The sequence below is a fragment of the Vanellus vanellus genome (assembly GCF_965231255.1).
Source record: "Vanellus vanellus genome assembly, chromosome: 2".
Lineage (NCBI taxonomy): Eukaryota > Metazoa > Chordata > Aves > Charadriiformes > Charadriidae > Vanellus > Vanellus vanellus.
Window position 1 is genome coordinate 76,964,399 of NC_138906.1, and position 71,522 is coordinate 77,035,920.

General features: G+C 44.7%; 1 protein-coding gene across 1 annotated transcript; it reads left to right on the plus strand.

Annotated features, from left to right (window-relative positions):
* Positions 1–12,046: 12,046 nt before the first annotated feature.
* Positions 12,047–39,158, plus strand: PXDC1 (PX domain containing 1). The gene is made up of 5 exons (XM_082499686.1): positions 12,047–12,734; positions 27,424–27,515; positions 27,800–27,917; positions 31,795–31,906; positions 37,508–39,158. The coding sequence occupies exons 1-5, from the start codon at positions 12,479–12,481 to the stop codon at positions 37,623–37,625; spliced, it is 696 nt and encodes a 231-aa protein (XP_082355812.1). The 5' UTR covers positions 12,047–12,478; the 3' UTR covers positions 37,626–39,158.
* The last annotated feature ends 32,364 nt before the right edge of the window (positions 39,159–71,522 follow it).

Consider the following 71,522-nt stretch of genomic DNA (forward strand, 5'->3'; position numbering starts at 1 on the left):
TATTTATTTCCCTCGGTCATCTGTTGGGATCTCTTGTCTGGTAGTGGCAACCACATGAAGGGTTAGCTACTCAGGCTCTGTCTTCCATGCTGGACATCTTTGTCATTGCTCCAGGAGGCAAAGAAGAGTTGCTTTTACTGGGAAAATTAGGCCAACTCATTTGAGTACCAAATACAGCTTTGGAAAACTACTATGGGAGAAATAGCTTTTAGGCTTACACTGAAAGAAACTGCTTATCAGTATTGAAGGTTGTGATATAGCACTGAGAAGGATATGAAGAATAATGACTGTGGGGCTACCATTTCACCATCTCGGGTGTTATGGCATCACCAATCCTTGGAACTGAAATCAAGGTGAAAAATTATGGCACTGGGAAAAGTGAGCTCTTCTATTTTCAGCCACACTGTGCCATGGTTTGGGGTTGTACTGTGGTAAATTTCTTTGTAGACCTTTTTATCCCATCCATCTGGTTTTCTTTTTAAAGGGTGATAATTCTTGCTAGCAATCGTCAGAGAAGCTAAAAGATAAATTAGTTGGTGATTTTCAGCACATAGAATTACTAATACTTTTCTGCCATAACTGTTATGTGCTGCTATTATATACTGGCACTTCTCAGTAGAAGATAGCAATGCAGAAATGTATTTTAACAAGTCTCTGCTGCAGTACCATTGATTGTAACCAGCTATTGTTCTCCCGAGTCCTGCCTCAGACGGGGAGTGAGAAGTTTCCTGGGATTTAGGTCCAGACCTTTTTGACGGGAAGCCAGGGAACAATTAGGAGGCAGTTGAATCTCTCCCCCCAAACACACACACACTTTTTTAAAATGAAAACTTCAGAGAAGAGGAAGTCGAAAGAGTTTCCCTTGTTTTACTCAGCTGCTGCACAAGGCACTGGCTATATATAAAATAGTTGTGTTCTTCACTTTGGAGACAGAGTTTTTTTCTGGCGTGTGGGGGAATCAAACCACTGTAAAGAGAGAAGTTGCTCAACTTCTTGCTCGAACGAAGGTGGCATTTTTGAGTCGAAGCAAGGCAGGAACAAAAGCTTGCTGCTGCCCCACCTGCCAGAAGGACGGGCTCGCATCTGTCCATCACCTATTGGAAACCACGCGACTGGCAGCTCCCCCCAAGCAGATGGCTGATATTTATGCTGTTTTGCCTTTGTGATTCTTGTTTCCTTTCAGGACTGGAGGATACAAGGCCCTAGCATTGATTTTTCTGTGCAGCTAAAAAGAGAAGAAAGCTGCCGTGCTTTTGAAGCTTTAGACTGTCAGTTTTCTTATTCCCTGTAGGTCTTCCAAAGGTCTCTCATCTCTTTTTCATCTATGCAGATGCCTCTGTCTTCTCTAGATCCTTCCTGGTGACTCCTTTTAGGAAGGAAAAGAAAACTGAAATTCTGGTCCCATGAAAGCATTTTGCTATAAAGCTCCAATTTTGTGCTTAATTCTGTATGGGCTTAATTGGCATCTGTGTTTAATTGTTCTCACACATAGTTGTGCATGGGAGCAATCAGAGCTCCCTAGTGATTTGCACCGATGAAGCTGTGTTTGTGTAGTTACGTCACTCCAAAATGTTTAGAAGCAGAAAAACTTCCAATTCTTATGGGGAATATCTTTACGGCTGAGAGAGAAGGTGCCTTTAGTCCTTACAAAGACGGTTTCTCCTCTATTCCCATCCAGTCCTGCAAGCTGAATTATTAGAAACTTCTTGCAACAATTAACAAATCTTGCTTTGCATTTGGGATCCTGTGAGCAAACAGTATCCTTGTAATATTAACAGTGCTTTTAATACCGGATATTTTTGTTCAGAAGGTTCACTGCACAAGCAGCATTATGGGTTTTTGATCACAAACGCTATGAGAAAGCAATTGAAGTGCAAATAAAACAGATCCTCACAAAACCATTACCATATTATTTTTTTTTGAAACAGAGCATGCATTGGAAACATACACCGTCAAACGGGTTTCCAAAAATAAATACAATACAAAGAAAATTGCACATAATAGTGGAATGTACATCTCTTGTTTGGATAAGAAACACTTAGCTAACTACTTATATCTCTCGTTTAATCTTAACTTTTTTAGTAGGCCTAAGTGCAGTAGTTACCGTGAGATAATATAAGGACTAACATAGGATGTTCACTAAAGTTTGGAGGAGAAAAAATACGAGTACTAGTTTAGTGGCTAGAAGTAACTATTCTAGGCAGTTTTTGTCACCTCAGCTTGAGTTAGGGTAATGGGAAATAAGACAACTGAAAAACCTGAGCGGTAGGACAGGAAAAACAAGCCTTAGTGTTTTGCAGGCAACAACTGAAGAGAAGCAGCTTGATCAACAAACTAGCCAGTAGATGCAATTTTTACCATACTTAGATTAAGATTGTATTATCCTGTGTCTTTGCCTTATATATTAAATCATTTAATGTTAGCGATGACACTGTTAGGGTTTGGCATAAAAAAAGAGTCTGGCACCAAGATGGTGTTCCTGCAGCAATGAACCCCTGTGCATACAGAGGTTCCCATCTACAGAGGTTGTGAAAATCTCTTTGACCGTTAGTCTCTGAATTGAAGTTAAGAAAGCTTTTCAGCCCTCAGTGGTAAATTCCCTGCTAGAGCTCTTCAGAAACCTTTTTCTTTTATCTCTAGATATTTACGATTTCTTCTTTTGTTAATTTTTGGTGCTTCTTAGACAATATGCATTTTCCATAAGAAGCCTGTACGGCATCATTCTTTGCTTACTCATTGTAAGCATCTTTAATCTTTTTATGCCAAATTCTTTTTAACTATTCCCATTAAAACCTAGTCCTTCTAGGGGAGGGCTCCTTGAACTCTCTTAATTTCCAGTTGTTTTCTGGGGTCAACAATTGTATGCACAACTGCCAACTTCTAATACAATTAATTTCGATTTGTATTAGCTTCACTGAAGCAACAGAAGAGACAGCCTTGGACTAAGGGCTGCAATGGGGTCATATAGCGATGACTGGGGATAAAACTATTCTGGGGAGGCCTAAAGAAAATATGCATTGTATTTACAGTAATCTTGCAGTAGGACACAGCAGCAATTTCTTCTACATAGTCTCTGCTTGCAGCAGAAATTGTGGATTTGTAGTTTTGATATTGACTGTAAAAACCCTCTGTCTCCCACAAGATGAGTTGGGTCAGTGCACCATGTTGCAGTGTTTGTTGGCTCTGTCCCATGGGATGTGACAACATTGTGTGCTGAAACCAGGAGGCTTCTGTAAATTTTTTTAGCTGGTCTAATTCGGGCCTGACTCCACTTGAAACTTAAGCTGGTGTCCAGTGGAATTAACACTAGAATAAAATGAGCTTTATACCTGCATTGTATGGAAACAAGAACCAGACAACTCCCACTGGCTTTGCGTCCCATCTGCTCCCAAATAAAACAAACAAACTATCATTAATGCTGAAACCCAATGGACTTTTATGCTTGGTGCATCTATGCAATAAAGCCCAAAGGTTTTTAACATGAGCAGAGGTTGTTTTTCCAGCAACCTGTACTAAAACCACTGTATGTCTTTTGCTTCACTCTTCATATTCCTCTGAGGCTTCGCAGTGTGTTCAGTTGAGAGTCAACTGTTGGTTGAAGTAACTGACGTTATTTAGTTAAGGGAAAACTTGTCACTGTCCCATGCAAGCACAAACAACTCGTAGGTGTCTTGTTAACCTCCTTATACTGAGAGTGATAAGAGTTGCCCGTCAGATCTTGTCCTTTATTTATAAGAAGAAGGTGCTATGTTACCTTTCATGACCTTTTACAGTGTGTGTTAGGTATACCTGAACCAAACCATATGTATGTTTAAGGTACTCTGGTCTTTATAATATGACAAATAATAAATAGGGCTTTAGGGAAAATACTTGTCGTATGTCTGGCTGGAAGGGAAAACATACATAAGGCCAACACAGTAATTGACTTAGAACACTATAAAGGGAAATATCTTTTCTCATAGAGAAAAGAGCCTCAATTCACACATGAGCTGCACCGAGTAGAACTGATGAATATAGCACAATAGTCCTAACAGATTCACTACAAGCCCCATCCTGAATAAGAAAAAAAAGAAACAAAGAGGAAGGGGGCAGGGAAATGGTTTCCTTCTTGCTCTTGGGAAGAGTTAGAAAAATAGAGTGCTGAGCAATATAGGAAAAAAAAAAAGGAAAAATAGTCACATATTATTCACGCTTCACTCATGTTTGGTACATTCACACGGGCACATTAGGCATGAAAAGAACTCTGAAATGTAAATAGAGACATTCATTGTGTGGTTTTACTTTATTTTTTAAGGAGGAAGGGAACAGAACGAATGGACTCCCCACTCCGCTGTTTCTCAGAAGGAATCCCTTCTGAAGCCATTCTGATGAAAGCATAATTAATCTTGTTTTCGTTAATGGGTCTTTCCTTTGTGGCTCAGATAACGAAAAATGAGGGAGAGCATGGGCCACCCTGGTGATCAAGGAAACATCATAAAAATTGAGGATGAGGTTGTTGTGCACAAACTGAACTACCAAAGGTATGATGGGCTTGAATTTAATTCCCGTAATTATACTAATGATGCAGAATATACCCAGCCTGAAATAACTCAGGTAATTACTTAGCATATTGCTCTAGTTTCTGCAATGGCAGTCATTGTTTACATCTCTAATTATGCCGTGTAGACACATCAAATCACTCACGCTTGTTTTGACTTGAAGTATTTGAAGCAGCGAACACTGATGAGCTGTATCTTACGGATGCTGTTATGTGAATGAATGCAATTCAGTAGTACTGGTTCATCAGGCTCAGGGTCTAATCCTGCATGTCTTTCATACTCAACATTCCTGTTGCTGTGACTTCCTTACATATTTCTTTCATTGAGAACTTCTCCTGGCCTTGAGCAGGTGTTGAAGGGCTCCATATTCACGTAGCTAAGCACTTAGAGTGCCCTTAATTTTAAGACCATGGGTACACTACTGCAGGTCAGCTGGGCTGCCTGTATGTTTTAAGGGAGAGTTACCACTGGTTAGGGTACAGCCAGCGTTTTCAGCATCTAAACCAAGGCCAATTGCTTATCCTGGGGTAGCGTAGTGAGAGGAAAGGAAGAATTTGTTCCAATTACTAACAACAGTAGCAAAAAAAACCGCCCAAATTGAAGTTACTGTCCTCCGCCTACCATTTTTAAACTGGGTGATTTTTCTTCACGATAACAAGAAAGAAAATGGAAGAACAGTAGAACAGTTTCATCCTTTAAAAAAAAAAAAAAAAGAAAGCTAAGATTTCTTAGCCTGCACAAATGTCTCTTGTGCATTTATGGCTCTAGTGGATGTATGCAACATGATTTTTTTCCCCCTGCAAAACAGTACGTTCTCTAAGGCTTGTATATGAGTTCGTGTGCCAAGTGCTACAAATACTTCAGCCTTTAGGACAACCTCTTTCTGCAGGCCTAGGCAAGCTGCTTCCTCTGCTCTGTGGCTCCGTCTCCCCTTCTGCAGACTCAGAATAATAATGCTCATCTTTTTGAATACTTTAAGGCTTTCTTTTTCGATGTGCAATACAAATTTGCAGTGTTACGCCATGCAAAGGATCATTACAAACCATACTGAAGGCCAGTACTGTGGACCTTTTATTGCCCAACTGGCTGATTGCATGAGGCTAAGAGTCTGAAAAATGCAGATAAATTTCGTCTTGCATATTTTTATGGCAATGTTTGGGGTTTTTTTAGTAACCTGCAGGTATGTTTAATTTATTTGGCTCTGCTGGAAACATAGTGAAGATATACTTTCTATGTTGTCTCCAGGAAAAAGGCTCATAAAGGGTAAATTGTTCCACTAGAAATATTCTCCTATTAGATGAAGCTAGTTTACCCTTTGGCAGGAATATACCTAGCTTTCAACTGCAGTTACAGCTCCTTGAGCATTTATAATACACTTTTTAATGGAAAGAATTCCAGGCTCTTCTATTAAATCAAATTCAATGTCAACTCTCGGGGAGAGGAAGGGGTCTTTCAGGAATTTTTTTTACCCAGAAAGCATGTTACAGATTCTAAAAATAGGTTGTGCATGCATTAATGGCTACATTATGAGGTAGCCAAAGCTGGAACGATGTTGAGCACTTTTTAAACTCCCATTGGCTCCAGGAGGGCTCAGTACTTCACAGAATCAGCCTAGGGGAGAGAGGAGGAGAACAAAGTGAGAATACACAGTCCCAGCAGTGCTCTGGCTGTGCACGCAATCCTTTCGCAGTCAAACCACCCCACAGGAGCATGAAAGGATGTTTCAGTCAGTAGCTCATTTCGTCAAGGGCTCGCTCTCACCAGAGGTGTTCAGAAGGGACAATCTTGTCATATGAACTAAAGACTAAAACCAGAGGAGCTGCTTTGCCTTTGGATTGCACATATTAAAAAAAAAAAACTTTTAAGAGAAAGATGCACATCGTAGGAGAACAGAAAAACAGTGCCCACTCCACATTTTTTGCAGGTATTACCGAGGTGTGGGCAGCTTTTTAAAGCTCATTACCTTCTTTTCACTGTTTGTATAAGTGGATAAAGCTTCAATCCCTCTTGCTTTCCAAATTGTTTTTGGTACTGTTGAGAAATTGGTGAGCATTTTATTTATTCCAACACCTTGCTGGCAACAGAGTAGAACGAGCCAATTGAGCATCTTTGCAAAGGCTCTGGTCTCCCACGTTTACAAATCTGCTAGCTGAGGCTGGATATGTGACTCTGTCCTTCACTGTAGAGTCCAGGCAGTCCATGTTTTCATGGTAGGAATGATTTTAAAAAGTCACCAGGCAAGAGGTCTTTGGTGACTCTAGACTCGGGAGCTGTGACTGCTTTATGACACGTTGCTGTGACTTCCTTACGTATTTCTTTCGTTGAGAACTTCTCCTGGCCTTGAGCAGGTGTTGAAGGGCTCCATATTCACATAGCTAAGTTAAGCGGCTTGATGAAATCTTTGGGTCTCAAATAGTTAGAAGGAGCACTTAGTAATGAATGCAGCCAGGCACCTTGGACGCAATTTTTTGCTTATTTACAAGAATGTAGGAGGTCGGCTTCCTTGAGCAAAGGGAGAGTTGAACAAACAGAGAACCTCTTACCCCAAGGCAGGCATTGTACCCCTCCTGCCTGTCTCAGACTCTTTCCAGGCCGAGGCACCAAAGCTATTCAGACTCCTTCCTCAGATCAGCATTTTCCAACACTTGAGTTTTGGTGGCAGTATCAGCTGAGGGAGATACCTCCCCTCTCTCCCCTCGGCTGGTTCTTCCTGCTCTATGACACAATACTGTGGGATTTTGTGTGTTTTTTTGTGGTTTTTGCCCAGATCACCTGCCACCTAGTCACTGCAGTGCAGAAAACGTAACTCTTTGAAAGTGCTGCCAAAGCCAGGCTGCATTCAGATCACAGCCTGCCTCTGTCCTTGAGCCCCGACTCGGCTCTTCCATGAGAATCATCGCCTTTAGGTATTCCTGCCCCAGAGAGACTCTGTGACACTTCTCACGTCTGGTTCAGGTGGAGATGCGTGTTGGCTGGTTAGTGGCTGCTGCTATTTCAATAATCTATTTCCTTTAAAGAGGTTAATGATCTAAACTGAAGTAGCAAAACCTGCCAGCTTCACAAAAGATACTGTCCGTTTTTTCCTTAGGATGAAAACTACTTTCTTTATCCCTTGTTTGCAGTAGTGGATACGCTTTATTACTTGCTATAAAGCCTATTGCCAAAAATGAGGACTAACTACAAATACAAAAGCCTCTTCCTACCCTGTGAAGTATATAGTTCATGGATGTGGACAGAAAAAGGATGAATCATCATGCCTCTCTGCTTAGGGGGTTGAAGGCATAATGGCGAAAGAGAGCCCTAAAATGACTTTCAAACAATAAGAAGGAGAGATCTTATACATTTAGATGAAGTTCCTCACAAATGCAGATGCAGTCCAGGAGACGGTAATTGTTGGGGACCATAACTGGTGAGAGCAAAAGAAGGTGCTGCAGTGGACTGGAGGGTGTAGGACGCATGGAGAAGATGTAGACAGTATGGAAATATCTTTCAGAAGTCTTCATGGCTTATTTGTATATGATAGAAGGCGAGTATCCCTGTCATTTCCACTACATTGATGAAGAATCCTGAAAAAAACAGGGCTGATAGATGTCACTGCTCAGCAGAACCACAGGGTCATTCAACTTCATTTTTGTTTCTAGCCATGGTTCACACTGCAAGTGTAAGAGGCAAGAGTTACCTGCCTTTGGGTTTCTGGAGCCCCATGATTTGGCCCTGGCCTCTTCTCAAATTCAGACCATTTTGCTGCATCACTTTGCATTTGCATCAGTTGAAGACTTGAGAGTGAATTTTTGGCCAGAGTAACCTTCACAGGGCCTGAGTCCTTTCAGCAAGCTGATTAACAGTATGGGGTAGGTTCTCTGCATGTATTTTAAATGAATGAAATGTTTACCAGGTTGTGGAAGTAAAATGCGAGACTGGAAAATTGTTAGGTAGAAATCAAACTAATAAGTGGCCAAGAAAATGCATGCATTCCCGTAATATTTGATGAGTCCAATGAGACAGTAAGATCACAAAAATGCAAGGGGATGAAACACATGCTCAGTCGGCATCTTTATTCTCTAAGGTGCAATTGCCGGTAATTACTTTTGTCTCAAAACTTAAATATGGAAAATAGTAACCCTACATGTCACACGAGAAGGAAGAAAATGTGTTTCGATAAAAGCCTTTCTTTAAAGCAAGGCAAATACATGTTTCCCATTTTCTGCTGAAGAGCAGCTGCTGTGCAGTGCCTCTGCCCATGCTGCAGACACATGAAAAACTTGTCAAATGCAAATGCCCACCCTCTATGTATTTTTAAAAGTGCATGACTGGTACCATTTGTAGAGCAACAATAAAAGGTGCTGATAATAAAAGATACTTTCATCTGGAAGACTTCTATATCCTTTGGGACTATCTGTCCTTCCTGCACATTCATTTTACATTCCACGCTACGGATAATCTTGTGAGTCCTGCTGTCCTCCTCGGCACACCACTAGTCTAATGCAGGCATCTATTTTCTCTGCGTGAGCATTTTCCAGCAAAACTTTTCTGGAGCCACACAGTAACAGATGATTATTACTAACCCAACTTGCACGAAAAGCAGTTATTCCTCGATTTAATGGCTGGCCAGCATTACACTGCCATAATAGGGATGCTCAGGAGCATACCCGGGAGGTAAGAGGACATATATATGCACGTCCTGCCATCTGAGCTAAGAACGAGATTAAATTGTGGTGGGCTACCAACTTGCCCACATGCAATGACGGGTGGCCACACCAGAAGCGTTCAGTGACAGAATTTAAAGCTGTGCCATAGTTTTCCTTTTCACTCCAAAAAGGGGATGTTGTACTTCTGTACTTAGTGGATTAAGATTCCTTTTCTGGAACAGGATTGTACTCACAGGGGAATAATGAACTGCGTGTGCAGGGTTAGGCATAGGAGTGTTTCTGCTTTTCATCCTCCTGAAATTCAGGATCTGGTGTCACTGTGTCAGCTTCAAGCCCTTTAGATGTAGAACTTTCGGCATAGGCTCATTTTCCATGAGCAGGCAGTGACAGGCACATAGGGTTTTTCGTGATTTGAATATTTTAATTAAGTTGGGAGTGTGGCACCAGTCAGACTGAAAGAGAAACATAGAACCAAACCTTTAATGCTCGAGCCTACAGGACGGTGCACACCACCCTTAGCCCAGCAGAAGCTGAGGACCCTCAACCAAGACCTTGCAGGATCCAGCTGAAGCCAGAGCTCCGACAAAGTGCTGAGAGCCTTGGAGGTCTATTGAGTGACACGCAGTTTGTGGGCAGGCTGACAACTGCAAAAACCATTCTGTTGCAAAGGCAGAAAATACCAGTCAGAATGAGCAGAAGTCAAGTGCTTTCCTTGCTTAAAGAGAAGCAACGCAAGGCTGATATCTTTTTAAAAAGGGGGGTTACTCTCGCAGTTCTCTTCCTAGAAGTTTCGCTTCCTTAGGGTACGTGATTATTTCGGGTTACCACAGCAACTGTCAGAAGAGAAGGCATTTTATTTTCTTGTTTTGTTTTTAGACAGAAGAACTGGGAAGACCACCGTGTACTGGAACAAGAGGAGGGATTACAAAAGCCTGCTCCGAACAAAAGGAGCTGTGTGGAGATCTTCCTACACCACAAAGGTTCACAACAATTCCTTTCCTATGAAGCCACACTGAATGCTCTGAACAGCTAATATGGGGTACTCTGGAGATGTCTAGCCTGACAGTGATGTGAAAACCCTTTTGTGGTGATCCAAGGTGAAGCGTGGGGGCCTCTGCCACACGCTTTGCCCCGGGCAGGGGTACACAGCTCTCCTTGGAAAGCATGTGCCTTCAGGTTGTTCGCTTAGTCTGGTTTTGTACTGCAGCTACGGGCCCAGCGCTGCTCTCAGTGAAGTCGGTTTGGTACGAATCGGTGCTGAATGTCTCAGGATCTGCTTCGACATCTCAAGTATCACCCACTCTGTTTTGAAAAATGCAGATTTCTCCGAAGAAATGTCTGCAGGTGCTGTAGAGCGAGGCTGCAATAAACAGGCACGTGCCTCTCTGGAGAGATGGGGCTCAGTTGTTTGCATTCTTTACATATGATTGTGCTTCAAAGTGAACTAAAACCAGTTTTGTTGTGTAGAAGTTAAATCAAGAAAATATGCAATTATGTATTTGAATAGGGAGATTGGGACATCATTGCATTTGCTGGTTTGGAGTTCATTTACCAGAGATATGCGGCACCTGAATGATTTAGGCAGATACTAGCAATATGTTATCTATTGCAAATAGGGCAATTTAGTTATTTAATTATGCACTTTACAGAAAAGTATCTTTTCACCTCTGTGCCCCCCTTGGTGTGTTTATTTGTACTGTCCCAAGCTGATCCAGCTGTGATGTTCTCCAAGCACTTTTTGGATGATTCCCAGAATAGTGGTCTTGTCTCTGGGCTTTGTTGATTTTCCTGAGCGGTTAAACAGCACTGGAATTGTTACTGTGCAAAATCCCAGCCTCCTGAGCCACAGATGTCACGCTGGCAAAAACCAGCTTAAATTTGATAATAGGTAGTGTGAATGCAATGACCTTCGACCTCCCCAAATGATACAAACAGGAAGGGTCTCTCCCACCCCGGGGCCACAGCATGACCCCGGGAAGTTGCCCACTGCCTCCCTCTGCCCCACTGAGCCCCTCTGTAGCAGAAAGCCCTGTGCCGCAGGCGACTGCCTTCATTGCAGAGGCCCATCCCGGCTGATGCATCCCATGTCACTGCACTGTCATTCGCTTCACCTTCAGTATGTATATCTTAACCCTGCTGCTTCTAGGCATTTTCAGGCATCCAGGTATATCTCCCACACACTTCCTTGCCTTTGGCAGATGACTTTTGACAGATGACTGCTTCTGCCTCCTACAGCCCCCCGCCAGCTCTCCCAGTGCCCCCCACTCTGAGCGTTAAGATGGTGCTTAGGGTCCCCGTGGGAAAGAGGGGCTGCATTTGCAAGCGCAGGCCTCCCCGTCTTCCCATCTTCCCCCCCCCCCCCCCATCCCCCATGCGATGCTGCTGGAGGCTCCCTCAAGGTTGGTGTCCCACCAGGTATTAAGAAAAGGCCGAAGGAGTCCCAGGCACCAGCAGTGCACTCCCTTTCTCCTGCTTTTCCCCTCTGTAAGGGACCCCTCTCCCCGGAGATGCCGGCACAGCTGCCGGGGGTCTCCGTTTAGGCTCCCCCAGGGCAGAGAGGGACACTTTCCGGCCGTGTGTGCCGTGCCGGGGGCTGACAGCCTCGCCTACCGCAGCTGGAGGCGGTGTAAGCAATTCCCCCCCCCCGCCCCCCCCTTTCCTCCCTCAGCTCGCCAGGCTGGAAGTTTGGGTGTTGTTTTTTTTTTTAAAGAAAAAAAAAAAGAAAGAAAAAAAAAAACTTCTGGGGTCACTGGGAGGGGAAAAAAATTTCCTCGTCATGTCTGTGGCGTCTGCGAAATCGTCCCGAGAAGGAAGAGGAGGATCCCGCCGCGGGGACCGCGGGTGTTTGGCGGAGGGGGCGGGCGCTGGCTGCGGGGCCGCGACCGGGGCCGGGACCGGGGGGAGCCGCAGTGGCCGCGGGCAGCCCCGCTCCCCCCCGCCCTGTCCTGGACGGGAGGGGCTCTGCCTTCCTGCGGAGCCGGGGAAGAAGGGGCCGAGCCACCCCGCTCCCCGCCCCGGGAGGGGGTGAGAGCCGCCCTGCTCGGTGCCGGGGGCTCGGCGGAGCGGGGACGGGGGTGCCGTCTATGAGGCGCCGGCGGGCCCTCCCTCCAGCGCCGGGAGGCGGCTCAGCCCCGGCGGGCAGGGCAGAGCCGGGCCGTGCGGCGGGTGGCACCCCCCTTCTCTCTTCCTCCTCCTCCTCCTCTTCCTCCTCCTCTTAACTTGGCCGCGGCGGCGCGGGGCGGTGCGCTTCGCCCTCCGCCGGCGGCGGGGGATGCGCGGGCGGTCAGCGGGATGGCTTCGGCCGTGTTTGAGGGCACCTCGCTGGTGAACATGTACGTGCGGGGCTGCTGGGTGAACGGGATCCGGCGGCTCATCATCAGCCGGCGAGGCGACGAGGAGGAGTTCTACGAGATCCGCACCGAGTGGTCGGACCGCAACATCCTCTACCTGCACCGCAGCTACTCCGACCTCGGCCGCCTCTTCAAGCGCCTCCTCGACTCCTTCCCGGAGGACCGGCCCGAGCTGTCCCGCTCCCCTTTGCTCCAAGGTTCGAGCAGCCCCCGCGGGGACGGCCCTCGCCGCTCGGCGGACGGGCGGGCGGGTTTCCAGCCGCTGCCGCTTCCCCTGGGGTGGCGGTGGCGGTGGTGGGGCGATCGGTGTCCCCCGGGCGGAGGGAAGAGGGGTGAGGAGCCGGAGCCGCTGCGGGACCGGACGGGGCGGGAGGGGGGGGGGGGCTGGAAAGCTGCGGGGGCGTTTTGCGGTCGGAAACTCCTCCCGGGCTGTTGATTTCCGTTGTGTTTTTTTCTTTTTTCGGTGAGTGTACGGTGGGGGTGAAGGGCTTCCCCCGCGGGCTCCGGGGTCCCGCAGGAGGGAGACCCCAGCGCCGCCTCTGCCCCGGCTGCCCGGTGGACAGGGGGCTTCGGCTGCCCGGCGGACGGGGGCTCGGGGCTGGGTTTGAGGAGCAGAAGGGGCCCTCTTGGCGCTGCCTTTCCCCGCTGCCTCCGGCCTGCCCGAGGCTCTTCCCGAGGGGAGTTGTTGGCAGGAGAAGGGCCGTAGCTGAAAAAATCTCCGCACGTTGGTATGTTGTTTGCCACGAGGAGAGGAGAGGGAAAAAAACCCAGAGGCTGCGGCGCTTGCCAGTGGACGGAGTGACTCTGGGAGCTGGCATAATTCCTCGCATAACTTCTGCAGAACGGGGGAATTGCACCAGCGGTTGGAGCCGTGTTTTCTCTTTTCGTTTCTGAAGTGGATGAAGCCAACCCGAGGGATGCTGCCCGTGCTCAGGCTGCTCTGGGCGGAAGCAGAATGTACCTGTTAAGCTGTCTCGGGGTTTGGCTTTAATTTGTTTAACGTTTGAGGTATTTTTTAGGTGCAGTTATGTGTTTCAAGCGTGTAGAGTGGTGCGGAGCATCCGCTCATATGAAATAGATGTGTGCATAGCACTTCCAGTCTCCCCAGTTGTTTGAGTAACCACATAAATGATTTGCTTGAACAGGAACGGGGAGAAGCTGCTATATTCTTATGTTTTCCTCTGTGAGAGGATGGAGAAGTTCGCCGCCGCTCTCACGTCGCCTCTCACCTTGCTAGGGTGACCCCCCCCCCATTGCAGAGGGAGGGGTTGAGGTTCTGGGGGCTGCTTCTCCACCCTGCATACCGGTGTCAATCCACCGCACTTCATTCTGCTCCCTACCTGTGTGGCAGGGGGCTCTGTTCCCTGCGGGAGGGGGGCAGCGCCAGAGGGTCCCTCCCGGGCTGACTCGCCAAGGATGTCTTCTGACGGGTGTTTAAAGTGAGACAGGTCATTTTTCTATTGTCCTGCCAGATCCCTAACCTCTGGGTGGGTGGGTGTGGGGGGGGGTGTTGCGCCTCGTTTAAAAATGCTTATACCTTTGCCTCTCCTTATCTTCTTTCGGTGGCGGGTGTCCCCCGGCGCCGGGCATTTCCCCGTCCCGCTGCGGGGAGGTGGCAGCTCGGCTCCGCCGGCGCCGGGGGACACCCGCCACTACTCGCAAGCCCCGAGTGCCCTCTGCAGACGGCGGGGATGGGCGCAGGGCTGCCGGGGTGGCGGCGGCCCCGCTGTCCCCTTGCTGCCCGCCCCGGGGATGCGGGCTGGGGAGATGCTTGCGGGCGCTGGAGATGGGGGGGCTGTGTCCTCCCACTGGGGTGTAGGCTGGGAATGGGGAGTTCTCTGGTTTTTCCTGCAGATCCCTGCACCCCCACCTCTCAGCCCTGCTGTGTGCCCGGCACAGCATACTTACACCGTGTCTCAGATGATTAGGTTGCTGACCGGGGATTTAAAATATTGATAAAATTTATTATCCATTGCGGGTGACGTACCTAAAGTACTCTGAGTGTGATTTTTAGTAGTGCTGAGCTGCAGTAAATTTTAAGTAACATGACCTTTAAGTGTATGTGGCACTTGGGCCCCGGCTTTTGAGGATGCTAGGTAGGTCTGAAGTGAACCTGCCTGTGGTCTGCAGGGCACAGCACCTGCCAGGGTCACTGTGACTAAAATTTGACTTCCCAGAGCACCGGTATTCCTTTTACTTCTTGGCTTTATGGGGCTCTGAAGAATAGCGTGGCAGCCAGGCTGGGGCGAGTGCTGTCGGTCTCGCCAGAGACAGGCTATGTCCTTGCTGGTCCTGGCCTCCTGCCCCTCCCAGCATGCTCCCTCCCATTGCTTAGGCATAGGAGCCCCTCTGTGTCCTAAAGCCATTCTCATTCCTCAGCACCTTTCTCACGTGAGCGTGGTTCCTCTCCTGCCTCAAGACCCGTCGCAGCTTTTGCAAAATATTAAACTGTTTTCACATGTCTCTGAAGGATTGTTTGTGCAGTTGGAGCCAGATGGGATTACAGTCCCTTGCACTGGCTTTACTTGACAGTCCCAGGTAACATATCCCATTAGTGCATGAACAGCTGGGAAAGAGCAAGCATCCTTCGTCTGCAACGCTCAGTTCCTGCCTAAGACCTGGAGCCAGCAACCTTCACTTACCCTTATCTCAGGAACAGGCGTACCGACTTCAGTAGAATTGGGAATGAGGAAAGCATCAGTCCAGGATTTGAAAAATCGAAACCCAATATAAGCAGCTCATGGTCTGTTCAGCTCGGTGAGGGGGTGGGGGTTAACCTTGCAACAGAGACGGAATAAAAATCAGGAGTAGTTTCTAAGCAATCACAGTGCGTTTCACAATTTCAGTAATACTCTTTAAAATTACGCTGCTCCTGCTCTAAAGAAAATGACTTTGCAGAGTGTGCCTCTCTGAATAGTGAACACTTCATCATACCAGCATTTTAACGTCACTGGCCACAGCCTTGTGTAACTTCACTAAGTTGAAACATAAAAATCTCATTTAACTAAGTGACACTGATGCAAAGCTTTGCATGTAAGAAGAGGTTGCACGGGGCATGTCCGGTCTTTAGAAAACTCCTGGGGTAAGCATGGTTTCTTAATGTCCTGTTTAAAAGCAGATGTCCTGCTGCCTACAGTAAAACTCAATATATTTAACCCAACAAAAACACCTGACAAAAGCAGATTCTTTTGTGTGTTAGCACTCAGTCATATACATTTGTGTGTATTTTTATATGCATACAAATGTATTTGCATATGTATGTGAGTTTGTATATGTGTGTGTGTTTATCTTAGGCTGTATGAAAGAAGGTGAATATTAGCTATGCCTTTTATCTGGAGGAAGTGGTAAAATGTTGCAAACCGAATTTGCATTGCATTGAAGGACTCCAAAGTTCCTACAGATTTGCCTAAGGAGCATTAAAAGGACTGGCATTATCCTACAGCTCAGTCAAGCTGCAGTATATTATATTTAAGGGATATGGTTGAGGAGTGAAAGCTTGAGCTATTTGATGTTACTAACTTTTAAAAAGAAGATTTTTTTTAAATGTCAGCAATATTAGAAAGAGTTGGTTGTTACCATTATTGCTGGTTTCAGCAACCAGCTCATACTGAGCAGGAGTACGCTCCTTCTCTTGCTCAGGAGCAGCAAATGGCCCTCTCCTTTCCTTTCCCCACCCCCCACCCCCTTGGACTGACTTCTACAGCGTTCTCCCTCTCCGTATTTCTCAGATCTGCGGAGCGCTTTGAGATGACAGAAGAGAGGATGGGAGGTTGCATTCTGCATTGGCTGCTCATCTAACCCTCTCTTTGATATGAGAAGAGGGGAGGCCTCCAGGGGGGAGTATGACAATCACATAATCTGGTCTTGTCTTTGATAACTAATAACAACATGAGGCAAAGCGCACTCTCTGCAGCTGGAGCGTACCATGATGCTAAGGGCCAAGGACGTTCAACAACACAAGGCATCTTACTAGTAAGCTGGTAAACAAGGTTAGATATATGCATACCTGCAGGTTGACTAAATATGATTCACCGTGGTGTTACCAGTAAGTTGCTAGTATTTTATTTGTGTCTGAAATGTGCCCATCCCTTGCTCTAGGCAAATGCACGAAAGAGGATCACAGAAAAACAGTCTAGTTCACTCTTAGCAGAGCTAGAATACAGCCTAATGTTACTAATCTGTCTGTTTCTATACGTAAAATAATCAGCTTTTGTATTTAAATCAGTCTTGATGAGAAAGGCAGCACTATGGACTTAAAAACCAACTTAAAATCAATGATTTAGAAATAGTTGCGACAGACCCAACAGACATTGGAAGGGAAGTATAACCCTGGAAATGTACTCTTTTTTTTTTTTTCCCCTCTTATTTTCTCTAAATATTACTTCTAAGAGGTTCTCATCTAAGATTTATCCTAGAACTCGATCCAGCTTCACTGCAGCCAGTAGTCAGACACCTGCCTCTGACTTCAGTGTGGGCAGGATCAGCCCCGTAAGCGCAGGACAAGGAAGCCAGAAGAGCGCCTTAGCAGCCTTTCAAAGTTGGGATTTGTTTTGCCCCTGGAGTGGCAGGGTGGTTTCTGGCAATCCTCCTCTGCCACTGTTTTGTTGCCTTTGTCATCAGAACGGAGGTTTGGATGCTCTTCCAATGTCGCTGTTCATATCGTGCATATGTGTAGTGCCTGGTCCTGCCCTGATACTCTGAGCCGTCAAGTCAGAAACTCTCTTCAGTCTTAGAGATCTTTTTTTTTGCTAGGTGGGTTCTCTCTTCCCAAAGTGCTCATTTTCCTCCCCTTTTCTTCTTTCCCTCCCTCCTCTGACTTATTCTGCTCTGTTGTGGCCTTTTTCCCCCTTGCTCTCCTTTCTGTTATTTTCTCTCTGCTTCTCCAAGTCACTTTCCCTGAGCCACTTTCTGTTCCCTTTCTTTGCCTCCAGGTTTCCCTCACCAGCTTGCTGCCATCCATGGTTATCTGTGGCTCTCCAGAACTTTTCTGTTCCCTTCTGCTTTGCTGGTGCTCAACCTCTGTCCGTCCATAGAAGCTCTCCAGTAAAGGTGGCGATTTCCTATAGAAACTTTGCATCTGTAGCGTCCCTCATAGCGCAGAGGTAGTCACTTCACCTGCAGCAGACCCTGAGCAGTCCAACCCAGATGACTAACGCTGATCTGCAGCTCTGAGGCTTGTGCCTGCCCTCCAGCATGGATGCCTCACGCCGGAAGCAGATGATGGGCTGTTTTCTGTGTCCGAGTGGCTGTGCACCAGGAAGCGCATGGGACGCTGCTCCAGGGCTGTCGTTGGAAGGACTTGCACAAAGCAGAAGGCAGTTCCTGAAGAGCCGGCCCAGAAATATTATGTTTGCTTGCAAATGTCGCATTTATAAGTTACGGTTTTCTATTTGCTGCATTGTAGTGTTGTTGTTGTTTACACGACCATCTGGGAGCGTGATTTATGAGAAGAGGGAGTGCTACAGAAGCAGCATAGTGGTTTCCACCGACAGCAGCTGTTTCGGTGCTGTGACAATACAGATAAATACACTGCGTCTATTGTTCTCTTTTCATTGTTGACTTTGTCAACAGTTCATTAGTGGAGCTTGCTCAGAGCTTCTGTCTGGCAGACAAAGGATGCAGCTCTTAGTTATCAGGCTCTAACAGCGCTGTATAACCAAAATTAAGTTTGGGGCTTCTGGGTTTGTTTTTTATTAGCTGAATTTCATGGTTCATTGGTAATGATAGAGATAAATGAAGCTTGCTGTGCCGTTGTAAAGCTAGGCACAAGTTGCCTTTTTGTGGTGGACAGAGGCAATGTGTCCGAAAGGCTTTTGGTGGAACGGAATGGAAATAAGGCTGTTTTTCATGACAGTTCTCACCTGATAAGAAACCAGTGCTAAAAATGATTGTAGGAGATTGCATTTTCCATCAGGCTTTGACTGCTTTGTTCACTTTTATCTCGTGCTTCTTTGACATCTTTTTCTTTCATGTGGCTCATCAGGCATCAAGACAGGGAGCTCTTCGGGGAAAGCCTGTCTGCTGAGTTCCTTCACCAGGAGGTGCCGTCTCCCCTCCAGAAATCCTGGGAGATTCTGTAATTAATAATACATGGGTGGAAAACCCATCAGCTGGAGGGTCTGGACTTCTCAGCTTTTAACTTGCCTCCTTGCTTTGCACGGGTATTCAGGTGTACCAGGGTCCTCAAGTGGTCACGGTCACAACTCCTGCTCTGAGAGATTTCGGTTGGACAGTTGTTTGGATAGGACTTTGCTCCGTCCGCAGTTTTATATCTGCTGCATACGAACTGCAAAAGAATAAATGGCCTGTGTTAGAGCCAGGTATGCACAGTGCGGGCAGGGTTTTGAAAGCTCTCTCTTTCTGCGTCTAACAGATTTCTCTCAGTACTTTCAGTATGCTCATTGCTACCTAGTGGGACTTCTAAAAGCGTGGAGTTACATGTACTTTGTGTACTCATACCTCTTAAAAAAAAAGTCCCTATTTTTTTCCCCAACTCCAAGTTTAAGAAGGGCAGCACAACATGTAATACATTTCATAAATCCATCCCCCTGCACCTCTCTTTTCAACTCCATCATATCCTTTTAGCTGCTCCCTGAATAATGCCAAGATGGATCACATCAGTAATATTGCATAAATAGTAAATCCTTTGTAAAGACTTTAGAGACTGTAGTGGCTCTTGTCATACAAGATGGATGAATTTCCCCACGAAGGGAAGGGGCAAGTGTGTCTGCCCCAAGAGACAAGTGTCATAGAATTAGGCAAGAGACATCAAAGAGGAGTTGCCAGAGCTGCCAGACTAAGTCAGACCAGTGCCGTAGCTAGCTCTGGGATTCTGTCCCTAGTGATGAGAACCAGATGCTCCAGAAGTCAGCATAAATAACCAGCAGAGAACAGAAAAGTGACAGTCCTGGTCTCTAGTAATTGCAGATCTGATATCCCTGATTGCCTGTAATTATCTGTGGTTCTCTGGATCTTATCAAGTCTTTGGACTTAAGGGATTCCTGTGGTGTTGTTTCTGCAGAGTTATTGAAGAAAAGTTGTGTGAAACAAGATTTCCCGTCTGCTGGCTTTTTGAATTTCCTGCCTTTACATACCACTGAGTATTCCTTTGTCCTTCTAACAACTTTTTATCCTCTTCTCCAACGTCAGTGGGGAGGCAGCTGTAAGTGGGAGCTGTTTTGGCCTCCTCAGAGTCCAGTCTGAGATGGCTGAGATGCTGTAGTTCCCAGGCAGTGAGATTCAGGGAACGTGTATCTGTGGGGAGGAGGGATGCTACCAGGGAAGCTGCTGGGAGGAGAGAGGCGACGTGGCCATGAAGCAGGGAAAGATGCCAGCTGAAGTGGTATCGAGAAGAGTGCAGTTCAGCAGAGGGGGGGAACGGGAAGCAGTGCAAAGGAGCAGATAGCAGAAATCATTGGACTGAGCTGCCACCTTTCAGCCCTGATCCATGTCCCAGCTGAGTAGGTTCTGTTCCTGTATGATACTGTGGAATATCTGTTGGTGGGGGTATTCAGAAGTCGACTGGACATGGTCCCCAGCAGCCTGATCTGACTTTGGACTTGGCCCTTCTTTGAATGAACTAGGTGGAACTCTTCCACTGGACATTTGTATACCTCCTCTTGTGACTGGGACCTTCCTGCCATTGCTCCATGTACATCCTGAATTGTGTGTGTGCGCGCACATGGGATAGCTCGTAGCTGAGGGAAAGGAGGAATGAGGGTACAGGATAAAAAAGATTGAGCACTGCAGTCTTAATGAATACTGTTATTAGGGAAAAGGAGCGTATCTCCTGTTGAAACCATACAGTCTGGTCAGGGGACAGCTTATGTGCCTTCCATAAATATTTTAAATCCCTAACTGCTGCTCATGGGCTTGTGCAAAGAGAGAAGGATGGGCTCAAGATCTGAATCTATAGGCCTTAAATCTTTCTTGCAGTGTGGGCTAGCAGGACACAGTAAGATTTCTCCCTGGATTTATTTGCTACTCCTTTTTTCATTTTGACATCCACTCTGCAGTCCTCCCATGGGGGACAGAGAGAGGGTTAGGTGAGGAGGGCCCAACGTAATGTTTTGATCTTCATAAACATAGTAAAACACAGAGCATTTAGGAGTATCGCCATTCTATCTTGCACACAACTTCAGAAAGTACACTTTGGCTTCTGCTCTTGCTCAGCCTCCGATACATATTGAACTGATTTTGAGAGAGTAGGACATCTCTTGGACATTCTTTATTCCTCTCCTGACCACAAGCCTGAAGTGGAGTCCTTCAGATTGGAGAAACAGGGTTTGCCCACAGTTTGAGATCATGCATACATAGCGACTTGTACATAGCAACACATCTCCAGAAAAACAGACTTCTCTGTGTCATCATTGAGAGATGGCATATGAGACATACTTGACTTAGGCATGAACTTACACGAACTTGGAAGGCACTAGAGGATTGTTCGGACAACGCGCTCTTCGTGGACATCAACCATCAGGACTGCATTGTGATTGCATTATGAGCCATGGAGCACATGCTGTGATTCCTGTCCCGCTTCATGTGGTAGAAGCATGCAGCGTGTTATCTGCGGTTGTCAAAATATCATTAATTGCAGCTTTGGTGGCTCACGTGGCCTTAATAGGACAAGCCTACCAAGGCGTGTGTGTTGACATCAGGAATTGGCTCCCAGTTCGTTCTCCACCTCTGCTGAGCTCGTTTCCTGCACGTTTGCCGCTCTGGGCCCCTCTCCCACGCCGTGAGCCAGCAGCGTGCCAGGTATGCAGCTGCTTGCCTGCTCTCTCAGCCTCCTGCAGCTGCTCCGGCACGGGGGTCCCAGAGCAGGAAGGATGCTGCAGGCCTCCGGTGCTGTTTGTGCTGTGTTTTTCCAGAGACATGTTGCTATGCTGCGTAAAGTTGCCATGTACGGCGTGGTCTCAAACTGCGGGCAAATCCTTTTCACCCAGTCTTAAGGACTCTGTCTGGGGCTCTTGGTCTGGAAAGGGGCAGAGAAGTCCTGAAGGGGATTGCCGCCTCCTTTCCTAAAATGAGGTCACTGATTTACGGGGGTTGTGTGCACAGTGGAGCCCTGCTGAAAGCAAATATCCCAGGTCCAGGTGAGTGCCACCCTGGGGTAGACAGTGTGCCTGTGTTGTCCCTTCCGTCACCGCATGCGTGGGCTCCCTTGCGCGCAGGGCAAAGAAATCTTAGAAGTTTGTGGCATTTGGCAGCAGGGTTTGTGGTAAAAAAGGAGCCGCCCAGGGCTCCAGTTTACCTCAAGCTCTATAAACATAGGTGTTTATAGTGTTTAAATCACTTGAAATGATAGCCGATTGTCCAAGCACAGTACGGGTAACAAGACAGAGCGCAAAGTTTTCCTGGGAGGCATTTGCGCATGTTTTCCATTAGCAGTCAGACAGCAGCCAGGGCAGAGGAAAAGGCATGAGAACAGCCTTTCACCATGACCTCACGAAGAGATTTCCCAGCTCTGAGCTTAGCCCTGTTGCATGACTGAACAAGCGGAAGAAAGCGCAACTGGTTCCAGGCTACTGGTTGCTTTATTGGTGTCTTATTTTTATTTTATAGCAAACTGTTGGAATAGGGGTTCTTGGGGTCTAAAAGCCCCAGATGGAAAGATAGGCACGTATTTACGGTCTGTGGGCAGGGAGACAACAGCCTCAGGACGCGTTGTAGCTGCCGTAGGGATGCTGTATATGTGGCCAGTGAGTCCCGTGCACTCCAGGTGCATCCAGCCTGTGGTGGGTCGGTGGCAGGGTTAATGCATGGTGGAGGTGCTGGGTCTGTCTGCAGAGTCAGCTGGCATGTGCGTGTGTGTCTGTCTGTTCAGCATCTGGAGATCCTATGCCAGTCTCTGGCTTCTTTTTTTTTTTTTCTTTTTCTCTGCCTTGTCAAAGCTTCCGAACAGGAAAAAGAATACAGGCAGGGGATAAACCCCCACAAAGTGAAGAATAGAGAAGGAAAGCTTGGGTGCAGTTCTGTGCCCCTTCTTTACAGGAGTCCTGATTCCTGTTCAAACTCAGTGTCATGCCTGGGTGAGGAAGGAGCTTGGATGGGGCATCCTAGCCTGCCGGCTCTTGCTGCTTCTGCAAAGGCTGGGGGTTCCTGAGGTGAAGCCTTTGACAAGAGCGGTTTGAGGTATTCCCCGCTGCTCACCTAATTGTGCTGGCAAAGCAGAGGCAGCCCCACGTTGCAGTGTGGGAGGGGAAATGAGTTGCGTGGGAGGGTGAGAGCACCTTAAACCCGTGTTGCCACCAGAGACTTCACCTCGTGAAACCGCAAGGTTCCTCATGCACATAGGTGCTGTGGTCGATGACAGGAGCCGGTTAGCGAGTGCTGAAAGGGAGTGAAAAGGAGGGACCGGGTGATCCGCTCCCCCCAGCTACTTGGGCAGGCAGCTCCAGTTAGCGCAGCTGTTGGGTTGTGAGCAATCCCTCGAGTTGTGGGATCAGAGGCTACCACTTACTGAAAACCATGAGGGCATCTGCTAACTCTTAAAAACAGAGACTTGTAGAGTTAAGATAAATGAGGGCCTTACAAACTGTGGCTATTGCAGAAGAAATTACAGGGTTCAAAATATATATATAGTGCCAGTCAAGTGGTTTCTGTGTATTTAGACTGTAGGGGTATAAAAAGGAAGGCTTTAGCCTGGCCAAACTGAATTCTCTGTATGGGGAATTCACGTAAGGTCAGCAGCTTTACACCCCAAAGCTGTGCATCTGTAGTCATTGAGCACGTACATAGGAAGCTGTCCAGGCAGATGTATCACTTACTCTCCTTCCTACGCTGTCTGCCTTTTGGTTCTGATATTACTAAAAGCTTCAGTAAGAAACAGTTTTTATCGTGTCGGATGTTACAAGTTGTCTGTGCCAGTTTCCAAGTCAGAGTGTGGGTTTGCATGGCTGGTGCCTTTCCAAGAGCTGGAAGGAGGAATATACCAGGACTGGAAATTCCTGGCGAATGTGAGAAGCTGTAAAACCTCCCACTGGGTGATCTGTGACAGTGTGACAGACTGACGGCCTTGTCCGACTTCTCTTGCTGAAGCATAAAGAGGCTGTGTGGAGCTGCAGATGCTTTCCCTGATTACTAATGAGAGAAAATCCTAACTGCTTGGCTGGTTTTCCTCACAGGATGAATGCTCAGTGTTGTTGGTGAGGTGTTTTTTTTCTTTTTTTTTCTGCCCCCACCCCCCGCCCCCCCGGTCTTGAATATCTTCATTTGTTTGAAAGTATCCCTCTTCCTTGTAAAATACTAATTTCATATTGTGGTTTAGTCCGAATCAGCTACTGGGGACATGGGGCACCACAGATGGGACTGACAGGTGCTCCCCTCTACCCCTCTTCAAAGAGAGAGGGAAAGGAGGGAAAACGAGACTTATGAGTTTAGAAGGAACTAAACTACTTTGATGAAATATTAATAATAAAGTAAAAATAAAATAGTGAAATATATACAAAACCATATCAGGATGACAATCACATTATCACATCACCGGCTGGCACTGGGCCAGTCCCAGGCTGGACTCAGTGACGGATGGGAACTGGATTCTGGATCTGGATTCAGGATTGGGGTCAAAGGCAGATGAACAAAAGAGTCCTCCTCAGATGTTGGCCATTGAAGAAAGAGGGCTGAGCCTTTGATCCCTCAGCTTTTATACTGAGCATGAGGCAGATGGGATGGAATACCCTGTTGGTCAGTTTTGGGTCACCTGTCCTGTCCGCTTCTCCCCACAGGCAGGACCCCTCTATGCTTTTCTGCTTCCAACCCTCCAACGGGGCAAATAATAAAGTTGGTTAGTCTTGGCTGTTGTAGCAATAAGTATAAGCAAGAGCCTCTCTGCATACCGTGCCTGGGCATCAGCTATAAATGTAGGTCTTACCACTCTGAGAGTGAACAGTATCTGCAAATTATGCTGTTAATTTCAGGAGTTAGAAGGGGCCTAGCTAATAAGCAAAGTTACTGAACAAAATTGCTCCTGTTTTACCTCAAACCAGGACATTTCAACAGTAAATACTTATTTGGGAAAGCGTCTGAGGCCCAGGGCAGGTTTGAGAGAGAGCAGTGGAATGCCGAATCCCGTGTGGGTCGACGGCGAGGCGTTTGCCTGGGAGGTGGGAGCTGCAGTCGGGCAGTCTCTGCTCGGACTGTCAGTGGTCACGCAGGCTGGAGCAAGACCAGCAGGAGAAGCGGAGGCAGCCCACGGTAGCCGTCACTGGGATGGGTAGCTCTGTTTTCTCTGGTGTGGGCTACAGCGTGTTTCTAACATCATAGGTGGGTGTCTGAGCTGTGGGGCCATTGGCAGCTTCTTTTTAGGTAAGATGAAAATACTTTTTCTGAAAGGTTTGAACTTCGTTCGGATGTCGGATGGGAACATATTTGTGGAGGGGCGAAGCAGACTCAGCCAGGCCTGCTCACACCCAGTAGTTAGGAAGATGAAGGGTGCCGGCCTGCAATTCAGGTCTGTAACACCAAGGACAACCCAGCTAATACGCAGTCTCTGTGGACCCACGCAGATGAGTTAATGCGCATTTACAGCCTTTCAGAGAATTTCCATGCAAAGCTACCTGACTGGAGTGTACACCGGTCAAAGCAGGTGTCGTGGTTTAGGCCAAATCCACCACTGGGGACCCAGTGGGACCGACAGATGCTCCCCTCTACCCCTCTACAAAGAGAGAGGCAGAGGAGGAAAAAGAGACTTATGAGTTTAGAAGAAACTAAACTACTTTAATGAAATATTAATAATAAAATAAAAAGAAATAATGAAAAATATATACAAAACCGTATCAAGCTCCCGAGATGACAATCACGTCACCGGCTGGCACTGGGGCAGTCCCAGGCTGGACTCAGTGACAGACGGGAACTGGATTGAGGATCTGGAGTCAGGATTGGGATCACAGGCAGATGAACAGAGTCCTCCTCAGACATCAGCCATTGAAGGAAGAACCCGTGACCATTTGATCCCTCAGCTTTTATACTGAGCATGAGGCAGATGGGATGGAATACTCTGTTGGTCAGTTTTGGGTCACCTGTCCTGTCCGCTCCTCCCCGCAGGTGGGACCCCACTATGCTTTTCCGCTTCCGACCCTCCAACGTGGCAAATAACAAAGTTGGTTGGCCTTGGGGGTTATGGCAATAAGTATAAGCAAGAGCCTCTCTGCATGCCATGCCTGGGCATCAGCTCTAAACAATTGGCCTTATCACTCTGAGAGAGTGAACACTGTCTGCACAATATGCAGTTAATTTCAGTTCTTAGAAGAGGCCCAGTTAAGAAGCGAAGTTACTGAACAAAATTGGTTCTGTTTTACCTCAAACCAGGACAGCAGGCTACACGGCTGCCTTCCTTATACCCTTGCTGGTACGCTCTGCTCCCCTGTCAGAAGAGGGAGTGAGCTGTGCCGGGGTGAGGTGGTAGCGATGCTGACAAAAACGGGCAAAACGAGGGACTGTCAAGCAATAGAAAGGCTTACGCAACCAGGCTACTTTTGTGGGACAGCCGTGAAGTAAACCTGGTTGCTCCGGAGACAATCTCTGTTTTATTTAGAGCTGTAATTGGAGGAGAGCCGCGAGCTTCAAAGTCACGCTTTTGTCTGGAAATTTTCTGTGGGATCATATCTCATCAGTAACAAACAACAAGGACTGATGCAGACTGAAACATTTTGTGGATGTTGTCTCCACACTGTGCGTGTTTGATGTGCTTTCTGTCTATTTGTCTTTTGAATAGGGAGACAGAGATGCACTTAGTTTAACACAATTTTAGTATATTAAGTTGTTTCTCACAGACTGCTTTGTAGATTTTTAGTTTTGATGGTTATGATTTATTGTTTTTTTTTTTCTGCTCCAGCTTTTTGTTGGTTTGTTGTTTTTTTGTTGTTGTTGGTTAGTTGAATGTTTTTTTTTTTTTTACCAGGAGACCTTGTTAAATTTAATAATGTCTTAGATATTTAATTTTCATGCGTGTATCCTGCTCCTTGGAAAAGATGCACAAATGGAGAGGCCAAACAATGATTGGGGTAGAAAAAGTAGGTTACAAAGATCAGAAATAAAAGGGCTGCTAGAGGAATGCAAGACTTTGGGGTTTACTTCTCCTCATGTTCCCTGTACATGCATATAACCTGTGCTATATTTCCCTGAATTTGCTAGAGGAGGGAGAAGTTACAGATGCCCTGTAGGTTATACATACGAAATGTGGTATTACAGTTGAAGATCCCCATACTAAGCAATTAAAAATTAGAAGCATTGTAATACATCATTCTGGACACCGGACAGCAAAATTTCCATTTTAATCCCTTCTGCAGCACTGTGATAATTCAGTGATTATTAACAACAAAAAAAAATCCAAAAAGTTGTTTTGCACTTGAAGAACACGATGCTGAGAAATCATCCTTGGGCCTCTCCCTGGGGCTTATGTTCAGAGAAATGCAAGACTGCCCTCAAAGCCTTTTGTTTAGCTTGTGTTTGCTTTTTTCCTCTTATCTGTGGGTTGTGATTTTTGGTTTTCTTGGGCTTTCTTTTGCTTTTTATTGACAGAAAAAAGGGTGAATCATGGTTCTTGGAAGCAGAAAACAGGCTGTTTGATTATCACTGCTGGAAATGCTGTGTAGTGAAACTGTGAGTGAGGGAGTAGGTAGTTCTACTTCTGCTCGTCTTGCAACTCCTAAATATGATCATAAACAGCTGAATTTGTGTCAGGCTTGCAACTCTGCTTGTAACTACGCCCACCTCAGCTTAGTGTACGCACTTTATCATCGGCGTGGGCTAAAAGACATTTCTGGGAGGCATGATATTTGAGGTTGTTCCACATCTTCTTGAGCAGCTGCTTCTGGCTCCTGAAGTGTGTATGCACATGGAAGTGTGCTTTTGTCTATGCTCACGATCTGTTTACTTCCCTTCTAGGGCTCATCACAATAAAAGAAGCCCATGATATAGAAGCCAGACTTAATGAAGTGGAAAAGCTTCTGAAGACTATTATAAACATGCCCTGGAAGGTGAGTAAGCCAAGTTCCATATTTAGCCCAGCTTGACTCCTCCTTGATGGTGACACATACTCTCATGCAGATTAGAAAGTGATGGGCTTTGCCAAACTCTAAAAGAAGCACCAATTTATTGAGTATCTTGGAGAAGTGCTGAGTGCCAGAACTGTGTAATGACGTCTACAGGCTGGTGCTCGTAATACGTCTTTCTGTTGTACTATGAAGGGGTGGAGAGGGAGAAGAGGGACAAGGCAAACTACTGGTAAAAAGGGATGTCTGTTTCTTTTTCTCTTTTTAAGTATTCAAGATCTGAAGTCGTCCTCACCTTCTTTGAGAGATCTCCTTTGGACCAAGTTCTAAAAAATGACAATGTCCATAAGATTCAGCCAAGCTTTCAAAGTCCAGTTAAAATATCAGGTAAGAGTCGTTAGCTTCCTACATTTGACACAAGAATTACAAAATGAAAAGTACTTTATTTGCTGTTCTCCTTATTCTTTCTCCACCAGTAATTCAAAAGATAGTTCTCCATAGTCTGCTTTATACTATAGAACATACAATTAGCCTTGACATACTAAGCAACGTGTATTCAGGTAGTAAAGTTGCAAGTGAAATTGAAGGCTGATAAATGCAAAGAAGTGGATGTGAGGAAAATACAGTCCTCACTATTTTCATATATGATAGTGCTGTTACCACTTAGGAAGGAGATTTTGAGGTTATTGATACAGTTCTGTGAAAATGTAAGCTCAGTGCCAAACGATGAGCAAAACCAGCAGTGAGAATATTAGATATTATTAGGAAAGGAGCAGAGAACAGAAGAAAGGAACACCACCCCTTCTTGAATACAGTGTGCACAATTCTGGGCTCTCCCATGTCAGAAAGGATACGAGAGAATTTAAAAGCATACAAATAAAGGACAAGGATTCAAATCGCTGAACAGCTTTTCTAAGAAAAAGGTTAAATAAACAAGGACACTTCAACTTTGAGTTGAGATGACAGAGTGGAGATATGATGGAAGTCTACAAATCTGTGAATAGAAGGAGGTCAATTACCCTGTACTTCTCATGAAACAAGAACTATAGGTTATCCAATAATGTTGACAGACAACAGGCTTTAAACAAACAGAAGAAAGGTTATAATATTGTTTTGTTTCCATACGGCATACAGTTAAGCAGTGGAACTCATTGTCATAGGATATGGTGGAACTGAAAGCCTAAATGGCTTCAAAAAGGAATTAGACAAGCGAGTGGAGGAAAAGTACATTGCGACCTGTCACAGGTGAAGACATAGGAAGTTTCTAAACCACAGATTGCTAGCAGGTAAAACAGAGAGAGATATTACTCTATCCTTACCTATTCTTTCAGCTTTTCCCCTCTGCATCTGCTACTGACCGTTGTTAAAAGGTTTGTGGACTTTCGATGTGCCTGGTTTTGTATTTCTATACTGAAATGTTTCGTGTGAGCCTACTGGTAACTGGTTTTGTGTTGCCAGAAGAGTTTGTTTCAGAGAGTGAAATAAAAGTGGAATCCTACGTAGTCCTCCAAGGTGTATAAAGTGTTTAGCATGAAACTGGTATCAGTTTTTTGAGGTACTAACAGTATATCGATTAACGGCCAGTCAGCGTGTCAACATGCTAAAGGTGTAAATGGTGTGTCTTAAGGATCGATCTTATACACAGGGTAGATTTTTTGTAATCGATCCTGACCTCTGGTTCTAAGCGAACTAGTCCTCTGTTAAATAGATATTCTTTTAATTAAACGGTAAATAGTTTACGTTCCCACCAATAACTCTTTAGAAGTGTACCGTGTAATATAGAACCTTAGTGAGAAGTGTGGTCTTGCCAGCCCATCTGGGCTGGCGCCTTCTTGTAGGGCCCCCTGAGCCCAGGCTGCAGTGCAGCACGTGGATCGTGAAGAAGAGCCCCTGGGGCTGTACCACAAAGCGGGGTGACACAGGTTTGGCTTCCTGGGAGCGAGAAATGGGAGGCAACATGTATGTCTCATGCCCCACCTGTGGCTTAGGAAGGTTTGGATGATGCCTTGAGTTGATGTGGAAACCTCAGGTAAAATTCCTCATGTGTATGTTCCTGACAGTACCTAAAGGGGGCCTACAGGAGAGCTGGGGAAGGACTTTTTACAAGGGCATGTATCGATAGGATGAGGGGGAATGGCTTCAAACTGGAAGAAGGTAGATTTAGAGTAGATGTTAGGAAGAAATTTTTCAGCCTGAGGGTGGTGAGGCACTGGAACAGGTTGCCCAGGGAAGTTGTTAAGGCCCCATCCCTGGAAGTGTTCAAGGCCAGGCTGGATGGGGCTTTGAGCAGTCTGATCTAGTGGGAGGTGTCCCTGCCCATGGCAGGGGGGTTGGAACTCGATGATCCTTAAGGTCCCTTCCAACCTAAACCATTCGATGATTCCATGACATTAGTCATCTTCCAAAGGCTGAACGTGGTTACTCGCTTTGCTCCTGAGCGCCAGGACATATTCTCAGCACTGAGCCTTGAAAGCATATTCACTGGTTTTGTCTGAAATATGTTGCTACTCTGTGAGACCACAACTGCAAAGTGGGTCCAAACAGCAAAAAGCCCCAAGCCAGACCAATGCAGCAGTATCTAACCAGTGCAATTCCAAAAACATTTATTCTTGATATTTGCCTATTTGAAAAATAACAAGGTATCACTGACAGCAGCCACCCTTTGGAACATTTTTACAGCATATACTTTGGGGATCCTTCATTTCATAATGGGCAGGCCCCATTGCTGCAAAGAATTTAGGAACATAGGCAGAAATTTGATGATAATTGATATTTGCCTCTTCTGAATGTTGCACACTGGAAATGGTTTGCATGTCTGGCAGCGTCGTCAGTAGATGGCAGTAAATGTTAATGTCTACAGCAGTTCACACGGCAATGAAATGCTGTTAGCTCTTGGGTCGTGTCAAGGACACCAGGAACACACCGTGGCACTCATGTTAGTCACAGTGCAGCTTTCTACATGACTTGCAAACTTAGAAAAGCAGGCAAAAATGTTTTGTATTCTCTGAAAAAAACCCCAACTGTCCCCCACACGGTCCTGTTCAGAGCGGTAGGTGATGGGGAAGAGAGGAAGGGCTGCTGTCTTAGTCGAAGGCTGAATTTGAATTTATGGTGGAAATCTTATTCTGCAGTACAATGTTGGTTCAAGATGAGTCACGACTGAAGTGTGATTCTGCAGGGATTCAGTGTTTTTTACCACTCCCAAATGTATTCTGCTAAAGTGAGTTGCAATAAAATACACAATAAAAGTCAAAGATGGATTTGTCAAGAAAAATAGGGAAGCGAGTTCTGGCTTTACCTTAGTGTAGGAACGTGTAAATGTCCACTTAAAATATTGCCTCTCTTCTTTCTCCTCTCCTGTTCATTACTTGAACTATATAGTTGAAATTGGTTTGTTTGGGGCAAGGTCTTAGGGGTTCCCTGTAAATATGTTTTGTTCCTACTGTATTTTCTGCCACAGATAATGCAAGGGTGTAACACAGAGTCTTCTTACCTTGAGGCAAATCATGAGTTGTCCCACTTAAGTCAGTGCTGATTTACACAGAGAAATATGTTCATTTTGTCATGGCCCTAGCTTCATCCAAGATTGTGTGACCGGAAAAAATCCTCGTGACTTGCCTAGTTTACCTTTCCATGTAATAAAGACACGGATTAACTTCTCATCAAATACTATTTTTGAATTATAAACTCTCCCTATGGTAGTAAGTCAATGGACTTGGGTGTAAATTTTAGCTATTCCAGACTGAAGGCTTCTTACACAGTAAGAAACAAATAAGCAGAGTTGAAGGTAGTGTAGAAGATGATATTGTTTTATGTGTCTTAAAGATGGTGGTTGAATTAACTTGGAAGGTAACTTTTTATTACATTTTTTCTGTCCTTTTGATTTTTGCTTAACTGGCTTAAGCCTGGACTATCTAGGAAAAACACAATTATGTTTTGGTAGTGGTAGGTTGCAATAGAGGGATGGGCTGCCATTCTGCTAAGGGTGACAAAAATTTTGCCACTGGCAATAATGGGACTGAAACTGGGCCTTGCTTCAAATGCTCCATATCATGAATTGATTAGGTGAATAAAATTGCTTAAGCATGCGTGGTTTGCAGATGTAAGCAGCCATGAAACCAACTCCGTTTCTGCTTTCTTGTACAGATTTTCAATGTCACGCACACATCCTGGTTCATGACTGTGTTAATTCTGTATGATATGCAGTTGTTTTCCAGCTTTTTTTTATTTATTTTCATCTTCTTTTTCTTTATTCTCCCAACAGAAATTATGCGCTCAAATGGATTTTGTTTAGCCAACACTGAAACAATAGTCATTGACCACAGTATACCCAATGGAAAAGAGAAGCACCTGGACGTAGATTCAGCAGAACACTTGTAAGTGCGATTTGTGCAGGATCAGTGCTGTCAGCCTCAGATAAAACATAGCTACAAAGGGTATTCTTCATTTGGAAAGCAAAACGCCATCCTCAGAGGAGGGGAACACACTCCTGAATGTAGTCAAAGGAAGCTGAGCAGCTACTCAGGTGCTGCGGCGTGCTGCGACTTGGTGAAGCACGTGTGTTTCATTAGGGGAGAGGGAAGTTAGGCTAGTCTTATTTGTAAATTCTGCCTCCTAATGAGTGTAGGTATTCTAGGGTCAGAGACCTGTAACCAGGGGGGCTTTCATGCAGGTCTTAAATCAGTGACTGTATTGGCAGATGGGTATTGATGGAAATCCACTCCTACAGATTTCTGTCATGGCAGGTGATTGATGTCTCAACAAGCGTCAGGTAGTGAAGCCTTTAAATATTTTTAATGAGAAGCATTGACCTACTTTTTCATTAGAGCAGGCAAAATGGTGGAAACAGAGCACTAAAAGCCTTATGGAAGCTTCATCTTTGAATGCAGCACTCTGTCTTGCTACATTTGAAATGTAGTCATTGCCAGTCTGCAGAAAGGTTTAGAGCTTGATAAGATTTTGTCAGGGGCTGGAGTATATCATCTCTGGCTCTAGTGTAATTTCTTGCAGTCTTTCTATTCACTTATCACTTTGAACTTTCTAACAGCATTTAAGCCTATAAGCTTGTGTTAATGACTCTGAAGTGACACACTGAAGGTAATTCTGTAAGGCAAATGTCTGGAAATTAAAGTTGTCATAGTTCATAATGGGTCATTTTGCGGTACTGAGAGTGACGAATAATAGGAGCAAATTACCAAAGAAAGCTTTTTTCTGTCTTATTTTTATTATTTTAAGCAATGTTGATTTAAGTTTTTTTTTTATTTTTTAAAATCTAACTTTGATTTTAAAAACATGCTGCAGCCCAAGGAAAACTTACTGGTCTGGGATCAGAAACTGTCATCACCTAATTGTTATCCCATTGAAAATATTAATATGCTAAAACTGCAGGGTAGGCATGGTTTCCCAGAAACTGTGGTGGAAGAAATAAATCACAATAATAGCCTGGGTTTGTGCATTTGTATGCTAACATTCCTGAAAGAAGTCAAATCAGGAGTCAAGAAGTTAATAAATTTCAAGTGTCTGTTTTACCTGGTGCCCTAAATTTGCCCATCCTGTATTTTACAGCCGAGAGAGGTAATGGCTAGGAGGTAATGGTACTTGCGTAGCACAGCTGTTTTACAAAAATGGAACTGTTTTTAAATGCTGAAGTTTTCTATACTGTTGTTTTAAATGTAGGTTAGTAGCCCAGAAAGGAAGCTTTAAAATCTTTCAAAATCCTATGCAGTTCCTTTTTGGTCTCCGTAAAACTGGATTTATGGGATTGGTGTTTTCTATTCTTAAATCAGAGTTAATTCCTTGTGGACTTGTATATGGGAACTTTTTCCTTTCAGAAACATTGAACTCTTGCCTTTTGGGTTTTGGCTGCTGAATGTATTTGAATCAGACATTTTGAAAGCAAACCTGTATTTTTTTTGGAGAGAAGCACTTGGAGCTTCAGCAGGTAGCCATCATTCCCCCAGGTCCCGCTGCACCGCTTAGCTGTTGTACCCGCAGCACTACCTACCCAGTGATCCATCAGCTGAAAAGTCTTATACTTGTTGCAAATGAAACTATAGCATTTTAGCAAGTTGGAGTTGCTTACTCTGTTGTTCTGAAGTAGTTGCTTTCTACTTCCTTCATTTCTCTCTAATTTTAGCTGGCAGTACACCATACTGCTGCAAAATGTGGTGAACCCAGTGTGCTCAGCACCCATATGGCATAAGTAGCCCTTCTATTTGTGTTTCTTTGAGTATTCTGCAGTCCTTTTGAACGGAAAGGTGGTAAATCAATGCATTCTAACTTACGCTTTGTTTTTGTTACGGAGGGCTGCCAGGGCTGTTAGCGCTCCTGTCTTCTAGGCTGGCAGCAGAAGCTGTGGTGTTGGACGTGCTGCCTTTTTTGGCAAATTCATTCCAGTACTGGATACGCATTTTCAGGACGGTGCTGCTGTTGTTGCAAGCATCTTGTGGTCCATGGGAGAAAATTTCATGGGTGGCGATGCAAAAGCAGCATAGAGATGGTGAAGTTAGATACAGAATATTTGCAGGAAAATTAAATCCTACTTTTGACAGGAAAATAAAATGCTTCCCCTGTGCTTTTTAGTCTTAGGTGGGAGGAGATCTGTTCAGGTACTGCTTGTACATAAGGTGATGAGAGGAGCTGGGCTGTTGTCTCGCGCCATAGAATCATAGAATGGTTTAGGTTGGAAGGGACCTTGAAGATGATTGAGTTCCACTCCCCCTGCCATGTTTACATAAACTCTTGTGAGTTAATGAGCTTCTACGTACCTTGTTTCCCTCTTCCTGGCCAACGTGAGCAGTAACTGTAATGCATTATCAGGAGTTAAAATGCTAACAGTCTTACAGCACAAAGAGTAGGCCCTTGTGAAGGACAGTGTGTCTGAAAAAATAGCAAGAGCAGCAGTTTGGGAATCTAGCAGTCTGCATGTCCATAGTAGTTTGCTGAGTTTGTAAACTTTAGTAAACTTTATTTTGGGAAAAAGACCTGTTGGTAACAGCACAAAAGGATTTTGACTGTTTGCTGTCCTATACTGCTGCTAGCTGTAGTAAACAGTCCTGTTTTATTTGGTTTGGGTTTGTATGAGTGCCCCAGAGCCGTGCTTTTTGCAGACTTCTGTGCCCACACTTCCTTTCTGGCGGCAAGGAAAGCTCTCTGCGTAACCACAGCACGTGAATGCCACTGGTTTGTACCTCACATGGTGCTTGTAGTACCTCATCAGTGAGGCTGAAGAACCACAAAGTCAGTGGGGCCTTCCAGCTGTAATAGTCTAGTTTTATACAATTGACACGAGAAGGAGAGCAGAATCTGAATAGCCTTCTTGACTCCTCTTCTGCTTTCTTGGTTCTGTCTGCCCCACTGGTATTTCATAATCTGTTGTTTCTGGATAACTAGCAGTCTGTAAGACAGCACAACGTGATCTGTGAAGTGTTTGCAAGACACCAAGTGAACTGCCTTCTGTGCGTGTTCCCACACGTGCGGGCAAGCAAACAGCCTGGAGGGAGTAGAGGAATGAGGGTAATAAACATTCAAAGTTCAGTCTCATTTCAATTTAGTTGTAAGTAAAGAGCAGAGCAACAGCGCCACAGGAGAAAATCTGTGAGTTTCTGCTCACAAAACATTGTGGTCCTCAGAGTTAAAAAAGAGGTGAGAAGGACCAGGTAGGAGTGTGGAGAAGACAGAGCTGTGTCCATACATTGCAGGATGTATAGACCATGCCATCCAATAACCTGTGATGCTTCTAAAGACAGTTTTGGGGAGAGATGGGAGTGGGAGATCTATTTGTTTATCCTACCATTCTTCTTTAGGTCCTGTGAAATACCTCATTCTTAGCGCTCTCTAGGGTGAAGTTAGAGGGATGTCTGCAGTTGCCTCACTTAACTAAGGGAGTCTAACTAGTTCATGTGTAGGTGAGATGTAGTTTTAAACCAAATTATTTTTAAGCTTCATCTGTTTATCTGCTGTTCAGAGAGCTGAAGTATGCCAGCGCGAAAAGGTGTTAGAGACATGTCCTATAGTCAGAGCTAGGTTAGTTCTTTTTCCATCTTGTGCCATTTTTCAGTTTCTGATGCATTTTTTTTCCTCACTCTATCAGAATGGATGCAAGTTCTTTCAAAATATTAAAGAGAGAGTGTGAGGAAAAGGAACTTGACAGTTCTTCAAGTCCCTTGCTTGAACAGAGATGAGATCTAATCCTTGGCCTGCAGTGACTGCCTTTAACTGCTAGGCTATCTGGGAAGAAGTAAAATGTTTTCTTGCTGCAGAATTTCAAGCCTCCCTGGAACAGGAACGTGTGTGGCTGAGGAAAGTGTAGATTTTAACAAGCTGATGCCTTCTGGTTGAGAGTAGGTGTGAGACAGTGGGTAATCCTTGCAAAAGTTCAGGTTATAACACAGGAGTTAGGAAGTGGGAAGGAAAATACCAAAACAAGTGAAATTAAATTTGGGAATCTCTTTATATTCAGATGTTTTCTGCTTGTCAAAACCTAAATGTCGTGCCGTGGGGAGGACAGCAAGGCTCTGGAGGAAGGACACTGCAGTCCTTGTTTCCTATTTGTGTTAGACATTTGGCCTCATATAAAAGGCAAACCCAGAGAAGGTACCTGTGAAGTGAAAGGGTGAGAGTCCAAGTTCAGATGGGAAACAAAGGCAGTTTCCTTTCCATTCTTGTGTGGGAACTGAGGCGTTTTGTGTTGCTGCCACATGCTGTGAGAACAAAATGGAAGGATGTGGACCTCAGCTGCATGATTCACTCTTCCAGAGCTCACTTGCTGCTTCCTTCCTTCCTCACTAGTAGCTTTGAAAATCAGGGAGGACAAGATGCTTTGCTTACATGCACTGTGGTTCTCATTGGCCTATAGTTTATTCATATATGCATGGGTGTGAGGAGGAAGAGGTGTGGATGGGATCAGCTCTGAGTACTTTCTGTGAAGATTTTCCCAGACCACAGTGAAAGCTCTTCTAGACTCATAAAAATCTCATTGTAGAGGTATGTCCCAGGAAATCATTCATTTGTTAGTAGGAGGGGAGCCCTGGGGCCTGAAAACAAATTAATAATGCTTTTGATCCGGCTCATCTGAAATGCAATGTAGTAACCAGGTGTCATGAGATATGAAGTTCAGGTATTATAATGACAAGTGCCATGAAGAGTCAGTGTCATGTTAGAGAGGAGTCATAAAATACCCTTTTACGGCAGACTACTATCTAAAGAGATGAGAACTTGCTCTACCAGGATGCTGTGCAGCTGTGTTTTGGCACAGTTTTAAAAGGGAATAGCCATCCTGTTTTACTGAAAGCAAACTCTTCAGTCCATTCATTTCCATAGGTTATAAAGAAACGGGTTTTCTCTTTATTTAAGGACATGGAAAGCAATGGTTTCCATTTCCTTCTCAGCTATCTCTAGGAAGTGTTGAATCTTGGTTTATGAAAGTGACAGTAGATGCCATTGCTGGTGTCTCCAGTACGTTACGCTAGCATTATGATATGTAGGCTGATGTCAGAGAAACCATAGCTTCATGATTCACAGTTGATCTGCATGGACCTTCCTTGACAACTTCTAGTATGAATTCAAATTTCAGACTACCAAGAGAGGGAGTGAGGTACTGAAGCTTTAGAAAAAGAGTTGGGACTGTGCAAAGCTCAGTTTGAAAGGCAAAGATGTAAAGCTGAAGCTGTAAACCAGCAGTAGAAATACTTCTACTGCAACACTGCTCTGGTGTGAAGCAAGTCCACGTGTTACATTTACTCAGAAATTTAACTTGCAGTACCAGCAGAAGCATTCTTGCCTGCAGTCCTTTTTCCAAGTAGTCCTCTCACAAATGCCTTTCCTTAAGATTTCCAGGCGTCAGTCTTCAGATATCCTAGCCTTCTCCCACTCCCTCTGTACTTTTCTTCCAATTCCTTTGACTTGATTTTTCTAAATGAACATGAATGACTTAATGCCTTTTAGTGATTTTTTTTTTTTAATTTGTTTATCCTTAGGTTTGAAAGTGTTAGTGACTTTACCTCAGAGCTAGAAGACAGCGATGATCCGACAGCTTATGTCACCAATTTGACATACTACCACCTGGTCCCTTTTGAGACTGATATTCTGGACTGAGGCTGCCCAGTGATGCAGTCAGCCAGCATCCAGCCGACCACTTCGTCCATAGGCTCTGCTATCTCCGGCGTTGCATCTCTGTGCATGAGGCTGTGCGGGCAAGACCAACAGCAGAGAAGTTGCAGCAAGTACGCCACAAAGCTGGCTTTGTAGTCGGGCCCTCCGTTCTGTGTTATGGAGACATCTTGTAAGGAGGTAACTGCTTCACTGCTGACAACAAACTCGTTTTCCATGAAAGCAAGGCAGCAGAGGCCTCCTGGGGCTCGAGGAAATCTCTGCTACGCCTGTGGGAGCTGCCACTCTGACGCAGCCATCGGAAACTTGTGCTGTAGTATGCTGTCACCCGTGCTCCTTGGCTTGCAGTGCAAGTTGAGGCTTCCTCTTTTAGGATACCACCAGAAACTTCCCCAGATGGCGTGACCACACTTTTTATGCTATGTAAGCGAGAAAGCGAGCAAACCAGCTGAAATTTGTCAGTTCCCTCTGTGGTTGCTTAATGGAGGGCTCACGGGTCACATTTTGCTCAGCTACCAGATGACTGGTGCCTTACACGAGATGTCAGAAATACCATTGAGTGCCTCCAGGAAACAGAACACATGACCTGACCGCTTTACTTCTTTTAATCATCATTTTTTTATATAATCACTGACAAGGTGACTACTCTTTTCTGGAATAGTAAAGCAGACAGCAGCTGGCATTGCAATGGACTGTGTGCATGATGTTTGGGTACCCATGTGATTTCGGAGATCTGGAAAGCTGATGGGAAAGCTGAGCTGCCCCCTGCTAAGAACGGTCAAGGCTACGACAGGCACTTGGATACAAATTTTTTTCATGTGGACCAGAAAATGTGAATGGTGCTTACAGTTGTTTACATCAGAGAGAGAATTCCCTATGCATTTTTCTGCCCAGAGGATGGGGAGGAAGGCAATGAGATTTACGTCATGACTAGACTGAAAAAGAGTGATAAGCTACAGTGTGTCTAGAGTGGTAGGAAAAACACTCTCTCCCCTGCCAGCCTGGCTCAAGGAGTCTGTCTAGCTTTATGAGATATGCCTGTGGGGCCGGGTGCAGGCCTCATTGTCATGTAATGCCATGGATTTCGGTGGAGGTAGGACAGCAGGAGCAAGAGCGGGATCGGACCCTGCAGCCTCTTGACTACTGAGTAGTGCAACGTTAAAATCTCCTCGGGGTCTCTCTCTTGCAGAGTGCTCCGGAATCCCGGCTCTCACTGCGAGCGCTCAACACTCACCATCGTGACCTTTCATTGAGCTTCTTGCGATCTGTTTGCAAACGTGAATTTGAAGGGATCAAAATGGGAAGGAATGCATTTTGGACTTGTTTCGTGGTAAAGGGGCTTGCTTGGTCCTGAAGAAGTTGATACAACTCCCTTCTGCAGACTTTTCATTTCTATCTATAGAATAACAGTCAAACAGAATTTGCTAATGTAAATAATAAATTATTGAGAATCCTAATTCTTTTACACAGTATGTTTTTAAAATATATTTTAATGAAATAAAATATAACTCACCTTCAGTACACTGTCTGCAGCTTAAAGCAGCGGCTTCCTTTTTTTTTTTTTTTTCCTTTTGAAGACACTTTCCCAACCATGCCAAATTTTCTTTCTTTCTCTAGTAGTTTTGGAAACGTGCTGACTTTTGGCAATTCTTTCTGTGCTCCATGCATTGGCCATACTGTAGATATGGTGTATACCCATGTGAAACCTCTCTGCCTAACTGTTGATATTGCGTCTAGGTATATGTGGTTTAATACCACTCAGTTTAGTGGAGGAACTGTGGATTTTCAAGACCATAAGTGAAATTGAATCTGGCAGTTATTCTTTTTGAAGATAAAGCAGATTCTTATATGTTAAATTTCTGGAATGGAAAGGGATACGTTCTTACTCATGCAAAAACTTTCTGAGCAGCCTCTTGAATAAGAATTGGGACGGGGTTTTTGTTTGGTTGGTTTACTCTCATTATTTTTAACTCTTCTGTCAGTGCTTTCAGTTAACCATGATGTGGTAAAAGTTGCATCTAGTAAACATGTGCGTTGCATTGGGAATTGGAATACTTTATTTCAGTTCCTGGCCCTGCTGTCAGCCTACCATGTTGCTTTGGATAATTCTACTTCATCTCTCTATCCCTGCTTTATCTTTGAATAATATTTTGAAAAGAGCCAAGTGTCATTGCCTTTTGATGCAATATTGTGCCCTAATTCATTTGAATTTTCCTATGAATTTTTAAGGACATGATAACTACTTATCTTTTTTAAAGCACTTTAAAATTTATGGATTAAAAAATAAATAGAGAAGTATTGTTAATTTTTAAAATGTACAACCACATTCCTCATATGAAAACCAGCCAAGCTGCATGCACAGTGAAGTATTCTGGGAATGGGGAGTCTAATGCAAAGGAACTAATCTACAAACAGAAGTTGCACCCATTTCACTTGGATTTTTCAAAAGCCATTTTGATCAAGTATTTTCCAGAGATGATGTCATGTGATTTATTTCTCTCAGCTGAAATATGTTTATTTGATAAATCAAGGGAATGCAAATTACCATGTGTATTACTTTGTCTAGAGAGTCAATTAAAAAAACCCTTCTTTGGTTAAATCACTGCAACTTTCTCATGTGGATCAGGTCTCTACAACTGGGAGAGGCTCAGAGTATGAATTACACATATGGTTGATTCATATGTACAGATACTTTACTGTTGATAAAAAAAAATAATCTTAGTTTGAACGCATGATTAAAAAGGAACACAGAGAATTTTTTTTTCTTTTTCTTTTTAACCAGCTCTAATTATAGACTAGTAACATTTTGCAAGAAGATATTCTAAACTCATTGTCCAGATATCATTCCATTAGATGTTGTCTTTTGATGTAGCAGAATGTTCAACTTTTCCAACTGTGCTTCAGTTTCCATTCTGTACGATAGCATGTCGTGGCAGTGTTGTAAAGAAAGCATAAGTTACAACAGCACAGGGGTTAATACAGTAATTCTGAACACTTTAGGTGTGAAAGTGATGTTGGATGCGGAGGATAGGCCTGTACTGTAGCAGTATAAACACAGGTAGTTATGAAAAATCTGCAGTCAGAAGAGAATGTTTTGCCATCAAAGCAGAAGAAGGCATTTGTGTAAAGCTTATGGTTAAGAATGTGGTTAGTTAAGCCAGTGCTGAAGAGTAAAGAAATTCCTCAATCAACATAATGTGATAAAGGGCTAACAGATAGGAGGTCAAAATGTATGCGCAACTACAAATGCATGTGAGTTGTGAATAGTGTACTAAGATGTAGCCTTATTACTCATTAAAGATAAAATAGCCCTAAGCTTATGAGTTAGTCACGGAAGGGTGGACCTGGACTTCTCGGAGAATTTTGGGGGGAACAGAGAGCCCGTATAAGCAGCTCTCACTCCACTGAGAAAAGGAAAGCTACAGCTGAAACGTTTATTCTTGTCATGCCCTGTTTCTCTTCTATTCCGGGCCAGTGGTTCTTCAGCTCACGTTTTATAATACTCTGGATTACTCTGTGGGGCTGAACTGGCACGTGGTTCACCCGCAAAGCCAGAGGGCACAGGACCACTGTGGAGCAGACACGGTACCTTCTGCTGTGTCCCACCAACCCTTCATGCAGGGCTTGGGACACTGTTACTGGCTTCCCCGGTAACATCCTCACCATTACATGTGAGTGAGGGGAGACCTGGGTCTGTGGTAGCTGCCTCAGCTGAACCATGAAGTGCTCAGAAGCCAATAAAAGATGGTAAAGTGGAACCCCAAGTATTCAGTCTGTGGGTCAAATGTCTTTCTTCTTTTGGAGGACTCTCTTCAGCCTTGCAGATGTCTGTTGGGGGGCAGGAGGGTTGCATGCATTTTTTCCTTCAAAAGAACCCTTTTAGGGAATTTTTAAGCCAGAGGATTTGTGTCATAACAGAGGCCCTCACAAAAGGAAATTTATTTTTCAGCAAAGCAATTGCCTAAAGCCCTATCTTAGCCACTTCCTCTTCTTTCACCTTGGTGACTGCAAATAAAACGTTCCTATCTTCTTGCAGCTGGTTCTCGGGGGGGGGGGGATAAAAAAATAAAGGTCTGGAGAAACGGATTCATCCTGAAATCTCTCTGCTTCAGGGATTTGCTTTAATTTTTGTCTGCAGTTGGCCGTCACTGGGCTGCTGGCGTTCCTTTGTAGATCCCAACTGTTTGAAAGAACTTGTGTCTGTGGAGATCATGGCTGCCTGGTGGCACCAGAGCCCCAGCTCGCTCCGTGGTGCTGGGGTGCTGGGGACACAAACCAGTGTCCAGGCAGGGGCAGGGGGCTCTGGAGCACAAGCAGGCTCTTCCCTCCCTTCTTTCATGGTAGCTGGTGGGGAAGTCTTCATTTCTGTCAGCCGGTCCTGCTGGAAAGGAGTAAGAGGGTGGGTTTGTACAGGGCTTGTAGCCGTGGTGGTGGGTGGTTAATGCGCATCTGTCTGTATGGTGACGCTCTGCCCATTTATAAGGTTGTATACAAAAAATGTCAGGGTGCCACGAGCCAGGAGCAGGGCACTGGGGACACCGGGACAGCCCCAGGCATCGGGCACTTCCCTGGGGACAGGTCAAGGATAGGCAGGGACATGGCCCAGCTGTGGGGAGCTGGAGACCAGCCCCGCTGTGGTGTCAATGGGGCAGGGGCTGATGGCCTCGGGGGGCTGACATGGGGTCCTGGGCTGTGGGCGGGTGGGGGGAGCCCAGGGGCAGGCAGGGACAGCCAGGGCTGGCGGTGCCCTTGGGGCCTGGATGCTGGATGCTCAGGTTTCTCATCCTGCATGTTTCAGAAGTAGACAGTTTGTCCATTGCAGCAAATGGTTAAACAGGTTCCCTGATATTCTGGGGACGTGAAATATGGTGCAGAATCCAGTTATTGCTGCGTTACTGCATTTAAAAAAAAAAAAAACACCACAACAACCCAGTCTTTCAACATTTTAGAAAAATGTAGCTGAAATAAAATTCCAGCTCTTAGATTTCTAACCAAGACCTCTCCCCTGTGAACCTGTTGTAGCCGGACAAATCTTCCATGCCCAGGTCTGCAGAACCCTGCAGAAAATATCTCCGGGGTTGCATCCATCTCAGTGGTGCGTTTCTTCAGAAAATGTAATTATTTTCAGCATTAGTTACCTTCGGGTGTTTCCAACAGAATTGAGCGGCACAAGGATTTTATCCCCAAACCCCTCTCCACAATGCAAAGCCACTTCCTAGGTAAGCCGCCTTGATAAAAAGCTGATTTTTATTCTCTCTGCAACTTTGGCTTCCCCCTTTGGCGCGCTGTGTGAGGATCGTGTGTGCCAGGGCTCACTATGAGCTGCACGTGCAGAACAGAGTGGAGGTGTGCTGGTATCGAGGGAAGGAACAGGAGGTGTGTGTCTCTTGGGAGGAATAGCAATGACAAAATAATTCGGGTGTTTTTTTTTTTTTTTCAAGTCATGAAATATGCTGGAGTCATAAAGTTGCCAAATCTTAGCAGTGTTAGGGAAGAGAAAGGGTATCACACTACGCTTTGCCTTGACCACTTGTCTTTTTGTTATTTTTTTGTTACAGCAAATACTTTTAAAAAGCTCAGCCTTAGATTCCAAGGCCATTCTTTATGGCAGCAATAGTCTGTAGCTCAGCATCAAACTCTTTAAAAAAAACCCGAACGTTTTCTAGTTGCTTCCTCTAATAAAGTTCATTCCTGTTCTAGTCAGCTATCTCTCAACTCCCCCACACATACACAAATTATTCAGGCTATTTTACTGGTCAGCTTTCATCAATGTAATTGCCTTCTTATGGAAATAGTCACACCCTGAAGTGCAGTTCCCAAGTTTAATAGCACACAGAGCATTTCCATTTTCACTGTTGTCAGGTAATTTCTTCTTGCTCTGAAACCATTCTCATTATTATTAACATTCTTAGCAATACGTACATTGGGGGATTCAGGTAAGGAAAAAATACCAAGGTAATATTATACATAATATATCTAAATATAATAAATGGAGAATTTGCATTCACCTAAAAGTCCATAGCAGCGGTGAAGACGTGGAAATTGCTTGGATGCATTTACAATTGAATTGTATGAATTCTGATTTCTTGGCGTCTCCCAACCCCTGTTATCGTGTCTGTGTTTCTTACAATTAATGTCTGTAACCCCACCAAGCTCCGGCAAGGGAGAGAACAGCCGGAACTTCCCTATCACAGGAAAGATGGGGCACCAAGAGGTGGCTGAGACAGGACTTTGCAGTGCTTAGTTTTTGTTCTAGCAGGATATTTAGCAGGCAGGTGCCTCGCACCATACCACGGGAGTTGCCACAGAGGTTTAGGCTGTTGTTTGTCACTTGAAAGGCTTCTACTAAGGGAACCTGCTCAGGTAAGGATTTAGGTAAAATCTCCTTATGCTCTAAAGATGCCTTGTCAAACCTTGTGTAGTAGTTAAATTCATTTGCTGCTGCAAATGAGGTGAGGCTACCTACGCGTCTGAACTGAAGAGCTGGCTGGTTCCAGATCAGCTCTCAGCTGCGCAAGGGCCCGCTGCTGCCGCGGCTGGATTAGACCCCAGCCCCTGCCTGGGCTGCGGAGATGCCCTCAACACCCATATTCTAGTCCTCAAATTCTGCTAAACAATTTTCAGAAACTTTTCGATAGAAATAACAGCCGATACACTGGCAAGAAGAAAACCCAAATGTGAACGCTGAATCTTGATTAAAAGCAACCCAGCTTCAGCTCTGTCTGTGTTTTTTCAGGAGAACTTTAAAAAAAAAATAAAGGATTCGTCTCTAAAATCTTCTACGGCATATGTTGGAACTCCGTGTAAGACCTTGTAGGCTCCTCTGGTGCAGCTATTTCTGACACAACCTGGCAAAAATCCATACCTGGCTACAGCTGCGGTGTCTGTGTTTATAAGGTCTGTGAACCACTGAGCCTCCTTCAGCTCCGCTGGCATCTCACGGGAGGCTCTCAACTCCTTGGAGGCTTTGGTCATCTCTACAAATCTCTGTGTTGTAACCTTAAAATGCCTTCAGCATTTTCTGGGGTCCAAGCAGCTTTAGTAATTTCCATTGGTAAGTGAGCTTCATTTAGCATTGTAGTTTAGTTTGGAAACCATCTGCAAGTAATCGCGACCTCTTGTTTAGCTGTATCACCTTGTACCAGGCAGGCTGGAGATAGAAACGATTCCATGTACCAGAAGCCGACTTTGTTGTGTAAAATGTAAAAAAAAAAACAACAACAAAACCATCAACACTACCAGCAGCAGAACAACTGTTGTCCATTATTTTCCCTTGAAGCTATTAAAATTAAGCTGAACAGAATCCAGGACTTCTGCATGAACATGCGCTCTGTTCAAAACAGAAAGTTCCCGAATTTTGCCAAGTCTCCTTTTGTCTCACGGGAGCTGGCTGCTGTGGCTGAGCGCAGTGAGACCACACGCTTCATCCAGCCGTCTTGACGTGACCTTCAGATACAAAAGCAAGCAGTAGGTGTATGTGGAAGGGTGGGGGGGAAGCAGGAGGTGCAGGGATGGCTTGGAAGGAGAGGGATGGAGAAATAAGGGAAGGATTGTAGTGCGAACAGAGATGATGTCCAGGGATAGTTTCAGCCTTGAAGCTGCAGCAAGTCATCTTTGTCAGAGCGAGGGTGGGCTTGTGTGCTCTTGTCCTGACAGTGTCTGGGCACTGAATCTCGCTGTTCCTTGCTCGTCCTGCAAGGAATGGTATGAGCCCTGGTTGGTTGTGTTGGAAGGAGGTGATATGTGTGTCTGATCAGGAGCCCGTGTATAAAATCAGTGTGCTGAACTTTTTGGAAACAGACATTTGCAGCAACAAAATTTATCGTGTTGCCTCTTTAAAGCACTGCACAGCTAATAGAAAGTGTTTAGTAATCCAACTTCATTTTCAATTAGTCCCCCATGCATCTTACACTGCCTGCTTCATTTCCATATTTTAGGACTACAAATGCAGGTGGCTACAGGGGTGAGGGCACTAACAGGCTCTGATTACCCTGACCACACTCACTTGGGAGTCCACCCACACCCTCTCACCTGGGGCTCTACTTCAGCTCAGCCCAGGGCAGTTTGCTCTCTCCTGAGATGGGCTGCAAGAGCGGCTGCCCTTAGACCTGCTCCTGAGGTGTTTGTGGGGATTTTCCAGGATGCTGTTTGACCTGGTGTGTACCTTGCCTGCTGCTCGCTGGATGGCTGATGGGAGCAGTTGCTGTCATCACCCTGCTCTGCGCACTGTGAGTTCCCCATTTCGTTTGTTGCGATGAACCCAGTCTTTACAAGTATTTCCTGATATGAGCATGAACTCTTCTATTATAGGAGAGTATTTCCCAGAGATGTCTAAAGAGACTATGTGCTTGGGAATATATTCTTTGTACAATGCATAAGTTACTATATTTAGTTTGTTCTGGAGAGTATTGTTGCTTGATGGCCCAATTGCTAGAAAACACTGATGTGACATTAAAATTTATGATGAATTAATGATGCTCTGGGTTTTAGAATAAAATGATAAAATGTGTTCCCATGTAACTTCCAGCAATAATCAATTTCCAGGCTTTTGTGATTGGGAGCTTTGTCTGTGTTTCTCTTCTGATTCCCACCCGTACTGGTAGAAACTCTATCAATGGGCAACTTGCTTGAAATGGCTTATTGGCATCATTTCTCTGTAGAAAGAGTAAATATCTTATCCAGCAAACAAGCTGGCATTATAGTAATCACAGATACGAGCCCATATTGGCCAAACACTGTGGTAAATATGAGTATTGCAGGAGGAGAGGTGGAGGTGTCCCCTAGCGGGTGGTCCGTAAAGGTCAGGGTTTTGCTGGGTGGGACATCACTATGGGGTCTGCCCAGTCACTGTTGGTTATCTTGAATGTGCAAGATGACGCTATTCAGAAAGAACGATGTCAATCTCATTTCTACTTAATCACTACTGAAGTTCAGATGGGAAACTATCATGATACCCTGGATTTTGGTTGTGAGTAGGTTAAGGGGGCTGGGAGTCCTAATCCTCGAGTCAATGAGGCAATAGGGACATTTAACCAATCTGTACTGAAATGTGTGGAATTGCCGTTTGTGGGCTCTAAGAAGACTCGCGATTAAATTTATCTCCTTTGTGCTTAACAACCTGAGAAATGATGAAGGAGGCAAGCCAGCTGTGGAAGATGGGTGATTAGATACGTGACTGAGGGGAGAAAAAGCTGGTTGTTAATGGGTGTAAGCAGATGTTTGCAAAACAGGAGCAAGAATGCCAGTTGAGGGATATAGTAACCAGTACTATAGAAGTTTATAATGGACTTGCTGGGCTTTGGTTTAAGCCGTCTGAAGTATTTACCTGCAAAACAGACATAATTTTCCACAGAGCTACAGTGCCAGACAGGATTTTTATGAAGCAAGCAACAGGGCAAAGAAATATATAGCTCAGTGAGTCAGAAGAGTTGCAGAGCAGTTACATGGCTGTGATGAATAGAAAAGAGAGAATTACCACTTTAGGCAGCTCTGAGATTGCAGAGCTAGATTCAGGGTTTTAGCCTGATCAGGGAGCATCAGGCACTGTAGTGCTTCCTAGAATAATAGTTTTTTCACTGGTGGAGTGCTTCAGGTTAATGAGCGAAGCAGGATGCAATTAGAATTTAATGTGTAAGTTTATTGGGCACCTAAATGGTGATTCATTAATAGCTGTGAAGGAGGGTGGATATCTTTTGTGGTTTATATGCAGTTAGCTGCTCTCACTCGGGAACAGCCCCTAACACATTTAATTAGCCTGAAGAGGGGAAAATATGCTCCCTGTCTATGGTACTGTTACCGTTCTGGTCGGTGAAACAGCCTTCAACGTAACACCCATCAAATGGGACTCCAGGCTGCTGTGCTAAAAATAGCTGTATACCACTTAGGACTGCAGCAGAGGCTGCAGTTACAGCCTAGAAACGTAGACACTGATAGCGCTTTTGAATGTTGAATTCTTGGTTAAAGGAGATATATGGGCACACATTCGGAAGAAGTGTTGCTCTGAACAACTAAAACCTGCAGCAAGCTTTCTAGAGCATAGGAATAATTTCTTCAGGTGGGAATAGCCAGCTTCCCACCTGGCTGTTACCACACTTCAAAAAGTGGTGGAATTGAATTTTTGCTTAGATCAGGACTCGATGCTCTGCACCCTCCTGCCTGGTATTTAGGTAACCAAGCTATTCCCAAATAACCCACCTCTAAATTAGTGTCAGCACAAGGCTTGTAGCAGGATCTGCTACTCAGTCACCCAGTGTAGATGCACCACATTGCAGATTTAAGGTAAGGTTTGTCTATCTCTTGCTTTAGATCCAGAATAACAATTTAAACCTTTTGAATGACAAGGGCCTGGGAGAAAGGGTGTGACATGCAATAAATAACACTGATTCCTTAGGGCCCTTTCCTTTAACTATGATCAGTTGCCTGATTTCATGTAGTAAATATCAAGCCCCTTCTGGGAGCCTCTTGGACTGGCATTCCAAGACCTTATTCCATCTAATCTGCAGAGCTGAGGAGTGCCTTGTGATCCATTGCAATTTTTATTATCGATAACCTTTTCCATGCTCTAGGTAAATGCTGTATGGAATTCCCTGTTCAGAAGCCAAGTAGGGACACTCAAAGGCAGGACTAATGTTAAACACTAGAAGTATTGGTTTTGGTTTACCCTGTTAAGGCCAGTGCTGCTTAATCTTGGAGAGGACGATGGAATCTGATTTAAGATAAACATTTTTGGCAGCTGAGCTAAACATGAATAGATACGAATGTAAGTATGCAAACTTCTTTTAGGAGACAAAATTTGTAGGAGGTTATGTTCTAAGAGCAACTGATATGAGTGGGGGAGAAAAGGTGAATCTTTTAGCAGCAGACTTCATTCATAAGCTTTACTATCTTCCTAAAAACTTTACCAACTATATCTATGGGTTTAAAACAAAACAACCCACAAATATTGTTTCAGCCTCTGGGCCTGGTTTGCCATGCATTCCTATACCATTATGGCAAGGCTTTTTCTTTTTTTTATAAAGCAATTTCACCCTGAACAGTTTCGTTACAGTAAGATGTATTCTAACTTTTCATTTTTCCCTTCAATATTTGTATCCCTGTTTTTTCTCCCTACTCCTTTCTTGTCACTTTAGCACTAAGAAAGGTGCAACAAAAGAGAGAGGAAGGGGAGAAGTGGAAAAAAACCCATGCCAATTAAAATGTAGAGCCCTGCAAAACGCTTTAGTTTTCCTAAATGGAATTAGGAAAATGACAAGGTATTTTAATATCACAGGTGGGTTTTATGCCAATAAAACCTGGTGTTCTGATCCCCTGCCTTTCTGAGGTGCTCTCCCTGCTTCTGCCCCCCCTTGCAGAAGTTCACTCACAGCTTGCTAGAACATGACTATAGAGCTTAGATTGAATTCTATTCCTAATTTTCTGTGCCTTTATATGTACTTCAACACACAGTTATCAATACTGCATTAACATTCTTTTTGAAGGCCATATTGATAATTAGTATTGCAGGCAAGATTTTTCTGAAGTGTAGTGAGTGGAAGACTATCGCTTATCTCCTATGTAGCTTGGCACAGTGAAATTGTTGCCAAAATACAGATTTTAAAAAGGAAAGCCTGCTAGCTGAGGCTACAAGCCGGCTACGTTGACACAAGCCATTTAATGCATTAAAGTCACTAGTAATTTTTTGGCGTTTCGGAATGAAAGGCTACTTTCTGCAAGTTTCTAACTGTATTCCTACAAGGCTTAGGAATGTTATCTGATGTCCAACCTCACGTGCTAGTGTGTTTCTACGAGCTGAACGCAGAGGAGGACCGAACTCTTTTTCCGTGGTTCATCTTGTCCCTGCTCCATAAATGAACCCTCTTTTTTAACTTGCTAAAGTTAATGTCAAGCTTCCATGTCTTCCCAGCTCCAGTCAGGGCTGTTGCTGTTGACATTTGTTACAGGGAGGGAGGAAGGAGCATTCTTTTGTTCTCAGGAGGAAGGTTTAATCCTCTTTTAGAGCAAGAAAAACTAACAGGGAACAGTTAAGCAGCCAGACCAAGGTTGTGCACAGGGAGTGTGTGTGGAATACGCAGCTGACGAGCCTCCTCCACTAACAGCAGGATATACTGGAGGACACTGTTTCTCTTCCTCTCAACATTGCTTTCCAGAAACGTTCCTCAGTTTAGTCTTCATGAGTTTGACATGTATTATGATAATATAATATGAATCCAAATCTGAGGATCAGTTAGGTAAAGGAATTGGTCCTCCTTCCAGGCGGCTGTGGGGCTGAGGGTGCTCCACAGGGGAAGAGGAGCTGGCAGTGAAGGTGAAGCAAAGCAGGTAGGACAGTGTCCTCATGATGGGTCCCAGTCCCACAGTGCCCAGGCAGAGAGAGCAGAGCAGGTCTGGTGACAGTGACCTGGGGCAGCCCCCACGTCCAGCTTGCCGGATGATTCCATAGTGAGAAGCTGGCCCAAGACTGGGAAGCCAAGTAATTGGGTCAGGGTACTGGTTGGTGAGAGGCAAGTGTGGGTATAGGGCCACCTACAGCATAGCTTGGGCAGGGACCAAGGGCAAGGGCTTGAGCTTAAATACCCTGGAAGGAACAGAGGTCCCCAGCAAGGCTTCTTCCAGCTCTGTTTCCAGCAGTCAGGTCCAAGGTCACACAGCTGCATCACATCAGAGCTGGCCTTCAGCAATGGCTATCAAGGCCCTGGGAGGGAGAGGAGAGGCTGCAGGGCCGAACACCAAGAACAAAAAGTCCACCGGAAGCTGATGGGGCTGTCTGATAGCCATGTGGACAAGACTACTGCAGAGAAGACAATTATTTGTCTCTACTTGCTGTAGAAAAAGCTGGGGAGATTCCCTATGCCAGTCTTTTTAGCAGTGATTCAGCAAATAATCAGCCTAAAATTTGAAGTAATTATGCAGCAGGTTGAGGTACAAATAAACAAAATGAAAATTAACTGATTGCCAGGGCTGATGCTAATCACCCAAGTGTTCTGGAGGAGCTTAAGGACAGACTGAAGAATGACCTCCTGAATTTGAGAGATGAGAAGATGAAATTCAGTGCAGGTAAATGCAACTCCTGGGTAAAAGTAAACCTGGCCTCGCATAATATTCTGAGCTGGACTTCAAGAGAGCAGACTTTAGCCTCTTCAGGGATCTGCTTGATGGAGTACAGTGGGATAGTTGTGGAAGGAAGAGGGGCCCAAGAAAGCTGGCTAACAGTCAAGGACCGCCTCTGCCAAGCTCAGGAGCAATGCATACCAACAAAGAGGAAGTCAAGCAAAAATACCAGGAGGCCTGCATGGTTGAACAAGGAGCTCCTGGGCAATCTCAAACAGAAAAAGGAAGCCTACAGAGGGTGGAAGCAAGGACAGGTAGCCTGGGAGGAATACAGAGAAACTGCCTGGGCAGCCAGGGACCAGGTTAGGAAAACTAAAGCCCTGATAGATGTAAATCTGGTCAGGGGCAACAAGAAAGCCTTCTATAGGTATTTTGGTGACAAAAGAAAGACTAGGGAAAATGTGGACCCACTCAGGAAGGAAACAGGAGACCTGGTCACCTGGGACATGGAGAAGGTGGAGATATTCAACGACATCTTTGCCTCCGTTTTCGCTGGGAAGGGCTCTGACTACACTGCCCAAGTTGCAGAAAGCAAGGCAGTGACTGGGAGAATGAGATACTGCCCACTGTAGGTGGACAGCAGGTTCAAGACCAGCTGAGGAACGTGAAGGTGCGCAAGTCCATGAGACCTGGTGAGATTCATCTGGGGGTCCTAGGGGAACTAGCAGATGAAGCTTCTAAGCCACTATCCATCATATTTGAGAAGTCATGGCAGTCTGGTGAAGTTCCCACTGACTGGAAAAAGGGAAACACAACCCCCGTTTTTAAAAAGGGTTAAAAAAAAAAAACGACCTGGGGAACTACAGGCTGGTCAGTCTCACCTCTGTTCCTGGCAAGATCATGGAGCAGATCCTCCTAGAAACTCTGCTAAGGCACAGGAAAAATAAGGAGGTGGTTGGTGGCAGTTAACATGGCTTCACTAAGGGCAAATTGTGACTGACAAATTTGGTGGCCTTCTGCGATGGTGTTACAGCATTGGTGGATAAGGGGAGAGCAACAGATGTCTCTTACCTGGACTTGTGCGAAGCATTTGTCATGCAGAACAATGTCATCCTTGTCTCTAAATTGGAGACACATGCATTTGACCAATGGACCACTTGGTGGATAAGAAACTGGCTGGATGGTCGTACTTCAGAGAGTTGTGGTCAATGGCTCTATGTCCAAGTGGCGAGCAGTGACAAATAGTGTTCCTCAGGGGTCAGTACTGGGACCAGTACTATTTAACACCTTGTTGGCAAATTTGCCAATGACACGAAGCTATGTGGAGCAGTCGACACACCAGAGGGAAGGGATGCCATCCAGAAAGACCTGGACAGGCTTGAGAGGTGGGCCTGTGCAAACCTCATGAAGTTCAACAGGGCCAAGTGCAAGGTCCTGCATGTGGGCCAGGGCAATTCCATGCAAAAATACAGGCTGGACGGAGAATGGATTGAGAGCAGCCCTAAGGAGAAAGACTTGGGGGTGTTGGTTGATGAGAAGCTCAACATGAGCCAGCAATTTGCACTTGTATCGCAGAAGGCCAACTGTATCCTAGGCTGCATCAAAAGAAGCATGGCCAGCAGGTGGAAGGAGGTGGTTCTGCCCCTCTACTCCGCTCTGGTGAGACCCCACCTGGAATATTGCATCCAGCTCTGGAGCCCTCAACATAAGAAGGACATGGACCTGTTGGAGCAGATCCAGAGGAGGGCCGTGAAGATGATCAGGGCTGGAGCACTTCTCCTGTGAAGACAGGCTGAGAGAGTTGAGGGTCTTCAGCCTGGAGAAGAGAAGGCTCTGGGGAGACCTTATAGCAGCTTTCCAGTATCTGAAGGGGACCTACAAGAAAGCTGGAGAGGAAAAGACTTTTTACAAGGGCATGTAGTGGTAGGAAGAGGGGGAATGGCTTTAAACTGGAAGAAGGTAGATTTAGAATAGATATTAGAAATAAATTTTTCACTCTGAGAGTGGTAAGATACTGGAACGGGTTGCCCAGAGAATTTGTGGATGCCCCATCCCTGGAAGTGTTCAAGGCCAGGCTGGATGGGGCTTTGAGCAAAATGGTCTAGTGGAATGTGTCCCCGCCCATGGCAGGGGGGGTGGAATTAGATGATCCTTAAGGTCCCTTCCAACCTAAACCATTCTACGATTCTATTACTTCATTATTGTCCGTTAAGAGTGAGACTGTAGGTTTATAATCGTTCCATGAAACCAAGAGCTTTGCACTCAGTAGCAATGGAAAAAAGATGAAATATTATTACTTTCTGTGAAAAGAATAGAGAAAAAAGCTACTGCATAACTCCAAGGTTCGCCGCCCCCTCCCTGCAGTTCTGGTCCTCTCATGTCAAGACTTCTTACAGCAGGAGAAAGTCTGAAGAAAGGCAATGCGTGTGGACAAAGGTATGAGATGATCCGTTCAAGGAACAGTTAAGTAAGCTGAACTTTACATTGGCATTTTCCAAGGATGAATGGATGATATGATGTAGATCTACAAAATCATAAGTGACATGGGAGGGGTGAATAGAGATTGAATGTTTATTTCTTCTGGCGTGAGAACAGGGGGCCATTGAGTGACACTAGTAGGAGGTAGGCTCAGTGCAAACAGGAGGTGGGTTTTCATGTGGAGTAAATGAGGTCTGTTGTACTGCCTGCCAAAGGATGGTTTGGAAAGGAGCCTGGAAAAGTGTTTGGAATAGAGGTTCTTTGAGGTTTACTATCTTGATAAACCACAAAAGGCTCAGGGAGTCCCCTGAGGCTGGGGAGAGTTGGGAGTCCCCTGAGGCTGGGGAGAGTTGGGAGTCCCCTGAGGCTGGGGAGAGTTGGGAGTCCCCTGAGGCTGGGGAGAGTATTAATCTGGAAGTGCCCCCCTGAGCGATACTTACTCTGCCTCATTTATAGGCACTGTTGAAGGCAGAAAACTGAACTAGGTGGACCAAGGTCTGGTCAGATATGACTCTTCCCTTGTTGTTATGATTTTACACAGGAGCACACCTTTATTTTTTACTTTTGAAGACAAAAATCTAAGCCGCTTCTCTTAATTCAAAGTACATCTGTCCTAGGCACGATGCAAGTTTGTCATATACTGTCATGAAAATTCAGTATTGAGTCCTTTGATCCCGAAAGTGTTCAGAAAGGCTTTGATGCTGCATGCGTGCAAGTCTTCAGAGTACAACTGCAATGCTAAAGAACAGCCTTAGACAAAGTCCTCTCATTTATTGTTCAGGTTCGGTGAGGAAGGTGAGCAGCCTGACTGCTGACCCTCCAGCATCAAGAAACTGTGTCTTTCTCCTGTCCTGCATAATCCACAAGCCATTGGCAATGCTTCTATGAAGTTAAGATGCTGTCTTGCTCATTGTGTACGACCTTCTTAAAATGTTTGTTCCTTTCCAACCTTCTGCTTTTGTGTTTTGAGGGAATTTGCCATGAGCGGTTTCCATGGTGACGAGGATACAGCTGCTCTTGGAGTGAGAGATCTGCAGAAGGCAAATATACAAAGCAGTGCATCCAGGACAGGGTAAATGTGCTTTGTATCCATAATGGCCATTCTACCCCAGGTAAAAGCCAATATGAAATTGGAAAAATGGATGTTATTCTTAACCCCCTTGTCTTACTGCAAAATGTCATGCTCTCCTTTACCATTAGATCTTTTTAGATTGCTGAAAGCACTCTGATTTCTGTGGTCTCTTGAGTATTAAAGGGCAGGAAACAGGCTATGCTGCAATATATGCTACTGAACCAAGTTGTGCAATTTTGTTGTGTAAGAAAGAAAAGTGCTTTCTCCCCCTTATTCAGGATTGTTCCTCCCATTTTGTTCTTTCCTCCAAATAAAATGAAGTGTAAAGCCTGGGGTTTTGGGAGGGGTGCAGTGGTTCTCATCTTGCCTTTACGCTGCTTGGTAGCGTTGGCAAGCACTTGTGGCTCTCTGACCAGCTCTGCACAGCACTTAGTTCGTTGAACCCAGGAATAGAGCTGGCCACATTGTCAGGGCTACAGGGCATGTTTTAAGCGTTTGTTACTATGCACAAAAACCTTCTTATGAAGAAGCTGTGTTTTCGTGTGTGCAGTGGCTGCTGTAAACCTGAAGCAAGCCTTGTTCCCACGGCTGTCACTGAAGAACTTGTTGCCCCTGCTACAAAATTTGAGGGAGCCTTCACTACAAAAGCAGAGGGTGAATTATCAGGCCTTTCTGAAAAGGCCAGCACAGCATCTGCGCACATTTGTAGACCGAAGTGAGGAGCTAGGAGGTAACTAAGCCACCCTTTACACCAAGTTTTTAATCTGGAGTGTTAACTGCCAATTGGGTAACTTTGCTTAATGCTCTCCTGCCAATCCTGACTGTAATAAAGAGAAAGGGGAAAGAAAGTAGTAAAGGAAGATAAACCCTAGGTTAGAAATTGAACAAGATAAGTCACCGAGTTTTCCTCCTTCACAGTATTTAACTGTAATTGTTTACCACTTTAACCCAGAACTGTTTATTTGAATAAGCATCAACAAAATTTCCAAGGTGAGTGCAGCCGCATCTCATGGATGCTGATAAAAGCACTTGGGGGACTAACTGATGTTCAAGGCAAGACTATCAAAGGACTTATGCTAACTTGTTTTATTTTCATTAATTATTAGAAGTCCTTCATTTAACTACACTTTAAAAACAGTTAAATACACCCAAAAAGCCACCCCATTTTTTAAAATGTGGGGTTTTTTTGTAAGGCCCAAGTTGCAGATGTCTCTTATTGCAACTTCTCCAGTACAGCTCTGCAGGACTCAAGAAAAATAAGATGAGTTTTTGACAGAAGAAGCGGCTAACCATTCGGGGAGACTACCAAGCAGCAGAACACTGCAAATGGCAATAAAGAGCGAAATCCCAAAGCAAGACATTTCCAGGCTTCCATATTCCAGTAAAATGATTGCCTCGCTGTTTATAGTGGGTGGCAGCTTAACACCATAGGCTATTCATATTTAACGGAGTGCTCTTGTAATGCCACCAGTGCTGAAGAGCTAAAGTACTTGCTGTGATGGATGGGTTTCAGCTGAGCACAGGGCTGGGCACAGCTGGCCACCACAGCAGCCACCTGCCAGCCATAAGGCTCTCCTGAAAAGATAGTGGCCCCTTGATGGGGAGAGTTTTTGACAGATTTTTATTGGTATTCCTAATCACCTGATAGAGATGTCTGTGGTGGTCACTTCTTACACTGCTGGCAGCCATGGGGCACAGCTCTAGTCAAACCAAATTTGGAGAGGATTGGGACTGCTCCGAGTTATGCAGTGGTAATTGTATGCGTGCCACTGTCAACTGGCATTTGGCTGGGTCTGTGGGGTTTTATCACTTTTACTTCATGAATATAACCTCTTACAGATTTGCCTTTGAGAGGGATGCAGCAGCCCTGCAAAAATGGAGGGCTGTGCTAGCTCCACAAAAATCAAGGTGAACCTCTAGGAATTGGTGATAGAGGGGTGGGGGGAGCCAACTTAAAAACTATGGAGGGGGGACCCCCACAAACGCATACAGGTCAGCTAGCAACCCAGAAATGTTTCTGCAAAGGACAGTTTAGGTCCAAGCAGTATTTGTGGTTGGTTCCTCTTCACCATCCTACTCTGTTGTGAGGAACCTCTGCCAGCTGCGTGTTAAATGAGATGACTAACATCTGCCACATAGTCATTAAACATCACACATTTATGGTGCACAACCCTCTGCCAAATCTAGTGCTAATTAGGATCTGTAATGAGTGTTAGTCTCCTCTTAATTAATATGAGCAGGGTAGAATTTTCAGTAATACCTAAGTGACTGAGGAGCTCACATCTGCTTTTCCAGAAGCAGCTTAGAGACAGAGAAGCATTTCATTAGATTGAAATGGCATGGGGACAGCAGTAGCAGTGGCTGCTTTTGTAAACTGGGATGCAGGCCTGGTTGCACTGGGGCTGTCAACTGGCTTAAGTGTGTTATTCTGCCATAATGAGTTTGGTTATCAGTGGGGTAGCGTGATGGGTTTCCTTCAGCTATCTCCTCTCTTCTGGCTTATTCCCTCCCCTGAAACACAGATGACTCTTCTGGAGAAGAACTGCACTTGAAAACTGAGTCACTGTTCCAGAATCAAATAGATATCAAATAGAGTATCCACCCAAATGAACCTGCAGTACTCGAGTTTCTCTCTCTCAAGCTGCACTCTAAATTCCCTGTGGCACAGGACTGTTAGAAGGTCTGGTTGTCTAAAGGCAAAACTGCAGAACATAGTAAGGATAGCTTTATTTTTTTCATTCCTTCTGACCGTCAGTCCTCTGTGTTGCTACTTTTTGAATATGAGGATCCTTATAATTAATTTGAAAGATGGTCATTGAAGCACTAACAGATCAAGATTGCAATGGATGTCGGCAGCTGTGGGGTAAACCCATTGCATCAAATTCTTCAAGGCTGTCAAGCTGTGATCTGGTCTGCACTGGACATTATGTGGAAAGAGGAAAAAGATGCCTATTTTAATTTTTCAGAAAACATTTTTTAAGATGCATCCAATATTGAGTAGAAGGAAATTGGTACTACAGTATGTACAGTTGTGAATCGGAGCATAATGCTGCATTAGAAAACACGAATCCTGCTTTGTACAAAAATTAAGAAACTGCATCTCTTCTGGCTGGTCTAGTATAAAAGATCTGACTTTATCCTCTGCCACAGGAAAAAAAAAGTTAAATTTGAAAATGTTTTAAATGTCTTTTTAACGGAAAATTTTTCACTCAACTTTTTAGAAGCTGAAAATTGTCCCAATCAGGCCTCAAAACCCCACAAAAACACGATTACCTTTTTTTTCTATTTGAAGCATTTTTAAAATTGCAGTTCCAAAAGCAAATATGAGAAAATATCTAGGTGTATGGAATAATCTGCAGAACTTAAAAGTAAAGAGCTGATAGAAAGAGAACGTGAATGCATGACTGCTCTTGTTCTGTCAGTGTGCCCACCTTTCTCCCCTGAAGCTTGGTGACAAATCTTTGCGGGGTCAATTCAGCCTTTTTCCAGCTGCAGCAGATAAAAAGTTCTCTGCAGTTTTCAGTGGAGGGATCTTGGACGAAAGCTGAGGTCTTGATCCAGCTCTTAGTGAAGCAAGTGGAAAGATGCTCATTAATGTGAGAAGACCTTTAGATGTGACTCTTGGCCCATGACAAAAGACCTTAATGGAGCCTTCTATAGTAGCTAGGTTTGCTCTGACTTGTTTATATAATGATTTTGTCTTCTAATATGTGCACTTCACAGGCTATCAACAGTGTGCTTTTTGGGGGGATATGGAAGAGGCATTTTTAAAATAACCCCAAGTATTTAGGGATTGAGAGTTCTGTGTCCGCAAGCCCATACAAAGCACAGTCTTTAGGGGGAAATAGTGGAGGTAGGCCTTCTAAAGGCACAGGTCAGACACGGGCTCAAGGAGCATTTATTAAATAACAAGAAAACCTGCTTTGCTAAAGCCATTAAGAACCAGTGCTGTCAGTGTTGCGACATATGGCCAAGGATGCAGTTCAACAGACAGAGATATGAAGGTTTGGCAAAGTCAGACCAACACTTGCCTATACTCACCTGCCAGAACCCATCCTGGATCTCTTTCCAGTGCAGGGCCTCCGTGTTATGGCTCAAGCTTGGGGAGGATGCATGTGTTCTGGAAGATAAGGGATGCCCACACCGTGTCGCTTAGAGCTTGTCTTCGTTTCACTGCCTGAGTTAAGGGGTCTGACTCATATCTGAGAGGGAAGATCGTGTTGTTCGGGAGAAGCTAGTTTCTGTGGGAAGAGAGATCCTAGTTTCTGCTGGACCCCTGCAAGTGGACATCCTGTTGCCTCACCCAGCTGTAAGCTGCTGCTGCCTCTGCAAATCACTGCTCTGGTTGGCAGCACCTTGTCCCTGTGCAGGATGGTTTGGTATCTGCTGAGCTCCTGCAGTTCCCGTGTAAGAGTTTAGCCGCTCCCCTGTAGCGAGGGGGAGCCCAGCATATGATCCTCACCTCAAAGCACTCTGCTGGGGCTGCCTGATGAGGTGAACTCCTGGTCATCCCAGCACATGTACTGAGAGAGGAATATACGTTGCACAGGCCACGGGCTGCTGCTGGACAACGAAGGTAAATACTCTCCTTCTACCCTTTAAGGTATTGCAAAACTTTGAGCTGTAACTAGGTGCTGAAGCAGAGCTTCAGAGCACAGCATGTCTTGTGCTGAGCTGATTGTAGGAAGAATCACAAAGGTGTTTCCTCCCACTGGGTTCAGCTTTATCATTTCAGTTAATGTATTTGGTGAGCATCTAACAGGCTCCAGAAGCAGCAAGCAAAACCCCAGAGGTAGAGCAGGGGGCGAATGTATCAGAAATCGGATCAGCAGAGCTATTCCCATCTGCTTTTCATTGGGTATTGTGGACAAGAGAGAACAACTGAGTTACTTGCAGAGGTATCCCAGCCTGTTTTGTGAAAATAATAAGCTTTTGTTTCTGTAATCCAGAAATATTTTTGGTAATAAGGATGACTGATTCTCAGATTAAGCCAGGCATCCCATCAGATCTAGTGTTGCCATTTAGAAATAAATGCCAGGAAAAAAACCCTGATGTGTTTTATTTTAAATGCAAAGGCTGTATCTCTGTTCAAAGGAAGCGTAGCTACAGTTTTGATCTACCAGCATCAGCTGAGTATATGCTCCCTAGAAAATAGGTCACAGCAAGAAAGGCAGTTTAAATTTAAAGAAAAGGAAGATGAGCAGTAGTGACTAGAGAGATGATGTCTTGGTGCTCAGTAGATGAATGGCACTAACTGACAAGCAGCCCTCTTTTAGTTGGGCATAAATATTAAATGTCTTCCACATTCATGCTAGACAGAGCCCTGTATTAAAACCTACTAAATAACACTATTACAACCTGCCTTTCTTAGGTTGGAGGGCTTTGAGCCTATGGTGGCTGCCTGGGAGGAAAAAAAATGTAAAGCTGCTGTTGTAAATGGTCACCCTTTGGTCACTTGTGAGAGTGAGGCATTCTAAACCTCATCTATGAGCTGATTTCCAAAATGTGACATTCAGCTTTTCAGGACAGTACCTAACTAAATAAACATAAAATGAATGCTACAATTGTTTACTTGCTGCAAATATCCATTTGTTCAGTGGCTGTATTTCCCATCCTAGCTTGTCCCCACACAGCTTTGTTTCTGTGCCCACGCAGGGAGAATAGCCGGGGCTCTTGCTTGAGTCCTTCCTCTTCCTACTATAGTCCTAGCAACGCTCAGCCCTTGTCTGCCCTAAAGCTCCTCATCCTGGCAGAAATACATATTCAAGCACACAAAAGGATCACTGCCTCAAGTGGGATGTGGTAGGCTGCCACGTTTGTGTTAGTAAGGTGGTGTGAGACGACTACTCCTGTGTTCCTTTGGTTTTTGTGTAAAACAGAACTGTCTGGGTTAGGAGCGTCCCCCAAAAGACTTCATTTACCCTCCCCAAGGTTGTTAGATGTGCTTTGGGCATAGCAAACGCTTCTAGCTGGGAGAGAAAGATGGCAACTATGGTTTCAAAAGAAAAGCTGTTTTTACGTGGTGTGAGGGTCTAGGACTTCAGAGGAAGGTCTGTGGACTGTGGCACACAAGAAGAAAGTGGAGCTGGGGAAGGACCTTTTACTAAGGCAGGTAGTGGTAGGACGAGGGGGAATGGTTTTAAACTGGAAGAGGGCAGGTTCAGATTAAACATTAGGAAGAAATTTTTCACTTTGAGGGTGGTGAGGCACTGGAATGGGTTGCCCAGAGAGGTTGTTGAGGCCCCGTCCCTGGAGGTGTTTAAGGCCAGGCTGGACGTGGCCTTGGGCAACCTGGTCTAATGAGAGGTGTCCCTGCCTATGGCAGAGAGGTTGGAACTTGATGATCTTCAAGGTCCCTTCCAACCTAAACCATTCTATGTTTGAGGTTTAGTATCTGTGTCCTGATAGCCTGTGATTGCAGGGGCTGGTTTTGATGACCTCAGTGGTTTCTGACAGCTCTGGTCTTTGCTTTTCTGTTTAGCTCAATTACTTCAAATGCACACTTATGTGGTGCCAAAACTGAATGGGACTGAAAAAAAAAAATTTTTTTTTTTAAAGGCATGGTTCCTGTGGAGTAGAGGTGTTGTGAGTGGTGCAAGTAGCTGCGTTAGTCAGAGGTATTTCCACCAAGTCCAAAAGGAGCACGTTACAAGCCTTATGTGCACCTGTGGTCTCTTCCCCCTGCCCTCAGACCCAATCTGCTCCCACTTCACCCACTTTTCTGGTGCCCTTAAGTAAGGGGGTAGCTGTTACATGGTGAGAGACTCGTACTACTCACTGCAGCTATATTTATATTCTGTGTCTCCTGTACTTCCAGCTGAAGAGTTACAAACTGAGCCCAGGCAGAACATTAACTGCTGGGCTGGTTTCTTGAGGTCTATTTTCTCATTTTTATTTTAACTGTCATATTATTTCCCTTGTCATAAGAAAGGACTCATGATACTGAATTACTTCCTAGCTAATACATTATTATCTCAGCTGTTTAAGGAATATGGATGAAAACATATTAGGTGATATCCTCAATATTGTGATTACATGTTTTTCTTGTTTGTAATTATACAATAATAATTACAATATGGCAATCTGGAAAGAGTCCACCATGTCATTCTTATCAACATAGTGTTGTTACTAGGGAAAACTTGCATTTAGGACTGCCCTTTTCTAGAGTGATTGAAGGAATGAAACTCTTCATAGACTCAAAGATAAATATTTGAGTTTACACACGTATGACTGTGTACATATATTTTATATATGTACATATATATTTGAAAATTCACCAGCATTTCCATATGCTGAGGACACTTAACACTTTTTAAAGGAAGAATTTGAGAATTTGGATCTAGATAATGGGCTGGAACTAAAATCAGTTAATTTCACTAACTCTGTCCCAACCATTGTGTTTCTTGGCAGCTTCTTGCTTTGCATGTGTCCCTGCGCAAGGGAGCATAAGACTCAACTAATACACCTAATAAGTTATTTCAAATGTCAAGTGTATCAATGTATGGGCTCGATGGAATTTCTCAAAGGTATTGCTTCTACCAACAGCGTGTGTGCTCTCACATGAAGCGGCAGCAGCACGCGTTAAGGCACTTCCCAGAGGAGCTCGCCTGTATTTACCCAGACAAAGCTCTTCTAGCTGAGTTCAGAGCCACAAAGGCCTGTCAATAGATTTAAGACATATGTAGTACGGCTTACTTCTGAGAATGATCTACAAGACCCTGAGGCTTCAAACAGCTATTATCAGTAGATTCTCTGTCCTTCTTCTGGCCCTTAATGAAGGGCATGGGTGATAATTCAGTGCATGAATTTCTATATTACTGTCCAAAACCAAAATGCATTGGGTTGATTCAATCTTACTTGTTTACAAGAGTTTTGGGCTTTCAGAGAAGCGATTGTTGACTGCCTGGTTGCACTGCTGGTTATTGTTGCTGCTGATACCTTATCATGCAACTGTGCAGGTACCCGGGGCAATGGTGGGAACTCAGCCGTAGAGGAGGCAATGAAATAGTGAATCGCACTCAGTACCACGGGAAGAAAACCAGCTTCTCTGTGTCTTGGAGTTTCTGTCTGGAAACTTCAGGTGAATCACTGCAGTAGTTCTAGCTGGTTTTCTGTCACTTCTTGCCTGTCATAAATCCTAATAGATTGGGATTTAACAGCCAAAGTTGGAGAAAAATTGTAACCTTTCATTAAGCAGCAAGCATGTTTCCATAGGTCTCTGATGGCTCTTCATTAGTTTAGACTCGTAATGTTGTTAGTATGAAAGGAACTGGTTTTTGTGATAGCTTTAGTAGGCTGTGAATGTGGTGGGAGTTGTAAGAGGGGGAAAAGCAATCATCTTATCGCTTGAAGTAATCAATGAAATCAGCCTTTTCATTCTAGCTGTTTCAGTCTCATAAATGTGACATTCTGTCTATGATCTAACAGAAAAGAGTATTTTTTGTGAGCATTGGTCAGTTGGAGGCCTTGCAGTAGGTCATGCTTGTATTTTGGTTACTTTTTATTCCAAAGCCTCCTGTGCCCATGCAATAGCTCATTTTGGGTGGCAGGTTATAACCATGAGGAAATTCTTGCAGAAACTGGGTTTTCACACTGATCAGGACTAGAGCTTCAGTGCTAAAAATCATCTGAATAACAATGAAGACCAATGTCAAACTGAGTGATTAGAGGTTCACAACCTCCAGTAAGCGAGATGGTCACAAGATGATGCAAAGATGAGCAATCAGTGGACAAGTGCTTCATAGGGAAGACATCGGAGTACTACAAGAGAGAATTTCATCCTCTTCCTACAAAGTGCAAAGAAATCCCACTAATATCCAGAAATAAGCCTGTAATTGCTGCAGCAAACCAGAACAGCTCTTTTTTTAGAATGTTTTCATTCTTCACCTTGCCAGAAATTTTACTTCATGCAAGCAAAAGAGTTAGCATTTGTTACTAATGTTGACTAGATATTTCTTATTTATTACACTGACTTTTTTCAAAATCAAATAAATCCCTCTCCTGGTGTGTGTGTGTTTTTTTTTTTTTTTTTGTTTGTTTGTTTTGTTTTTTTTTTCTTGTAGCCTGTCTGGTCAATAATTTAATGACTTGTTAAGCATCTTTGAGTCAGGAACCATCATATTGTACTGAAGCTAATACAAGGCAATCCTTCCTTCCTTATGGTCAGGACATCATAATAACTGCAAAACACTCATGTATCACTTGGAATAAAAGATTCCAAAGGATAACTCTGACATTTTTCTATATCTTCAGAGTGACTCGTTTGTGTTAAACAAAATATTACAAATAAACACTGAAACTGTCACTTCCTGGTAACCAGTTCTGAGTTTTCTAAGTCCTTTCACAGCTGTCTCTTCCAGTTTAGCTGTTCTTGTTTGTTGTTCCCAACTGACTGGCAAGTTAACAAAAGAAGGAAGGATAGGTAAATTGTCATAGACTCTTGTCCAGATATTGTTTTTGAACAAAGCTCTGCTCAAAATTAAACTCCATATATATCATGTCCACAGCTACAGAGACTGTGTCCAGCAGCCAGCCTCCATCAGGTCTCCTGCTGTTGCTGCAGCCTCTGAAGCAGCCCAGTTGGGTCTTTTGGACACAGGCGAAGTGGAAATGTGCTTTCCAGTCTTTAGGTACTTCCTCTGACTAGGAGGAAGCTGGATTCTTACTGGATGTATTAAGCTGTCTGTTTTGGATGTCTAAGACGACGACAGTGGAGAGGATCAAAGTTAGAGACCTCTAATCAGTGGGGAAGCGTGGGTGTTTTCAGTGGGGTGATTTTCATGGAGAAAGTTAAATACTTGCAGTACCTTCTTGTTTGATTAAACTAAGATATATTTACTCCGTGTATTACATTTAACTGATTTGTTGCCTTAAAAGATTTCATAAACATATTTACCAATATTATCTATAACTCTCATTCAAAGATCAATGCATATAGCTAGTGTTACAGCTTGAACCATACACTAGTGTACTTGAGCAGTCTTTTGCCTAGTTGCTTCTAGATCATGAGGAAAAAAAAAAAAGTAATGAAAATAAAAAGCTTCTATCTAACTCTTATGGCTTGTAAACAGAAGATCATATGTTTAGAGTCTGGGCATGATGAAAAGGTGACTGGTATTTTTAGAAAAGTACATTTGTAGAGAAAAAGGTCCTGAAATGAGCTTGACTTGTACCTGTATTTCCATTATTATGTTGTTAATGTGGAACAGAAATAAGGATGTAAAACTGATATGTAGCTGAACATTTAACAGCAGACTGGGGAATTGCAGTTGCCTGAGATCTCAAGTAGCTTTATTTGAACTACCCATTTGTTACAAGAAATCATTTTGGAAACCCCACTTTCCTTTGGTCTTAACCTCAAACTTTGTTAGTTTGGAATGGCTGTGTTTGGAGGACCCTCAGGAAGCACCAGGGGAAAGAGCTCGTCATTGTCCAGACTGTAATGGGAAGATGGGCTGAGGGGTGGGAAGGGTCCCTGAGGCCCATGTAGCGTGTTCTTCTTGCTGCATGGAGCAAAACAGGCTGTAGGGACCAAAAGGAAAGCTCTCAAAGTGGGTTTCCTTAACATAGCCTGGCACCCTGGTCAGCTTGAGGTCTGGCGATCCTTCAGTTCTGGTTTGTGAATAAGCAATTGTAACAACAGCTACAGCAACTCTTTCCAACAACACTGAGCTAAATGGGAGGTATCCCTTCATGTTGAAGAGGCTTGATAGCGTGGGTTTCTTGGGCAAAGTGAAACCTCTTCTCATGCGGTGAAATGTACAAGTGTAAGGAGGACCCAGTTTGCTGGGGAAGGTTGATTGACTCTGATATTGTAGTTCTCCTCTGCATCCCTTTTTAACATGCATTCACAGTCGGTCTGTGCATGTGCATTCACTGAGGTAGTACCTTGCCAAGCAAGTAAATATGGCTTAGTTTGTCGAACAGTTGTAAAGTGATTCCTTGGAATAACTATGGATATTGTTCTGACACTTCAGCTTTCAAGACCAGCAAGTGTACTTTTTTCTTCTCCTCAAAGAATGAGGAGGACAAATATGCTAGGACAACATAAAATTTAAGGTGTAAAGCTTAAAACACCCATGTGACCATATTAATTCACTTTGGATGCTGATGTGTATAAAAGTCATTCTATGGGCTCAGACAGGAATCGCAGATGGAAGTGCAACTGGATACCCAAAGATGCACATTCCCTAGGGACAGACAGATGGTACTGCGTACATACAGTCTGCTGTGATTGTCTAGTCAGAGCATGATGGGATCTTACCTGTCAAGGTCTGTTTAAAGAGGGAACGAGCCCATCAGCCCAGCTGTGTCTTACATGGCTCCAGATTGAAGGTTTGGTGGCAATTTAGCAGACCCTGTGCCTGGACATGGTGTCCATCATTTCATGACTGCCTGGCAGAGTACGTTCTCTGGATTTAATTTACTGTGCATCCAGAGCAACAGATTAAACAACAAAGTTAGTCTGGTAAACAAGGTTTCTGTTTATGTAGATTTCTCTTTTCCCCAGTCATTTCCTGCCCACACCCTGAATCTTGGGGCTTTCATGGAATTGCTCTGCTTGGACTTGTCTGTGGCTAGATCTGGCTGTATGAGGCTGCCTGGGTTTCAAACCACAGCTCATTCTTTTCTTCTTGCCAATCAAGATAATTTGGCCACTGATCAGTGAAGTCAGTCAGACAGTGATTTGCACCAGTTGTGGTTTTGATGCGGCAGTACATGAGGTTAAGTAGATAATACCAGGGAAGACTTGTTACTGCTGTAAACACCATTCAGGGATTTTTTTTTTTTTTTTTTTTATGGAAACTGTTTTAAAATCCCCTCACACAGCGATAGAAAGTGCCTTTTCTTCCACAGGTATGATGAAAAGTTAAGTAGGTCATTTTTTTATCTCGAAAATAAAAAGCTTGAAGACCCTTCTCTGAAATAGTCTCCACTCGGTAAATCTAGCAATCTGTCATTGCTTGATGATGCCATCAAATAGAGATAATGCTACTGCAATCTGGGATTACGCTGTGGCACTGGGTCGCTCTTGGTTTGAAGTAGGGAAGTGAAAATATTGTCAAACCACAGTGGGTCTTCAGTGAGCTTGGTGAACAGCTGAATGTGCATGTTCACCTCCTGCTCAGTGTTTGCTGCACCTTTCCTTTTAAAGGGAGTAAAGGCACAGCAAACTGGAAAAGGGGTTGAAAGGTGAGACTCCCATTTGTCCAGGAATAGGTTGAGTTGCTGGCTGCTGGGCTGTCTCCTCTCAATCCTTAAAATCCCAGTGGTCACTGCTTTGTGTTCTGAGCTACCTGGATCTCTAGATAAGGCTTTGGAGATGCGATTTTTCAAATACAGCTCTTCGAGGAGGAAGATGTAGACTTATAGAAAAGTTCTGTACTTCTTACTGATGATGATCGTTTGCTGGGTGTTGTTCAGGGACATAGTAGAAGGAACAAAGCATTCCTTTTCTGAAAACCAACAGCAGCGTATACATATAAACAAGTTGTAATTTAGGTCAGAGAAGGTTAGGCTTTGCCTTCTTTCTCAGAATTTGGATCTCTTGTAAATATGACATTGTTCTTCATTTCCAGGCAACACATATATATATGTGTGTGTGTGTAAGTGCATGTATGAAACACAGTCTTTAGAAATAAATACCTCCTCTTGCTGCCACTACCAATTTCTAGTGACTTCAACCTATCCCAGTGCATGGCACTTACCAGTGCTTGTCCCTGCTATGACAGAGCTGCAGCTCAGAGCTCTGTGCTTGCGTAGGATGGGGAAGAAATATTCCAGCTATTCTAATTTTCTTTCACTGAAAAGGCTCACAGAGGCTTAAAGCTTATATTAATTGTGGGTGGACAGAGGAGGAATTGTTGGACGTCAGGACCCCCTTAAGACCTGATATAGGTAGGTCATGTTCCCGTTGCACACAAGGTGGCCATAGCTTAATGCAAGGACAGCTTCTGTCTGCATTTGGTTTAGTGTTGTACCCGCCTCTGTGGAGCGCTTCCTCTTCACTCGTAGTACCTCTGTGACTTTCTGGCTGCTGGCTTATTGCAGGGACCTGCACTGCCAGCTCTACAGGCAGCTCTGCCTCTTTCGCCTCGACATCCTACCATATGTCAAGGTCTTTCTTGCAGTAACCGGAGCATGCTCTGCTAGAGTGAAAAATAACTGGTGGCAGCTTGCAAAATCCCTGCAGGCACCTCTTACACCAGACTGCTTGCTTGTTGTACTTGTAAGGAAACACAGAAGACCACAAAGAGAAGGGAACTGGTCAAGTAGTTGCCCAGGTTAAAAGTGACAAGCTTAATCCCACCCCTAGCCCCTGCTGTGTTTCTGTCTCTTCCCTCTCTTCTGCACTGTCCCCTCTGCTTCAAACCATGAAACTACAGGATCTTATTTGGCTCGGCCACCAACCATTTTCGGATATCCATCGTGAAGAGGCATGGGCTATCCTTAACTCTATTTCTGGCCTGTGGTGTGACTGGGCAGATGACTTGGCCCTTGTGCCTCAGTTTCCCTTGTGCAAAATGGAAATGATGGTAGTTCTCTAAAATGATAAATGATCTATAGACAGGAAGTACTGCAGACAAAACAAGTCATATTGTTGGTCACTAAAACCTTGTAGCTGGGAGGAGTGAGTTATGAGGCAGAGGTAGGAGACACTGGTATAATGCAGAGATTTCTAATTCCACTGGGTGGCAGCTGAGACTTTCTTTAGGTGAGGAATAATGTTTTCTCCTTGGGGTGAAAGGCAGCAACTTCTTCACTAGAAGAAAACAGATCCAGGACCAAGTCTACTGCAAGCTCATGGGGCTGTAACCAACTGAGATGGCTGGTTTCCCTTTGTTTACGCTCTTTGAATCCCTTAATTTAATACAATAAACCAAGGTCACTTGAACTGAAAAACCCCTAAAATGTGCTGGGTTTTGGATTGCCAGTCACTTAGAATATTTTTAAAGGCTTGTGAACCAAAACCACTTCAGCAGAAGTCCACCCGTTTTTCACTTGATGTATTTTTTGCTGCAGTTTGTATGAAAGCCAGGAGGTGTGAGATCATGTCCCGTAACTGTGTCAGTGAAGGAGAGAGATACCTAAACAAAGAGCTCCCGTTGTACAGATGTGCAGAGCGGATTGTATTGCTTACAATCACCACCTTCCCTTGGATGTGTCAGGCCCTGGCAGAAGCATTGCGTAAAGAGCCACCAGGCCCAAAACGGTGCTTTGGCAATCCTGTCGTGCTGCTAACAGGGTGCTGTGGTGGGCAATACCCTGAGAGCACAGTTCTAAGCACTGCTGTGAGTGGAGGCACTACGCTACGTCCTGTGCTCTGTCTGGCTCAGCTCAATGTTATCTGCACCCTCCACCCCTGCTGCCCCCAGTGCAAAATAACCTTTTTGGTGGTATCCACCACTCTCCATCTCTGTTTTGGTGCCTTAGGAAGTAGTTTGCTGATATCCATTTCTTCCTTGGTGCTTTGCACTGTTTGTACCTAACAAACAGAGATGCTGAGCAGTCCTGAAGGGTATGGAAACATTCAGTGGTTGGATCCTGCTTTTCTGTTAATGAGGTAAAAAAAAAAGTGTCCATAAATCATGGCAGTCTCATGGATTAGACTGCAAAGTAGTGGCAAGAATTGCTCAAAGCTGGTCAGATGGAGGAACTGCTGTCTCTGTCTCCGATGAAAAACCACAAAGTCTCGCTAGCCCTGCTTGGTGGCCTTCCTTTAGGGTCTTGAGCACCCTGTCCTTTCAAATGGTTCTTCCACAAACCCAAGATTTCTTCTTACTTGCATGGAGGAAAAGTAACCCTTTCTCTTTGTGCTACCTCCAAGTGAGCCACACCATGCAGTTTGCCACAGAGCTGCCTGGTTTTTACTGCACACTTACGTGCAAGTGCCTCACCCAAGGATTGCTTATTCTCTCTTCTGTTCCTACCCATCCAGTTAATTTGAGGTGTGTTGTTCACATGGGTGCAGTGGGTAGAAAGGGGCTGCGGGTGCTTTATAAGAAGGTTCCCTGTCTTGGAAGAGCTGGCACAGCTGTGCAAGGCTGGCGAAGGCAGCTTTCACAGAAATCTGCCTCTGGTCTAATAGCTTTATGACAGGAGAGTAAATAAGAGTCATTCTCCACCCAGTCTTAACATTAGAGAGGCGCAACCAGGGATGCGATACCTGGCTTCTCTGCCCAGCAGATTTTGGCTGCAGAGGACAAGCAGGCTGCCCTCAGCACGGGTGCAGGGTATCTCTGCAATGCCGTATAAGACTGGCCTGGGTGTCAGCATGTTCGCTTAAGAACATGGGAGGGTTTGGATGAGAGAGAGAGGGAATGCCACAGGTATAATTAGAGGGCAAGAGAGCGTGGAGGCTCATTCTTGGGGATTGTTTGAGTGTTAATAAGCTTTGATAAGAGTCACAGATGAAAGAATAAATGGTTGCAAAGCTAAAACGAGGCTGGCTTCAACCCCAAGACATGTCACGTCTTCCTGCTGAAAGTGTGCCAGATAAATGTGCAGAATGATGGGCTCCCTTGTTTCTGTCTGAATTGACTTTTTTTGAATGGCATTTGATGGCCAGTATGGATGGACATGGGACCATCCATCCAATGCCTTCAGCATTACAGCGAACAAGACTGTGTGGAGAGGCTGAGTGCTGTGCAGAAGCAGGTGGCTTGATAAAGGAGCAAGTTTAGCTTCAGCAGCTTTTAGCGCCTTGTGATGCTGCCATAGATCAGATGAGGAGGAAGTAACGGAGACTTCAGCAACACAGGCTGCATTGCATAGGTAGATGTCAAGGATCTTTTTATGTTTATTGCTGCTAAGTGGCACACTAAAAGCTAAAAAAAAAAAAAAAAAAGTAGTAGATTCACATCAGTTGCACTCATGAAACTGCTGTGTCAAGCAGTAGTAATACATCAGAAGGCAAACAGCAGCAATGTGGCTGAGTTTTCTGCTGGAGACCACAGACTGTCCAAAGGGAACCCCAGAAAAAAGTCAAGCCAGGGAAAACTGAAGGTAACTTTAACTCTGCAAGGAAATTAAGGTGAAACAAAATGAGAAATTCAACATAGCTCATTGTATAGCTGTGACACCTGGTGTCCTTCCAAAATAGTACAAGACTTTAAAAACTTATGCTCATGAAATGGAAAAGATCTCTCCACTAGTGATGAAATCAAGAAAGAATCCACCACCTGATAGCCGAGCTGAAATACAGCGGAAGTCGTGGATGTAAGTGCTGTCCGCGCTGGAGGGGTGGCATGCAGACCCCCTTCAGGAAGCTGTCAGGCCCAGATCAGCCCCCATGAGGGTAGAGAAAGTCCTAAAAAGCTTTATAAGGAGAAGCAGAGCAGGTGGCGGAGGAAGGCAGGCGGAGAGCAGCTTTTACCCTGCACAGCAGTGCTGGCCTGGGGCAGGCGCAATTTAAGCGTGATGGAGAAGGTGTGACTGGAGCCATTCATCTCTTCTGAAGCTGTTTTGTTGTCTCGTGGGCATCGACCCTTCCCGAGACCGCAGACTGTCCCCTGCATGGTGTAGCATGACACCCTGCAACACTCACGTGCCCTGGCTCATCCTGCTCCAATCCTCTCACCCTTGCTTTCTCCCTCTGCTAAAGAAGAGTAGAACTATAAAAGAAAGCGGCTCCAAGAGCTGCTTGGCTCCCTGCCCCGGTCCTGGCCAGCAGCTGTGGCGGCAGGAGCCCGAGGTGTGCCCGTGGCGAGCCCTGCTCTGCCACCCCAGCACTGAAAGCTTTCCTGACCCGGGGGCACCCTGCTCCCCAAACTGGTTTGCCAGTGTGTCCCAGGCAGGTTCCTGCTGAGTCTGCAGCAGGCGGTGATCTGATTAAACAACTCTACGTAAGCAAAGCAGTTCGGTGGTGCACTGATGGCACTGTCAGGTGAAAGCATAGGGACTTTCTTCCCTGCTGCTGCTCTCCCATCCTAGAAATGAGAACAGATCTTGTTTTGTTAATGTTGTTTAATTTTATTAAGTTAATTCTATTTATTTAATTAATTAGGTTTTATAGCTAATTAATCTGAAGGTGCTGGTCAGGAGTAAAACTAGTTTGGGGTGATCACCATACCAGGAGCACCTGCTTTGAGCTGAACTGCTTCCTTTGTTTCAACAAGCTTCCAGCAATGCCAGCTCCAAGCTTTTGGAACCCGAGCCTGTTCCCTTTGTGTATCATAAGAGTAGCTAATAGTTTTGTTCCTGGGGTGTATTTACACCACACAGACGAGGCCATAATTAGTAGCTGGGATAAGCACAGCAAAAAAATATGTATGTGAAACCCAGCA

Coding starts and splice junctions, on each gene's coding strand:
- PXDC1 (XM_082499686.1), top strand. CDS start 12,479: ATGGCTTCGGCCGTGTTTGAGGGCACCTCGCTGGTGAACATGTACGTG. Junction 27,516..27,799: donor TTATAAACATGCCCTGGAAG/GTGAGTAAGCCA, acceptor TCTCTTTTTAAG/TATTCAAGATCTGAAGTCGT. Junction 31,907..37,507: donor GTAGATTCAGCAGAACACTT/GTAAGTGCGATT, acceptor GTTTATCCTTAG/GTTTGAAAGTGTTAGTGACT.